General features: G+C 34.9%; 4 protein-coding genes and 1 long non-coding RNA gene across 9 annotated transcripts; 3 read left to right on the forward strand and 2 right to left on the reverse strand.

The window, feature by feature from the left end:
- The first annotated feature begins 12,857 nt into the window (after positions 1-12,857).
- SRD2 (snRNA activating complex family protein) lies at positions 12,858-20,069 on the forward strand. Its single transcript, XM_078313287.1, has 10 exons — positions 12,858-13,170; positions 13,260-13,326; positions 13,672-13,730; positions 14,208-14,397; positions 14,927-15,015; positions 15,283-15,373; positions 16,836-16,931; positions 17,408-17,533; positions 18,749-19,009; positions 19,724-20,069. Exons 1-10 carry the CDS (start codon positions 12,953-12,955, stop codon positions 20,003-20,005), a joined length of 1,479 nt encoding a protein of 492 aa, XP_078169413.1. The 5' UTR covers positions 12,858-12,952; the 3' UTR covers positions 20,006-20,069.
- Positions 20,070-20,827: 758 nt separating this feature from the next.
- Positions 20,828-23,699, reverse strand: LOC144564299 (transmembrane protein, putative (DUF2358)). 2 transcript variants are annotated; one of them, XM_078313895.1, is made up of 5 exons: positions 23,445-23,699; positions 23,060-23,283; positions 22,821-22,901; positions 21,395-21,751; positions 20,828-21,058 (listed from the first exon to the last, which is right to left on the reverse strand). In XM_078313895.1, exons 1-5 carry the CDS (start codon positions 23,596-23,598, stop codon positions 20,957-20,959), a joined length of 918 nt encoding a protein of 305 aa, XP_078170021.1. In that variant the 5' UTR covers positions 23,599-23,699; the 3' UTR covers positions 20,828-20,956. The 2 variants fall into 2 exon arrangements, with proteins under 2 accessions (XP_078170021.1, XP_078170022.1); XM_078313896.1 differs by having other exon boundaries at positions 23,060-23,277; positions 23,445-23,686.
- Positions 23,700-24,581: 882 nt separating this feature from the next.
- BLI (protein BLISTER) lies at positions 24,582-34,070 on the reverse strand. Of its 3 annotated transcripts, none has more exons than XR_013514465.1 (13): positions 33,666-34,046; positions 31,961-32,396; positions 30,810-31,249; positions 30,213-30,332; positions 29,157-29,222; positions 28,522-28,632; positions 28,224-28,300; positions 27,961-28,028; positions 27,638-27,748; positions 26,678-26,871; positions 26,155-26,236; positions 25,568-25,726; positions 24,582-25,079 (listed from the first exon to the last, which is right to left on the reverse strand). XR_013514465.1 is itself a non-coding variant. In XM_078313289.1 (13 exons), exons 1-13 carry the CDS (start codon positions 33,729-33,731, stop codon positions 24,999-25,001), a joined length of 1,986 nt encoding a protein of 661 aa, XP_078169415.1. In that variant the 5' UTR covers positions 33,732-34,070; the 3' UTR covers positions 24,582-24,998. The 3 variants fall into 3 exon arrangements, 2 of the variants coding, with proteins under 2 accessions (XP_078169415.1, XP_078169414.1); XM_078313289.1 differs by having other exon boundaries at positions 26,155-26,223; positions 30,810-31,237; positions 33,666-34,070; XM_078313288.1 differs by having other exon boundaries at positions 26,155-26,223.
- A 7,018-nt stretch (positions 34,071-41,088) lies between these two features.
- Positions 41,089-42,129, forward strand: LOC144564532 (uncharacterized). Its single transcript, XR_013514640.1, has 3 exons — positions 41,089-41,151; positions 41,244-41,278; positions 41,478-42,129. It is a non-coding gene; the product is annotated as an uncharacterized LOC144564532 (long non-coding RNA).
- An 8,096-nt stretch (positions 42,130-50,225) lies between these two features.
- ABCB26 (transporter associated with antigen processing protein 1) lies at positions 50,226-57,326 on the forward strand. 2 transcript variants are annotated; one of them, XM_078313615.1, is made up of 18 exons: positions 50,226-51,002; positions 51,520-51,644; positions 51,937-51,979; positions 52,096-52,140; positions 52,244-52,366; positions 52,641-52,744; positions 52,828-52,882; positions 53,362-53,432; positions 53,532-53,634; positions 53,743-53,953; positions 54,299-54,372; positions 54,522-54,578; positions 54,852-54,926; positions 55,264-55,338; positions 55,537-55,818; positions 56,552-56,610; positions 56,744-56,804; positions 57,179-57,326. In XM_078313615.1, exons 1-18 carry the CDS (start codon positions 50,595-50,597, stop codon positions 57,257-57,259), a joined length of 2,052 nt encoding a protein of 683 aa, XP_078169741.1. In that variant the 5' UTR covers positions 50,226-50,594; the 3' UTR covers positions 57,260-57,326. The 2 variants fall into 2 exon arrangements, with proteins under 2 accessions (XP_078169741.1, XP_078169742.1); XM_078313616.1 differs by having other exon boundaries at positions 50,482-51,002; positions 51,515-51,644.
- The last annotated feature ends 14,544 nt before the right edge of the window (positions 57,327-71,870 follow it).

The raw sequence follows: 71,870 nt of genomic DNA on the forward strand, positions 1-71,870 counted from the left end.
GGAAAAATCTGGTCAGAAACAATTTGGACAATTCCCTCCAAGTCAAAACTGAGTCCCTAGGTAAAGATCCTAACCATTTCTTTGCTTTGTCCCTAAGAGTGAAAGGAAATAGAGCAAGCTTGGTGTAATCAGCATTCTCACCGTTGGTTTTGATGGTCGTGATGCACTCGAGGAATGTTTGGAGATGAGAGTGCGGGTCTTCGTGGTCGAGTCCATGAAAGGTGTTCTGCTGCACCATGTTGACAACTCCCGGATTGAAGTTGGGTTGTTGTCCTGGAATGCGCGGCAGCCGGATTGCACCTCTCACATCTCCAGCCCTTGGTACATTGAACTCTCGCAAGGTCCTTGGCATGAAGACATCCATGTCGTCGTCAGACTGGTCAGTCAAGTCTTCTCGCTCTCGATTTCTTTCTGCATCCCTGTCCTCCCTGCTCGGATGTTCTGACATTGTCTCTATGATGCGAGTCGCTTCGGTTGTGATGCGAGTCGCTTCTGTTGTGATGCGAGTCGCGTCAACCTCTGTGCGGGTCGCTTCAGTCGATGTCTGAGCAGGGACTGTGTCTTCTGGAGGTGTTTCGTCGAAGAGTGGTCCTCTGCTCCTCAATTGGTAAGTCAGCTTGTATTTACCTGCAGTAGGGGGGATGAAAGCCAGTTTTTTTTTTTTTATTTAGTGATAAAGAAGTAAAGCAAAAGAAAAGATACAAACTAAAATCTAGATTAACTAAGAAAAGTGTAAATCTAGAAAGGAATTGATAGCCGTCCCCGGCAACGGCGCCAAAACTTGTTCGCTTCTCAGAGTGTGCTTACAAAGTTCCAAATACAACTAATTGTACTTGTTTTAAACCTTGAATCCACTCACGTCTAGGATTGCAAGTGTACAATCCTATCCGTGTAGTAAAATAAGGTATCGATCCTCAGGGACGGTTAAACTCAATTCTAGACTTTCACAAATCCAAGTTAGGTACTAGAAGTTTGAAGAATTGGGTTTGATTTGTTTCAATTTCTAAATTTCAAAAGACAATTCAATTAAAGGTAAATGAAAGCGATTAAAAGATTTGGTTTTGAATCAATTATAAAATGTGTTCTTAGGGTTTCAGACTTCATCTCCAAACTTTTCCTTCTCTGGACCTATCATACAACTCGCATCATCTCTGATGCGACCCGTATGATGCGACTCGCATCATCTCTGATGCGGGTCGCATGGCCCTCGAGCAGAGCTGACATGAGTTCGTATCTAAGTTGATTTCTTGTGCGAGGCTTCGACCTGTGGCTCTCGCCTACTGGTATCTAACCTAGATTGATTGTCTGGTTAACTAGAAGTATCTATAACCTCTCGATAATAGAAATTTCACCTCTCGGTTACTATTGATCTTAGATCTACTTCAAGTGCTCAATTACAATTGCAAGATACATCAAGGCCTAATTACTAGAAGAGATGCTATAGACATCTAACAGTAGACAATCAAGAATCAATCAAGAAATCACAATCAAGCAAACAATGAATACTCAAACAACAATCACACAAGTTCAACATTAGATCAAAACATCATTCAACTCAAAGAAAAGGTTTGGAGATTACATCTTAACCCTAAGAAACAGGGATCTACTCAAGCATAACAAAAGTAAACATGAAAGAGAGAGAGAATAGGCAGATCATAATGGAGCTCGAAGATCCAAGGTGGATTGGAGAGGATCTTGCAATCTTCTCTTCTTCTCCTCTTCTTCAAGCAAGCTCCAATCTCCTTCTTCTCTCTTGATCTTCGCTCTTTTTGTGTTCTGGAATGTAGAGGGGGAAAAAACCTCCCGAATTCTGGCATAGGACCTCTTTATATAGGCAACAGAGTTGACTTTGGGCTTGTCAGATTTAATTTGAACTGGGCGGCAACAGTTGATGCGACTCGCATCAGGTGGATGCGACTCGCATCAGATGGTCTTCAAGAGAGAGCAGTGAGGGTCGCATCGCAGGTCGCTTTGGGCTTGGATGCGACTCGCACCAGATGAATGCGACTCGCATCAGAGCTTCCTGAAGTCTGCCAATTGCCTGATTTTGCCCAAATTTCGCTTGATTCCTGCAAAGTAAGAACCAAAACTTAGCAGTACCACATTCTATGGATGTTCAATGTAAAAGGCACCTTTTATTGGTTCAAAACATAGATTTTCATATGGAAACAAGTCGAAATGATAGGTCTAATAATGTGATAACAAAACACTATTCATCGATCCCGTAAATATTCTCCACAACAACCCGCAAGATTATACGTCAACTACGTATAACTTTCTTTTCTCAACCGAAACACTATTTGGGAGAAACCGAGAAAGAGAGAAAATACCGATTCGTTTCTGCACGAAAAGATACATGTGAATGTGCATATGTATATATGTGAATATATCTTTCTCTCTCTACCCCTCCACCCCTATTTATAGTGTTTAGATTCGGTTGCAAAAGACCAAAATGCCCTCCAAGTTCGGCCTATTTACAAGATATGCCATTGACACCTCATCCTTTTATATGTGAAATGACCAAAATACCCCTTCCACACCCTTCCACATTCTTCTCCATGCTTCTACACATGCAAGGTGGCATAGGTGTGAAATGACCATTTTGCCCTTGTGGATAGGATTGATGACATGTCATCTGGATAGGATCAATGACGTGTCATGCGGATAAGCACGAATCTGAAAAGACCCGAATGCCCTCGGCCCGAACACAAATAATATTCGTATAATTATTCTGAACAATTATATATATATTTTTCTTTCGGTTATTTGTTTCGGTATCGATGACGTGTCATCTGGATAGGATCGATGACGTGTCATGCGGATAAGGACGAATCTGAAAAGACTCGAATGCCCTCGGCCCGAACACAAATAATATTCGTATAATTATTCTGAATAATTATATATATTTTTCTTGCGGTTATTTGTTGTTTCGATAATTTATACAATGTATCCTGCACATTTATAAATTAACCGGTTAACTTTTATACAACGTGTCATACACGTTTATAAATTAACCAATGTTTTTGCTTGTTATTTTTACATAACATTTATAATTTAATTATAACACGTATAATTAATTATAACCATCTTAATATTAATTATAATCAATTTATAATTAATCAGTAAGATTCTCCGAGTAGCTCCTATATGGTGTGACCCAATAGGATCTGTGTTATGTTGGTAAACAGAGTTAAAACTGTTTTAACTTCTGTTAGTCATGGGTGGCATCTGGCAACACATCATGACCATCCAATTACACAGATGATGCTGTACTGTACAATATCACGATCCAGTAAACAATTTACTTGTGTCTGTTCTTCTGTCTCATAGCTATCAGATTAGTTTCAAGGTAGATGTGTGTCATCCTTGCTAACTTAATCTTTTCTTGATCTTGAGCAGATTATCAAATATAATTACTCTTGTAATTATACCGCTAGCAGATAATCTTACTCTATCAAGGGGCCCAGTGATGCTATAGCTCGTATAGAGATACGAGGGACAAATAGTATTCTTGGTAAACTATCACTTCCTCAGCTAAGCTATACATATGGAAAAGCTACCGTTATGACTGCTTTTTACGGACAGCGGTGGATAACAATCACACATACATATTTCTCAGTGGGAACGATAAATACCTCATACTGTAGAACGTGACACTGAATGAAAACATAAATGACACGAACACAATTCTATTTAATGTTTCATTCGGGGTCTGTCAAATACCATGTTTCTAAAACATGTATCTATGTGATTAAAATGACATCTCGTGTCAGGTGGTTTGTAAAACTTAACCATCTTTTAATCCACATACTAACCTTATCGCGGTAATTAGTGTTCCTGCTAATTACCTTGGTCAGTGACCTTTTAAGAGTATATATCATCTATATTATGGAGTTTCACAATTTCAGTCATGAACTCGAAATGATCCATAAATTCAATAATACTCAAGGCAACAAAATGCTATATAAATAAACATTCAATTCATGAACAAAGCTTTATGATAAATTATCGTATTATTGACTTCTAGATTATTACAAACTAACAAAAGGCACCATTTGTTGGTTCAAAACATAGATTTTTGTATGGAAACAAGTCGAAATAATAGGTCTAATAAAGTGATATCACCGACCACTGTTCATTGTAATTCAAAATTCAAAATTTCTGTTTTTCCCTCCCACAAAAAAACCAGAAAAAAAAACAGCAAAAAAAAAACCAACAAAAAAATAGAAACAAAAAAACTAGAAAAAAACAGCAAAAAAAAAAAATACCCGTACCCGCCCTACTCGTCAAGGGTACACGAGTACGGGTAGGGTATGGTCTTTGAAAAATATACCCGACCATACCCGTACCCGTATACCCTTGTACCCGTCCTACCCGTACCCGTCCCGGGTATACCCGGGGTACCCGTACCCGCCCGCCCATTAAACCCCTAGTTGCTGCACATGCAACCATTTTTCTAGTAAGAGACTATGATCCAACTACTCGATTAAATTGTTGAATTGTGTCATAATCTATTTGTCTGTTTGACTAAATTTGTAAAATATATATTTATTGAATTTAACAATTTCCTTGAGTTGAGATATGTACAGGTTCATAAGATTTAGAATTACAACAAAACTGTTGAGATTGTTTCCTTTGTCCTTGAGATAACTATGTGCATCATTGTTACAATGAAGGCTGCAACTTCAAAATCAATATTTACTCTTCACAAGCTTTCCGAAAAGTGGTCATATGCCAAAATTGGACACTCGAGCGCCAAGATACGCATGTTTGAAGAGACGGTCCCCAGACCAGGGTAACAATCAGCCTCTGGAGTTTTGGTAGAAAATGGACTTCAGAAATGGATTTTTTCGTCACACAACGGATTAATTGACCGTTGTAACGGTCACTATACTGTTATAACGGTTTAATTTCAGCAGCCTCCACACCTTTTGTATATTGGCCTTCGTTTGGTCATACGAGCTTTGATTTAAGTGAATAAAAGCTTGAAATTTTCAGGAAACCGAGATCTACAACTTTCATGTTTTAATTTTATTCAAATTATGAAGTGATGGGTCGCTATGTGCCATGGAAGACAGACGTCAGATATGGAAACGTCTATAAACCTAGATTTGCTTTTCTCCCTATATATAGAAGCAAACATTAGGTTTTCTCTCTGGTTGCTCCAGCCGTCAAACTCATCTTCTCTTGCTAAAAATAGAACCACCTTGGTTGCTTGATCTTGAAACTTCAATACTCATTCAACAACCGAAAATCTACTCCACCATACTCAATCTATTGTTAGAATTATAGTGATTTATGAGAGATATTTTATTCATTCAAACACTAGAGTCTTGAGTGCTCGCTTCTCTTGTATTAGAGTTTTTAGTACTCTTGAGCCATTTTTGTGCTCGGGCCATGTGACTTCCCAAGCTTTATAAGGGCTCACCGGTTCCATTTATACTCATTTCTCATTGGGTAAAGACAGACGCACCATCAAGAAGGTCATGAAGTCTCAGAGACGTAGGCGTTAGTGCTGAACTCCGCAAACAACTCTTGTGTCAAGTGTCTCTAAACTCTTTTATTTACTTTCATATTTATTAGCTTAGATTCAAGTTATTCGAGTTTCCATCAAGAATAACTTATAAAGACGCTAATTAATTTAATTTATATTAAAATTAAAAAACCCCTATTCATCCCCCTCTAGATTTTTTTGGGACCAACAATAATGATCTTTTAGATCGTATCCTTAGGCACCGTGATGCAATCATATCACATCTTAACTAGGTATGTATATTTTTAGGTTTTCACAATTTTGACTTGTGCATCCATAAACACTGAGTTCGTATCCTACGAGGTAACATAATATTTCAGTTAGAACCAGATTGTCTAAATAATTCACAAATAAAACATTTTTTGATGTTTTTAATTGAAATTCGAATTAAACACAAAAAACATATAATACGTTTTATTTACGAATTAAACGCGAGTCACTAATTATTCGTGAGAAAAACACAATTTTTTTTTGCTTCTTTATTGTACCGAATTATTCCCAAATTATACCCTAATTTTTAAAATTGAGATGAATTCCATACCAGCTAGGTTGGATAAGAAGTGAAAGTCTTTTAAGCTTATTTCATGACAAAATTAAATTCAGAGTTGCATTTATAGCTTTTATTGAAATCAATTAGTTCTCGAGGTTGATGAATTTACCAGTGCGTCGGACCGGTATTGTTGGCACGTTAAGCGGATTAGCCAGTAGGTAAAATTATTTTGTGAGCACTGATTATTTTATTTCATTTGAGATTAAAGAAGATTTTTATTTATTTATTCCAATATAATATCCAATTTTGTGTTTGTTATGTAGTTAAAATAAGTAGGCTACTTTCATTTCAAGATAATAATGAATAAATACGCAAGCTACTAAAAGAGTATTTTTGTTTTTCGTATATCTCTATTATTATATTATGCACGTAGTTATCCTGATCTGTCAATGGCTAAGATTGAAAGATAAATTTTTGAATTGAATATCAGTCTTCCAATTACATAATTTGTCTTCTTTTTATTAATGAAGTAGCTAACAGTCCCCCAAAAATCTCCAGACATTTTCAACTAATTCTGTAAACATCAATACTAAATCCTGTAAACTAATTCAACAAATCCTGTAAACATAAAAAAACGTGAAAGCTGTTAAAAATGCATGAAAGCTGTTGAAAACGCGTGACAGCTGTTGAAATGCGTGACAGCTGTTGGGGACCACCTTCTGTGAATATACACATAATATCCTGTAAACATACACATATTATCCTATAAACATACACATATAATTATGTAAACATACATATTGTACTTGAAATTATAGCAGTTGAAATTATGGCAGTTAAAAACGCGTCAGAACTAAGCTAAAAAAGGAAGGCTTTTATACACGGGGATTTTTGGGGGACTGTAGCCCGGGGGACATTACATTTTCTCTTTTATTAAATACATTTATTTTATGTGTAGAAGTCTAAATTTAGTTAAAAACATAATCTCCACATAGAGTGCTACATGGTTTGTCACAATTAAAATTGAATGAATCTCTAGCGACCTGTTTCATTATTTCTCTTTACAGCTATCTCCAATTTATGCAATTAAATTATTTCCTTATTTTTCCGTTTTATTTCTCATTTTCCTTTATAGTTTTGACAATGAAAATGGAAACAATCATATTTTTCTGATTTGGAGAGAAAATTAAGATTATCTAGAATTTTTGTGTAGAGAAATGATTTGTAGAGAAATTTTCATTGTTAAAATAATTCTCATCAAGAATATATATGTAGAGAAAATCATTTAATCAAGAATATATATGTAGAGAAAATCATTTCTATATATCCTTCAACTTGTCTTGAGTTTCTTATTTATCCCTCTAGAGTTTAATATATTCTATTGATATCACCATATTTGATCTATTGTTCTGACCGATTCTCGTACCAAAATCTGCATTTTAAACCATCAAATAGCGTCTATTACATTGAATATCTATAAAATGTGGTACTGCTGCGCTTTCATTCTTATTTTGCAGAAAACTGGCAAAATCAGGGAAGTTACTGACATTCTGAGACTCTGCATGCGACCCGCATCATTACCAACGCGAGTCGCATCACACTCTGATGCTACCACAGATGCGAGGAGCATCAGACAGGTCGCATTGTCAACCAACGCGAGGCGCATCAGACAAACCCTAATGCGGGTCGCATCACTATTGACGCAACTCGCATCGGAGTTTTCCAGAGCAGAAGGCAAAAGCCTAATGAAGGCCCAAAGTGAAAGGGTCGTTTGGGAAGGCTATAAAAGGCTAGTCTCTGCCACTAACTGATTCATTCTGCATATTCTGGAGATTCCAACTACTTTGCTTCCTGAAGAGTGTGGATCAAGGAAGAGAGCTGAGAAGTGAAGATTTGAAGTTCTTCACAGATCTACTTTCTTCTTCGGTTTTATCATGATTTCTTCTTTCCTTACTTATTTTATTTCTTTCTTGATCATGATTGAGTAGATCTTTTAGTTTCTAGGGTTAAGATGTAGTCTAAAACTCTGTTTTGTAATGCATGATGTTTGAATTTGAGTTTTTGTTTGTGTTTATTTGTCTGAGTATTATTTTCATTGCTTGATTGAAATTGTTTGAATGAATCTTGTTGTCTACTGTTGAATGTCTATAGCATTTCTTCTAGTACTTAGGCCTTGATGTTTCTTACAATTAGATCAAGTATTTGAGGTAGATCTTAGATCCGAGAGGTGAGATCAATAGTAACTGAGAGGTCAAATTTTCATTTATTGAGAGATAGTGGATACATTTAGCAAACTAGACAAATAACTTAGGTTGAATACTAGTAAACAAGAGTTTGAGATTGGAGATCTAAGAAGGTGAAGTTGCATTTTCTTACTAGGTTCATTAAGCCAACAAACGAGAGTTAAGGTTTAGGAACATTAGGTATGGTCAATAGATCCTTACACAAATGAATAACTCAGAAACAGGCCACATGCTGCATCCACTCGAGGACTACGCGAGTCGCGTGTGAGAGCACGCGGGTCGCGCCACAAGGGTCGCATACGAAAGTATGCGAGTCACGTGAAGGTCCAAAGAGGCAGAGTTGAGGATGAAATCTGAAACCCTGAAAACTTTATTTTATAATCGAGTAAAACCAAACTTTTAATTGCTATCATTTACTGTTATTGAATTTAGGAAACTTAAACAAACCAAATCAATCTTTTCTCACTTCTAGTACCTAACTAAGATAAGTAAGAGTCCAGAGTTGAACCGTCCCTGTGGATCAATACCTGATTATACTATTCGATAAAGGTTGTGCACTTGCAACCTAATTCGAGAGCTAAATCAAGGTTTAAAAGGTACAGCTCGCTGTACTGAAACTTTATGTATACGCTTTGCGTGTGAACATCTATATACCCTTCCAACTCTTAAACACATTTTTTTTATTTCTCCATGACAGTAATAATTTTTTTTATCCCAGTTAAATAATATAAAAGGTTCACAATTCATATTTAGTTTACAAAAATAGACGAAATTACCCTTAAGAGTTAAAGAACCCCAGTTGTTTCTCTTCTCTCCGTTGTTGTATCCACCAGTGAAACTCTCTATCGTCCCTACATATAACTGTCTCTGACATTATTTCTTTTAAAAGCTATTAATCCGCTTTCTCCAACACTCTCTTCTCTAATGGCTTCTCTTCTCGATAATAATTTCACTTACTCATCACTCTCCAAACTTGCTATCTAACGTCCTTCAAAACAGGTTGAAGGGGACTTGCTAGATTTGACATTGATGATAATCAAATTGAAAATCCTTGTTATCTCCAAAATGCATACGAAGATTCTCAATGTTCCAATTCAATTGAGTCTTGGATTGGTTGATGAGTGATTAGTTGATTAAAGAACCTACACTTAATGACCAATTCAGTTTATTGAACTTTTCCATCGCCATTAGTTTCTTAATTAAATTACTTCTTGCTCTTTGAGATAGAAACGATGAAGTGATGGTAATACTATTGGACATTAACTAAACATGAGTGCACTATAGCTATTGATAGTTTTGCACATTTCATGGTCTGATACAGATAGCTCTATAACACATTTGTCACATGCTTCATGGTAAAGTTTATGGGTTTTCAATTAATTAGCTCAAGAGCTAAATTTTCTTTTTGTAAATTCGTCTCACAAAAAGTAGTTAATTTGAATGGGGAGAAGAGAGGATCCTATCTTCAGTTGAAACATTCTACGATTGTTTGAAGTTACATAGTAATAAGATGGCATTAAAAAGAGAAGAGAGGAGGATGGAAAATAATGATTCAAAAAGAAGGGATCATTTCGTCCTTCAAGACAGAAGAGCAAATTTGTCTTTTATTTTCAAAGTAGAAGTAAATAAGGTTTTTCATAATTTAACTAGAAGACTGATTATATAAAGGACAAATAAGAAACAATTTAAATTGTTGATGGATAAATAAGATTTATTGAAGAGTTAAGGGATAAATAAGAAATCACAAGAGTTTTGAAGGATATAGGAAAAATTAACTCTATAATATATTTCCGTTACAACGCACGGAACGATACTAGTAGATATGATAGGAAATATGATAGGAAAGGCATCTTATTTTCAAGAATATAAAATTAGTTGATGATAACGTTGCATTTCAAACTTTTTTAAGAAAAATCAGTATTATTTTAATAAATTAGACTTCTAACACACCAAAATTATTAAAATTGCTATTTTATACTATGTTTGAAAATGACTTCTTACTTTTAAATGCAAATGTGAAGTAGTTAAATCTCAATCACACCGATTCAACAACAAGAGCAGACACTAATGCAATCATCCTGTTAGCTACTACCATAGAATGTAAAAAAAAAAATGATTGAAGAAGTTTGATAGGAGAAAAAACTTCGCGAGTGAGTCTATGGTACTATGCATATTACAATTTGTTACCGTGCTACGGCTCTATATTCGAGTTTTCAAATCCTAACGGTCGATCCGAACCGTTCATCTTGTTCTCCATATTAATATGTGTTTGGAGACCAAATTTTACATTTTTTGAAATTTTTTACTATTTTTTTAGATTTATTGAAAATCACTGTTTTTGGATGGTCCAGAATTTTTAGATCAAGTGATTTTCTAAATATCTAAAAAAATAGTAAAAAAATTTCAAAAAATGTAAAATTTGGTCTCCAAACACATATTAATATGGAGAACAAGATGAACGGTTCGGATCGACAGTTAAAATTTGAAAACTCGAATATAGAGTCATAGCACGGTAATAACTGTGATATGCATAGTACCATAGACTCACTCAAACTTCGCTAAATAACTTCTCAAAAGACGAAATGTTATAAAAAAAACACTAGGCCACAATAAAAAAAAAGTATCTCCACTCTCGTTCTTCTTCTTTTATCCCGCAATTTTTATTAATATCCACAAAAAATATAAAATTTCATAAACTATTCAAATTTTTCTGTTTTTTCGAAATCTATTCAAACCGCAAATTTTTTTTGCAGTAATTCAGTCTAAAACCGCAAACAAAATGCGGTTTTGAAAATTTGCAGTTTTAAAAAAAACCAAATTTTTTTTGCAGTTTCAACTTTTATTTTATTTTTTATTTAAATAGAAATATTTATAATTTATTTATTTTTTGTATTGAAATATTAAAAATATTTAATATATTTCTTTGAAAATAGATGAAATACTATATAATTTGATCTATTAGAAAGACTGCTACAAATAATCCGGATCAACATTTTTTATGCCGGATTTTTTGCGATTGTAAAAAAAATTAATATATTTCTTTATGTGTTATTTGAAAAAAAATAAAAATGCTTGGATTGTCAATTATTGATCCCAGTTCAAAAGTCACTTATAAGTAAATAGTAAACACATAATATATTATCATCCTTCTAGTACATTTATTTTATAAAAAATTTATCTATTTTTGAAAAAACCAAAAAAATTAAGTTATTTAATGATTGTTATTCAAAAATAATTCTCAAAATAGATATATTTTTTAGAAATTAAATGTACTAGAAAGATCAAAATATTTTTTGTATTACCTAGAAATTAAATTGTTATTTAACGATTTTATTTTGATTTTTAAGATTTAAATTTTGAGTTATTAAAGTTTTTAAAAATGGAGGCATGATGGAGGTACAAAAAATGGAGGCATTTGAACCCTCCTCATATAAATATATAATTAATAATTAAATGTATACTTTATAAATTTAAAATGAGTTTCAACTGAGGAGTCAATAAATTAGATAAATGGGAGAATTTCATATACACCTCTCAAAAACTGTGAAATTACGTATTTACCATCCAAATTTTTGTAATTACATATTTATCACCTAAAAATTCAATGACTCACATATTTATCAAATATAACTTTAGTATATATCAAATATACCCAAAACTCAGATTAATTATGTTTAATTTTCTTAAAACTACAATTAATCAAGGATTAACTTAACACCCTCTCTTTCTTTCCTTAGAACCGTTTTCCTTTATACCCAATATAAATGATTAAAAATAGATATTCCAAATCGAGCCAGTAACAAAACATAGATTCTCAAACTCAGTTACTACTTTGATAAAGGGTTGCGATATCAACGTCGAATTCAGTACGGGTTGTTTTATTGGAAAAGTTGGATTGGTTACCTTTTTTTTTTAGACGATCAAGCTGGAGTTAGAATTCTTATATCCGAGTCTGCTGCCCCTTCTCTCCGAGTTTAAGCGGGAGATACGAGATAAGGAGAGAGTTTCAGTGAAAATGGGAAGTAACATCAAAAAAAGGGAGAGAAATCTATGCGCAAGAGAAGGAGAAGAGACTAAATAATCTATTAATTATATTTTATATAATCTTAAACTTAATTAATCTCATTTTTTTATTAATTGGGTAAATATGTGAGTTATTAGATTTTTAAATGGTAAATATGTAATTATAGAAATTTGAATGGTAAATACGTAATTTTACGGTTTTGAGTGGTATATATGAAATGCTTCCTGGATAAATTTTTGAGTTCTTAAAATTTAGAAGGGTAAATATGATATTAGTAATTTTAGAGGGCGAAGTAATATCGATATTTTTTAGGGTATACATGAAATTTCCTTTTTCTTAACCAGTGACGTCGCTATCTTTCTTTCGGAAGCGTATCTTTTGCGGAGTTTTTCCGTGCGGAGCTTTTTATCTGGTTCGTTCGTTTTGGATCGAACGGACCAGATTAAAAGTTCCGCAAATTTTGAGATTTTTTTCAATTCGGACAAGATCATCCGTCCGATCCGAAACGAACGGATCAGATTAAAACTCCGCACATAAAAACTCCGCAGAGAATACGCTTCCCTTTCTTTACGGTTGCGTTCGTCCTCCCTTCCCGCCTCGACCGCCTCACCGCAAAACCTCTAAAATCCGACGGCGATAGCTTCTCTCTGAAACTATCGACAATGGAAGAAGAAACAGTCGCACAAGAGAGAGAAGAAGGAGAAAATCGGTTCGAGGGCCCAGACAGTCGCTTGCCCTGTGCGCGTGGCGGCCCCATTTTCGTGCTTGATCTAGTGGGTCCCTTCTCCTCTGTCCCCGATTTCAAGGCCTCCGTTCTTCACGATATACAGTGCCTCCAGTCTGACCTTCTCTCTGCTCCCAGTTCTGATCTTGATCTATCGTATGATCCACTCCTTTTTTGACTTCCCTTCTTACTTACCACGTGTTCTGACAAAATTCACTGAAAGTGGAGGTTTGTATAAATTGCAGGGTTGATGAGCTTAAGATTCTGACCGAGGAGGAACTGGTCGAGAAGGCACTTCAACAGAACTTTGAGGTATCATATTTTGCTATTGGGGCATTTAGATTTTAATTGTACTAAAATGAAGGTTGATTTCATATACACATGCTGAATTTTTGACTAGTTCTTTAATGAGCAGAGCTAGAATTCAGTTTGGTCATTTATTATTTGTTTTTTTTTCTGCTTTTTGTTTGTCCGGGTTTATTACATTGAGTTGTATGCACCAGCATTAAGTGTGGTAGTCCAACCAATAGGAAATCAGGCCTTTCAAGTTTATTTGTTTATTTTGAAATGGAGGCTGTCTATATTGAATACACAGTTTTTTCTGAGCCAAAGTTTGTCGATAGGAGCTTTAGCTAATTAATTCTTTTGGTGTTGAAGGACAACATGAGAGCTGCTGGTGATAATACTTTGCAAATCACAGAACAATCAGATGTCCAGTAAGTGTCGATTGGTCTCTTGTAATATTTGTTTTGTAATTTAATCTCTTTATTTTTACTTGTCATTAATTTAGATATAAGCTGATTATATCTTTATTATAAAAACATTTTTTGGTCGTACTGTGTTCATTTGATTATTCCTTATTGTTATTTTGCTGTTTTCTGAAAAATAAATTTAGCTGTCTTTGGATTAATTAGGGGTTCCATTTTTCTGTGTGAATTGGGGTGTAGATAAAGCTCTATGGCTTTATGGTTCTTTACAAGCGGATAGCATGAAAATTTTCAAGCTCTATTCCTTTCTTATCCTAGCCTACTGTATGGCACCCCATTGGTCCACAATCACAGTTCCTAGATGAATCTCTGGCAAAAAAAAAATCTTTATAAAGTCTAAAAAGAAGCTTTTTATGAGTTCTGCTTTGTGGAGTTATATGTGTAATCTATTATTTCCTTGTGATGGTTTTTGTATCTGATGCGTAGATTGAGGGGTGAGCAACCTGTGGTGGAGAGAGAGAGCTCGATTGAAAGAAGCAGCTTAAGGTCAGATGAAGGTACAAGCGATCATTCAGTTGTGACACATGAGGATATGTGTGCAGAAGATGTTCAACAGAAAAAGAGAAAAAAGAAAGGCCGCCATTTTGATAGAGAGATCCGTGCTGCTCAATTAGAGGTTGAACTTGTCCCTTTATTGGCTACCAACCAGGGCTGTATTTCTATTGTTGATAAGCAATGCCAGTTTGCACAAATCAGTTGGAATCCTTGACCAGACCTAGTGCCGGCTAATTTCGATCAAAAAGGATTGATAGGACCAAGTCCAGGCGAGTTTTTGCTGACCAAATGGTGGGCCTGACTGGATCTTTCAGGACCAATTTGGATCTAGATATTTAGATTGTTTTCAGAATACAAAGTTCATTTTCTTTTCTTTCTTTTTTTTTGTTTATGTAAAAGAGTGGACCCCAGTCTGAAAAATTTTCATCAGGAAAACTTTTCAAAAAAAAAAAAAAAATATCAATCAGATTAGCAGTTCCAAATCGTTGGAAGAACCAGCACAGCAGAGGTGTTCATTGTCCCTTGAATTGCTGGTGGATTTAGTTGGACCTGAACCCAATGGGCTGACTGAAGCAGTTTACCCCAGCTAATTTCCCCCTTTACATGTAAGCATGGATACAGGAGTAACCATTTTAATATGTAATGAGCAGGGTCCATATCTAGAGAGGGTGAAGGAGCTTGCTGAACTCAAGCGAAAGCAAGATGAAGACAAATTAGCTGCCAGATTACATTCTTTTTGGTTAATTTCCTTCTCTTATCCCATTTTTTTTTTGTGATTTTTCTTTTACAGTTTTGGTCCATTTTCTCAACCAATTTACTATAGGAGCAAAGACTCCACATACACACCATATGAGATTTGCATAGGTTTGTTTCTAAAAGCTAGCTTCTATCATCATATAATTGAGTTTTTGATACACAGCGGTTTGTTTAGTGATTTTGCTTTTGGTAAGTAGTAAGTGTCGGACTTCTTTTTAATCTTTTTGTTTCGGGCTGTCATATTATCCAGTGGCAAAGCCAAGTCTTCGGATCATGCAATGTCAACCTCTGTGAATTCTGAAAGGATGAGATCACTAAGGTTTAGCACAGCACCTGCAAAGGTACTTTTCATGTCTGCGTGTTTCTGTTTTAATCAGTGCCCTAGAGAATTGGGTGATTTTTATACTATTACGCATTGACTGTTATCTACCAATCCATGTATCCATTGTTAATGTTTAGTACCATGTTAGTTTTCCCAAAATGCCTCCATTTGTTTGTCTCAGATTGTGCAACTTAGCCTCAACTAAACTCAGTTAGAAGTAATATTGCATCAGCTTGACCAAGTTTATCAGTGCTTCATGTAGGAAAGCAAAATTAATTAGTCAATGAAATGAAATGAAAATATGAGATAGCAGCCAAACTCCTGATTATATAGGTAGGGAACCTACCAACAGTCATGCCCTGGTCAGGGCATGACTAAAGCAGCACCGTTAGCATCCATGCAACGGTTCGTTAAACAAAGATATAAAACAGTTCTCTAGAAAGCTCAGCATTTGGTTATATAATGGCGCGCTATAATTGGTTTGATTAAAATATCACAACTTTTCAAACAGTTTGGATTAATCCACACAAATATATCAAATTACTCTTGTCAATCCCTAGATTTTAAGCGGTTTCATTTTCTTTACTTTACTTTCAACCCTTTCCCATTACTTTCCTTCAATAACAATTTCAATTTCAAAGACCCACTATCTTGTGAAATATGCCACTATAATTCAGTACTCACTATCTAATCAAACAAATCGGGAAACTCAGATTTAGAGAAATCCGGTTATCTTTCCGCGAACGGTCCACAAATTAATTTCATATTACAATGACCATCCAAATTCACCCGCTATGTAGAATCAGATTTCCAATGACGGATTTATCAAATTATCAGCCGGTATACAAATATTTTTATCCTATTTCTCTCTCTCTCTCTCTCTCTCTCTCTCTCTCTCTCTTTTTCTGGTTTTGATTCGTTCATTTTTGTTTTTTCCCTTTTTTTGGACCTGTGGAATAGAGATAGAGAGAGTGTGTGGAGGAGTATTAAGGGGAATGGGCCATAGTGGCATGTATGTCATGCAAGGAAGAAAAAGGCCATGGTAGGGGGGCTATGTGTTTTCTTTTCTTTTTAGATTTGCATTTTACAATTTCAACGTAATGATTGAAATTATGAATAGGTCCAAAATTTATAAATTAAATCTAGAATTTTCCAACATTACAAATAGGCTTCAAAATGAAATTGAGATATTTAAAGTACTGGGCGTTACACCAACAGTCCTATAAGCTTTGATTGGAACCATTCAAGTAACCCCAACCCATTGCGCAACAGTTACTGAGCTGGGAACAAAACATTTGATCCTTTTCAAACGTAGTATGTTTTGATTGGTTGTGTGTGCTTGAGATTTCAGTAGAACTGGTAATGGTGTTACTGTATACCAAACCAGCCATTCTTGTTTCCAAAATGATTTTCCGGTACAGTAATCTGTGCTCCGGTAGTTCTTTTTGTTCCGTTTATAAGTTTTCCTTTATTTTGCTTAGGTTGTGGCTAGTAGACCAGGAGAGAACATTCCCATAAGCTATCCTGAAGTCATACTTTGTGTGGAGATATATCATCCAAAAAAATACGGGGCAAAGGTATGCCATTATAATTTGGAAGGTTCATTGAAAAAAAAAATTCATTCCAAATTTATCCTTTGGTTGAAATAAAGAAGGATTTGGTCCTATTATCAAGTTCTGTTTAAAGAGAACAAGGATTCATTCCTTACCAGCTCTGCTTTCATGTTGCTTTGGTAAAAGAGATAATATTGAAAGAAGTTGTGGTAGAAATCTTAAAACAATATCTACAACTTTCATGTTTCGAGTTTTAACAAATTCGTAATTCTTTGTATCATTTGTTACTAACAAAAGTTGAACCTTATTTTGCACCAAGTTTTTTTTTTTTTTAAAAAAAAAAAAACCTTCGCAGCTTCTGCGAAGTCATGAGGGAGAATCGAACTCTCGACCTTTGGGTAACCAACAGTCCTAGGACTTCTTTCCTAGCCAACTGTGCTACCTCCCCTTTCTCATTTTCATCATTTGATAAATTTTAAGCATTTGAGTAATCTATACAGACACAGGAGTTCCTAGTATTAGGAAGCCAAAAGCTATCAGACTTGAGGGACAATATTTATTGTTTGACTGATAAGCTCATGGAGGCAGCAGGCAAGCATGACCCCTCGGCTTATTTCCTTGTTGAGGTATGAATCTGAATTCATTAAAACCCGGTTCAATTGCATACAGCCCATCAGTTGTTGCAATTTATTTAAGTCTTTGTTTTTAAAAAAATATGCATCTTACAATTTTGGAGTAAAATCTTATACAATCAGGTTAAACTATTTAATTGAGTTAATGAAACTCCCATCTTCTGCAAATTTATTTTCATCTTATCATTTCAGCTATATAATTAACGCACTTTATATGCTTTAGGTCATAAGGATGTAGGGCTTAGGCATAATATTTTTAGTATTATTATTACTATTATCACTATTATTATTGGTACCATTATTACTATTAGTACTATTATTATTGGTACCATTATTACTCGAAATGAGGAGGGATCCACTTACAACATTCTATAGTTACAACATCTTACAACATGATTTTTCAAAGTCCAAACAATCGATCCAAACCGTTTAACATGATCTCTATATTAAAATGTGCTTGGAGATCAAAATTTACATTTTCTTGATTTTTTTTACTATTTATTAAGACGGGTACAAAATTCAATGGTCTGAAAACAGCAATTTTGTAAAATACTTAATAAATAGTAAAAAAATTTAAAAAATGTAAGATTTGATCTCCAAGCACATTTTAATATAGAGATCATATTGAATGGTTTGGATCGACTGTTTGGAATTTGAAAAATCATGTTGTAAGATGTTGTAACTATAGAATGTTGTAAGTGGATCTCTCCTCTTATTACTATCTATCTTGGTTTTGTGACTACGGTTTTGGGTTTCATTTGTAGCCTACCCCAACTTGTTTGGGACTAAAGGCTTTGTTGTTGTTGTAGTTGTTGTATGCATGTTATTTCAAAATTTCTCCTCAAGTTTCCGTTGAGCTTGCTCAATTTTGTCAGTTGAGGGGGAACAGGTTTATTTTGTTAGATATTCTTGAGTGCTCAAGGAGCTTCTGTTCGTGCTTCACAAGTAGAAGGGAGGGTAGAGTGCCTGAACTAAAATGTTTGAAGAGGGTAGTAATCTTAGAGATGCTTATCCAATTGGTGCTCATAATTGGATTGGCAAGCTTAGTAATTATTTCTGTCCAAAATTGTACTTAAAATTTATGGTTCCTGTGGGTAAAACATTACATTGCAGATAGACATGCACTGTAAACTAAGCTGGCAGCTTATTGTGAAATATTCAGTAATGACTTTCGTCTATTGATTTTTGCTTTTTGTTCTCCCTAATCAGGACACATTCTATAATGACATGAGACACCATTCAGCTATTGATTATAGTAGATCCATAATTGACTGGCTTGAAAATAGCCAGGAAGAGGCAACAGAAAAATGGGATGCTATTGTATCTGGTGCATTGAGGAAAAAGCAAAAGGAACTATTAGGTGACCTGGAGACCTCCAGTTTACCCAAGTTTAAAACTAGGCACATGCAAAAGACCTGTTTTTCTGATCTGAGGTTTCGGCTTGGTAATGGTTATCTCTACTGTCATCAGGTTTGGCTTAAGCCTCTTTGTGTCTTAATTTTTTTGGGATTTCACACAATTGATTGAGCATTAACTGGCTGTTTGTGTGTGTGTGGTGTGGTGTGGTGTGGTGGTGGTGGGGGGCGGGGGGGGGGGGGGTTCCTCAATTCAATAATCCCTCTATACCACTATGTCAGACCTTTGATTCAGTGTGATGGATGTTCTCTTCTGAAGTTCCTTACCTCCTCATTATTTACATCCTTTACAATGAATACTCAAAAATCATTTTTGTTAGGTGATTACCTAAAACGACCTGAGTCGTGAGCTTGACTGACCCAGTACTTCTTGCTAGCTAGATCCAAAAGCCGATTGAATCTGAATTAAAAAAACAGAAATTAATGGGACCCAAAAACAACAGAACCAGAGTGAGTGGAGAAGGCAACTACACCTGAATCTGATCCAACACCAAACTGCTTCATCACCACCTTACTAGTGTTAAAATAATGCGAAGTTGTGAAAAATTTTCAAGTAAAAGAAATTATAGTGGCAAAAGAAAATGTTCCACCAGATTATTCCTCTTTCATTTACCTTTTTCAGTTTTTTTTTTTTTTTTAACCTTTCCCCTAGTACTAAGAAAAACATGTACTTCCCCACACGATAGAACTAGTGGACCTTTACTTTTACAAGATTCTATTAATCATTGTCAGTTACTAACAAGGGTGTATGAATTGGTTGTTTCTACAGGGTAATTGCAAACATATGATGGTAATAAGGGACATGAGGTTACTAGACCCAGACGATGCACAAATGAAGGGGGACTACCCAATGCTCGTTTACCAATTAAGAACTAAATATAGGAAGTGCTCAGTCTGTCAGATATACCATGCCACTAAGATGACTGTGGATGACAAGTGGGCCCCCGTCAACCCTTGTTATTTCTGCCTCAATTGTTACTTTCTTCTTCATTACAACGAGGATAACACGTTGTTGTATCCTCACAAGGCTTTTGACTATTATCATGAATAGATTGATGCTAACAATGTATGAAGTTTCTTTTTCCTTTTGTGATGATAATTGGATTACTTTTTGTCTATGTTGCATGGATACGGATATCGTATCGGATAAAATACGGATACGGCGATACGGTAATTTTAAAAAATCTTGGATACGATACACCTATTAAATATATTATTTTTATTATATTATTAATTCAATACTTATTAAATATAAAAAAAATCTTAAATGGGGGATCATACAATAACCTAGTATATATATTAAATACCGTAGGAACTCTTTTCTAACAAAAAAGATGATTTGTTGGAGTGGTCAAGATGTACGCCAATTCATCACAGGGAGCTGGTTCAATTCCCGCATGGAGCTAAGATTAAAATTTTATAATTTGGTCCATTCACGGGTCCACAGGGTGCTGTGCAGTTCATGGGTCCATAGGTCTCTCTCTCTGGTCCTTTTCTGTCTCGCCTGTTGCCAATGATTAAACTTTGAGAAACGGACTAAATTTTGAGAACACATAGCAACACGAGCTTTTGTGGATCGCAAATTTTTTTTTGTTTTTCTTGTTTAGGGATGATCGTTTGTTTCCAGAAACTTGCTTGCACAGTTACAATAGCCATTCAAATAATACAGACTTGGCAACTATTCAAGTGGAGCACTAACATTCTGAGATATCAAATACCATCTCTCATGCACTCAATAAAGTTGTTGTAATAGCAGGTGCTACATTTTAATGAAGTACTGCTATTTGACAGGTAAACAAACTTAAAAGGAGAGGAAATTTTGCAATATCTATTACTGATTGGCACACTATCGCATTGCCAAAGGTAATATCACTTTTGTTGGAAATACTTTGATAAAGCACATTTTACCATAGCAGTACCACCATTATATACATACAAGTAGTACTATTTTTCATATACAAGCAGTTGTAAATAAAAAATTTACACAGCACAGCCAAGAAATTTAGATAGTGTTTCTCAAGAACTGTACGACAAAATAGATAATAGCCAACAAAATTGCAATTTGGTAGACATCTTGCTGAAATCCATCATCTTGTTGAAAGAACTAAAAAAAACAAAACAAAACAATGATGTTAACTTGATAGTAAGTATGGTACTTGCATTTTCATGAACTTCATTATCTCAATAAAAGCAAGTTCCAGCACAGGGACTGTGCCAACATACAACATGACCAAGTCTGATATCCTAAAATAATTTAAAAACTTTTGTTCATTTCAAGTTAAATGCAAATTAAAAAGAAATGGAGGTTAAGAAAATTTTCAAATAAAAAATGGGACCAAACTTGCTTTACAGCAGCACTTAGATTGGTTTGATAGAAGGAACTGCAACCTAAACAATTATTTGTCCTAATTTTTTTTACCAGACAGCACACTCATCATACCTTGGTAGGATCTCCACTCGGGTCAGGATAAATCTCCATGTTGTCCTCCTGACTCTGTGAAAGACGGGACATGTTGCTTTTAACAAAATCAATGGTATCTTTACCGGCCTCATTAGCAGAGAAAAGCCTTCTAGATACCCAAAAATAGCCTTGTGCAAGAACAGATGAAGCACTTAAGTCCCAGGATTCAGTGTGCTCCATTACTTGGCCACTAATTTGGTTCAAAATGAACTTGGAATTGATCTGAAGAATCAGGTCACCGCCTACACTTGAAATCAGTGGGTTCTTTGGTTTTCCCTTGAGTGTCCACCTGATGCTCAATTCATCAATAGATAACATCTTCATCTCCTGCACTGTCTGACAAATGAAGAATCTCAACCTTGGATGACCATTTATTGAACGGAATACGTAAAAAGCTTCAGCTGAATAGAAAATTGAAACAGCCACCAGTACCACCTTAAATAAAGAGGTGTTTCCTTTCTATAGCATAAAAACTTAAATAAGAATAACATTTTCACCAAAAAATGAATGTTTGCATCCTTGCAAAACATAGAACATGTCCCGTACATGAACCGTGCTTCCTTCAAGAATTTTACGAAGGTAACCTTTTCTTTCATTTTTTCCTGACTTTGGACGCAAGGTTGATAAATCTTTAAGATCTTGCCATGCAGTGGTTGAACTTTTGTTTTTGTTTTTCAATTATTCCTGCTTTTTTATTACTTGTATAAGAATCCAAATGCAGATTGAATCGTACCAGTACCTACTGCGACCCACACATCTTTTTTTCTGTGTTGAGCCTTTGTTTCTTTAGTATCTCTTTCAACCTTTTTAGAAAAAGGAAAATGAACTTGGAATGGTACCAGCTGGAGAACCTGCTGGGATATACTGGTATAGTGATAACAGTACTGGAGTTCTATACTGGACATCTTCATATAAAGAAGTTAAAATAAAGCCAGCGGTTTCAACAACAACAAAAATGCCATCGTGCTTTATGAGTCAGGACTTGGTAATAATATAGCAGTTCGCTGGTAAGTTCTCATACTTAGATGCTACCGGTAGCTTTTAACAAAGAAAATGCAGTTGCCTTGGTGAATTTTCCAAATTGTGCACTGTAAGTCTGTAACTCCAATATAAACCTATTTACTTCAACAAAACAGGAATTACAGCCTCAATGATGTTAAATATTTGACATGGCTAGTCTATCCTTGACCCATTTAGTTCAGCATCTAAGCTTCAATCATCCCAAATTCAACCCAATGTACTCTTAATTATACATACAAAACCTAAATAATTCAACAAAAGCCTAAAATGGAACTACACAAGGGGAAGAAGAAAGAAAAAAAAAAACTATGTATAAGTTTGCTATTGGAGGATGAAGTGAGAGAAAGAGAGGGAAAGAGAGCAAGGTATAGGGATTAAATCTCACCACAGTTGGGTTTTGTAGGGAGCGAGTGGCCCATAAAGGCCTGCTGTATTTGTCTCGTCCAACAAATGTCCTGAGAGGATCCTGCATTTAAAAATAGTTTCAACCATAATTCAGTATTACTGCTCAGTTATCCTCAGTGAATGAACCAATTACTGAATACTCTCAGTTGAGCATTTGATGACTAATGCCAAACAAATAAACCATCATGCCCCATTCCCCAAAGCAACAATATGAAGTACCTTATACTTGACTGAAGGGGCAAATGAACCTAAGGCACGGTTGCCCTCGCGCAACTCCAAAATATCTCGAACGAGTTGCCTCGCCGTGGCCTCAACTAAGGGGCTACTGATACACACAAAGTCATTGCACAGCGCTCCAAAATCCATACTATCCACTAGCTTATCAGATTCTGATCTTTCCATGACAGTGCTTGATATTTCCGTTTCTTTAGACTCATCTATAACTGCATTTAAGGAAGCAAAACAAAGGAGTATATTTAAACCGTGCTCTCTTAATAAGACACCAATTGCTCATCAAAATGATCAATAATAGAAATAAAAAGGCACTGCAAAACAGTAAGAGATGAGGATAAGTGATCTAATTTGTCTGTGAGAAAGTAGGTACCGTGCAAAGGGAAAGGGAAAGGGAGGCGAGTAGGGGTGGGGATAATGGAGAAGCGGCGGAGAAGACAGCGGTTGGACAAATCGAAGCGACGACAGCGAGAGCAGCGGAGAGAAGTGGAATTGGGGATGAAGGAGAGGAGGGTGGTGGTGGCCATGGGAGGGTGCCATTATGCATGGCAACGGATGCCCCAAAGGAAAGGAGAGACGAGGGCTTACAGAATCCATACCTTTCGGATAAGGTCTCTGCCTCCTCTCGTTCTCTTGTCTTGGCCCCATGCCCCACGAGACATGCATCGGGATTTCATCATCATTGCTTATATTACGTAATACGATATATGTGTATACTGTATAGTTAAAATCTCGCTGCATAAAATTTTTTATGCATTTTTATAACATGATTTAGCTTATTATCTACAGAAAATGAAAGTGAAAATGACTTGAACTAATTTTTATAACGTGCTTTAAAACGATCGAAACAGTACGAGACAGACTAGACTTTAGAGTTCATCCAAACTTTTATAATCTAGTTGCTTATCCAGAAAGGTCAGAGGCGGATCCAGTGTACTCCAAAAAGAGAGGCAATTGTCCCTCACTGAATTTTCAAGTTTTATACAAATTTACATATTCAATTCAATTTTGTCCCTTTCTGAATTTTTAATTTATAACTAATGTTAAATTTATAATTAAAATTATTATAAATTTATTGAATTCTAATTGGTAATTAGAATTAGAAGTCAAGAGTATTGAAAATAAAAGTCAAAGCATTAGAAAGAGCATTATTTTTTTTTTATCTAATATCTGATTAGCTAATGAATTTGAATCCATTGAACTATTTAAATCCGATTCATTATTTTTTTACCCGTCCCTGACAAAAATCTTGAATCCGCCCTAAGAAAGACCCCAAGTGACTATCAAGTAGACTTAGACTGAAATATCCATCTTCTAAAGAATCTCTCTCTTCAAGCATTGTTGGTTTTATATTTTCAATAATAGAGAAAGTCTCACATGTGAGTGTTCTCTAAATTTTTTTTCCGAGAAAATAAAAGAGCTGCATACCACGCAAAACCTCTTAGCAGAAAAGAAATGTAAAATCTTATTCTGGCGCCTCACATAAATAGTGCTCGAGCACCATAACAAATGCTGAACACAAATATGGCATTTACGGATCTCAATTTCTAATATGTTATATAATATACAGAACATATTAAAAAAAGGGGGATAATTAGGTCTACCCCAAAGACGACAGCTCACTTGCGCCCCATACATCAAATTACTTTATAATAAAGCAAAGAACAAATGGGGCTCAACTAAATACTGTTATAAAGATGTATGGGTTTCTCATTTGATTGAGGGTCTCTCTCTCTCTCTCTCTCTCTCTCTCTCTCTCTCTCTCTTCTTTTTTCCTTTCTTCTTTGAGGGAAAAAGAATGGACTAAACTCAAGTACACAATATACATTACCTCTATGAATTCTCAATTACCATATAAAGAAATGAATTTAATCGCAAAACCATATTGTTCATCTATATATATTGTTTTAATTCTACTTGAGTTTACTTAAAGAAGCTTGCTGGTGCGGCGCTTTGCAGGACCCCCGGGAAATAGCTTCATTATCCAACCAAGCACTCTCTCCACGACCTTTGCATAATTTAAAAATAACATGAGCTTATTTATCTTTTTCGAAGATATACGAATAGTAAAGCCTAAAAACCCTTTGGTTAGATTTACAGATAAACACTTAAACTCCCATCAACTTTAAATTAGGTTTTTTTGTAGTTGGAGATAGTGGGGAGGTGCGCCAATTATCATATGTCAAATGCTATGTGTAAACCATTTGCCAGGTTAATTACCAAATACAGAAATATTTCTTAAAAGTATCATCCAACTCACATTTTGATCCCTGAAGTCATTTGATCTGTATCATTTTGGTCCCTACAGAGCTTTCATTATTCAAACAATGGCTGGTAATCCTAGCTCTATCTGTATCATTTTACAATGGCACAACAAAAACGGTAGAAATTGGAATGTTCCAGGGCCAAAGTGGGAAACTTAGAACTCTAGATACCAATGTGGGAAAAGGATGATACTTAAAGGACAATTATCAATTCAAATTGGACGAATCAAACCTCATCTCCTTCATCAGCATAGACTGTAGATTCACTGATCAAGTGCGATGCATCAGATGGTTTTGCTATTGCACTTTCGTTAGCCATCCTTTGTGCCGTCATTAGTTCCAGTCTCTGTGTCTGAGCTTCAAGTTTGTGTGTCAAATCCTTGTTCAACTCCTGCCCCCATTTAAAATTAAAACAAATATTAGCTTAGAAATTACTCATGTTTTAGTGAGCCACCTACCCATTAGGAAGAAAATGAAGTTTCAAACAACCCAAAAACTTGTGCAATGATTTTGCCACAAATACTTGTGCATGAAAGTTAATGTCAACTAAATCAGAAGCTTACAAAATAAACCTTCTGTTTCACAATTTGCTCTGAAAATGAATTGCTTCAACTTACATCAGTGCTACAATTAATCAGAGGACAGAAAGGAAAAGAAAATGATAGGAAAATTGAGGGTAATACAAACCAGTATTTCAGATCTCCATAGCACTACTAAAAAAAAATACAATTATTTGATGACAACAACAATGATAATAGATGTGCAGTGAGAAGAAAACTTATCTCGCATAGTTACAGTAGGATCAGATAAAAAGAGTACCTTCAACTTAGAACAATTGGACGATTCAATTCTCAGTGCACGCATAAGCTCCTCTCTCTCCACAGACAACTGCATATGAAAACTAGTCCCAGTAAAATACACTTTTCAAGATGATCTATTCCTAATGTAAACCAACTGCCTGGAACTAGTACAGTGTACTGCGACATATAGTTCAGTAATGTGTACATGCTTTGCTTCAGTGGACTCAATGCTTAGAGCCCTATTAAGCATGATTAGAGAATGAGCATTCGGTGAAAAAAAAAAAAAAAAAGCAAATGTGAACTTGTTGTGGATTAGACCAACTACATGTTAATGTATCGAATGTCTCTTAATGAAAAGAACTTGTACTTATAAAAAGTTTAGACTTCTCGTTTTCAAAAGAGGTAGGGTTGGACCTAACCACTAGCCCGATGGTTCAGCGGTAACAGGGTTGGGTCAGCTAGGGTCAGGTGGGGCCAATTGCAGGGCCAAATAACCTAAATACTGAAAGCAAGAAGGAAATATATGAATGCAAGGAGAAAACCTCAGATACTAAGGAGTTGATGTTATCGATCATTCTAAGTTGGTCAGGTGGCAAAACTTCATGCATTTCTCCAATGGCAAATGGTATGTTGGAAGTATCGAGGGGCAGAGTTTGAGACGGTCCTGCTTCTTGCTCAGTATGTACACCTGCTGTTGCTGTTGATTCAACCACATTTTGTGCCCTATTGCTTTCATCTGAAAACAGATTTGCCATTCTTCAGAAAATTGAATAAAAATATTATTTCTCTGATTTCTTTCATTTTGCATCTTTCTAATGCTATGCCCAATGTTTATCCATATTTGCAGACACATTTCAGTTGTTGCAAAAGCACTGATGTATACAAATAAATTAAAACTGTCAAATAGTGCCCAGTTCTGGTAACTCAAGCAAAAAGCCATCAAATTGCAATATTTTTTGCGGTCTTGCTTAACACCCTTTGAAATGGATCACAACCACATCGCACATGTATCTGACATTAGATGCCCATACAACAATTCATATCTGATAACCCTGCAATTTTAATTTATTTATTTATCTCTTCATTGTCCCCATTTACTCTAACAATCTTATCTCCCCGTCCAACTGACCATCCATCTACTATTTGCTTCTAATTATTTCTCTTAAAAGAAAAAAAATGCATATCCATGTATTTGTCATTTCTGTATTCTTATTTTCTTTAAGTAACAAGTTATATCATATCATCATTTCTACAATATATTTAAATCATTTGTAAAAATAACTACAAAATATACATATAATAATTAATTACATTAATTAACAATTAGAGGTATTGAATCCTAACATTTTGGAAAATATGCACATCATGCTGTATTTGCATTGTATCAGATATGAAACTTGTATTCTGTGCCCATGCAACAACAGATTCCAGCAAACACTGAAAACAAGGAGATTCTGCACAATCTAGAATGTTTATAAAATGAAACAAGAAAGCCATCTAACCTAAATCACTAGTAGAGGTAGATGCATCTGCTGTCTCTGGAGCCTTTGGTGTATCCTTATCCTTCTCATTTGTAGAAGCATTTCTTATCTTATTCATCAATAGCTTTCTCTCTGTATACATAGTAGTTTTGTTGGACTAAAACTTATTTGCAGCAAAAAAACTAATCAAAAGTCATTATTTTCATGAACTAGGACACTAAAACAAATGAGGGTGGTTTTATTAAATAACTAGCCTCCGAAATTAACAAATATTGTTTGCAAGCACTGAATTTCAACAAAATTAATAATCACAAATAGTACATGGATACGAGTCAAGCATTTACCTTCTTGAAGAGCATCAATAGTAGATTGGAAATCTTGACGCTCTCTCTCTAATGCTGAAACTTTACGTCTACACCATGTATTCAAAATGGATATAAAGAACCATTTTAATTTAATCAATAACAAATTAGTTCAATAATAAACACCCTATAGAGGGTTAATCTCACTAGCAAGTCAAAGAAATTGACAGTAGAAAGTATGGAGTATCATCTAGATCATAAAATTACTTGTAGAAATGAAATAATGAGAAAGTGAATACACGTACTTGAAAGAAGAAACTTCTGAGTTCAGAGATTCAACTTGTTTCCCCAACCGGAGCTCATTGGATCTTAATCTGAGAGCCTTAAAAAAAATACAAAAGGAAACTAAGTAAAATCAAGAATCTATTATCAAAAAAGTAAATAAGTAATATAGTTGTGCAGCAACTTCGAGTTTGTTTCAACTTTCACTTTGCCGGTATTGTTGTTTTGTTTCAGTTTCATCTGAACAAAAACCAAGAATTCCCAAAATGTTGATAATTTAAAAATCTATAGTCAAACTGTTAACCAAGCTCAAACCAGTACCTTCTCTTCTAAACTAATGACTTCTGAAGCCAGTATCTTGGCCCTTTCGTCAGCTGCATTGCACTCATGTCTTGCATTGTCATACTCCATTCGTAACGAATCAAGCGCCAGCTGTTTGTAGTTTGTAGAGTCAAAGCACAAAACCAAAAATAAAAATAAAACAAGAAAGGGCGTATTAAGAATAAACTATTATGTAGCACTAACACCTACAATAAAATTCCAATCCATCCAGAGGGACAGTTGCTAAACAATATTTAAATAAACTATAAATATTGTATATTATGATCAGCAAGAGAATTTGCTCAAAGCATAATGCAAGTACATTGGTTCTTGTTATAAAAGCTGCAGTCAGCCATTAAAACAATTTTTTTCCAACCAAAAAATCATGCTTTGTTCTTACATTACTGACAGATCATTCTTTCTGTTGTTTCATTTTTTACTTCCTGGTTCTAACTAAAACCAAGCATGTTGGACTCTGCATCTTTTACCTACAGTTAACTGATTAATCCTCTCTTGACCATATCTAAAAATGTCATATTAAGGACACTTAGAACTTCATTTCCAGTATGTAATTTTGCCACTTATAAGATTTATAATTTGTAAAATAGAAAGAAACACAAGGACTAATAACAAACCGATTGAGCTTCCATTTCATGCTGCAACATCTCCATGTCAGATTTTAACTGACTGATTACTTGACCCTGAAATAAATTACAATCCAGAAAATGCTAATTAAGACTAATTTCTGCAGAAGCTCAATGGCAAATTGAGCATTTAATAGAATTTTAAATATGCACTATATGATTTTTAATATTAGCTGAACAGCTAAATTTATGCCCTAGTGCCTGTACTGGTATGGTTGTTGCAACTCCTTGAATTTCTAGAACCAATGTAACCAAAGTTTAAGTCTCGAAAAATGTCCTTAAGACCCAACTAAGTCTCTGTTAATTGAGTAGTTCAGCCTCTCTTTAATGGAACTGTGCATTACTTGCTCTCAAAATGACAAAGCCTAGTAACAACAATTCCTCATATTTGAAGATATTTATCCTTAGTTGCACCAGTCCAAAACAAAAAATGGAATATAAAATAAGCCAGTGATAAACCAAAAAGAACAAAAGTACTAATCCACCAATAAATGGTGACCGAACAAAATTGATACCAAACACAATAGCACAATTCTTCACACAAAACAAGCATCTTATAATGCAAGAAAAAAATTACATGAACTATGAGCTTGATTGAATCCAATGATGGTGTGCTTTAACCGGTGTTCAAACCAACTGTCACTTTTGTACTGGCGAATATAAACTATGATATTATATAAGTGTACTAAAAGCATCATTGTACATTACTAAAACAACCAAAGAAGTACCAGCATTAAGCACAAAAACAAATCATACAAACTCTACAAAGCAAGAATCAATTCATAAAAAAACTTCTAACACGTAAGAACACATACACCATTCTCCTGATAAATTTGCAGATAACCAAATTCAAGTCCTCTTTTTTCCTTGTTTTATAAAGGGTTAAACAATGGAGAGTTACCGGCCTACACTGTTATCATTAAATAAGGTTACATTCTAACACAGAGCATTTGGCTTATTTTGTAGGATCAGGTGACATTTATTTTAAGAATATACAAACGTATAAATGAAAACAGCCAGATCAAAAAAGAATTTACGAGGACTGACTTGTTGGTTATAATTCTCGGTGATAGATTCATGGTCAGCAGCCAAGGTTTCAGCAATACTCCTTGAAGTATCGAGAGCTCGTTGCAATGAAAACTTTTCTTGTGTCAAGTCCTCAATAAGCTGCTCAAAAGAAAGCAAAGGAAAGTAAGCATTTATAGCACATTATTAAAGTGTTTTTGCAAATAATACCCAATATTTTGCATTTCTGAAACCCAAAATATCTGCAGATAACAATCGCCTTAGTATAAACATAAGATAGACATCTCTTCCTTAAATATAACAACTTTGGACCAACAGAGGGATTAGATATTCAGGCCAAGTTGAACTAAAATCAAGCCAACAAAATCTAATATTTGTGAATATAAAACACTCAAAGATGCATTTTGCTAAATATGAAAGCTAGTTGCAGGCCACTCAGTACTTCTGCTGAAATTAGGTTGATGATCCAGCATTATTTGCAAGCAACCCCATAAGTAGAAGGTGCTAGATACAAATATAAGAAATATCAGAGCACCACTTGAAAGTACAACAAAAATTGGGGTTGCATCTGCAAAAACTATATTACAATAGAAAGAACTATCCACCGAACAAAGTCACCTGCTCTAAGGCTGCAAAATCTTCATCCTTTGCACGAGTCGGTGTGGCTTTGAAAGAGTCCGTAGAATGATTTGATGTGTCCTTGGCTGCAAAATCTTGGCCATCCAAATCATCAAACTTCCCCGTGAAGTTTATCACAGAAGGAGGCTGTCGTATGAATGGACTTGGCAAATTCGAATTATTGTGAGAGAACTGAGAACTGGATGTGTCAGGCTCTCCAAATGTGGTCTCTTGAAATGTAGAGCCTCGACTGACCCCAATTGTATCAAGAAAGGACGGTCGAGATCGAACGGCGCTGGTGCCAAAGGTACTCGATGAATATGCACTTTGGTTAGAGTAAGAGCTAGGTCGATTCCAATCAGAAACGGGGTGTGAATATGCAACATTATCTTCTCTATTAATGCCGGTATTAACAGCATAGCCATTTCCTGAGAAGGAATCTGTTAGGTTGATGAGAAAGTTAATAATTGACTCGTGGAAATAATTTCTTATAAATACTACAAGAAAGTACATTGCACATGCAAGATCAGGAAGCAAAAAGTAAAAGGCAAAACATGGAGAGTATCCTACATAAGCCCATTTTGCTTAAAAAACATGCACTGTACCATCCCCCAACCCCCACCCCCCGGGGCCAACACAGATGGCTTTTTAAGTATCTTGCAGGTGTATACATGAATTCATTGCAATGTTTTGTGCTTTTGTGTCTTATATCCTAGGGCATTCACAAGTCAAGTATAGTTAGGATCAATGATTCTACCAGCAGTAGTTCACACTTATACCCGGTACAAGGCTGCAGCAAAGTTATTAGCTGGTAATGAACTTGACTGATTCATTACCATAAATAAGGGTGACAATCATTGGTCCAATCCGATCTAATACAATGGGTAAATAAGCAGATTGGGTCAGGATCTCTTGACCTGGTGCCAGATGGGGTCAAACCTGACATTTTGAGCTTTTTTTTTTTCAATTTCCTTGTTTAAGATTAAAGGTACACATCTAATCAGATCTGGGTCAGCATTTTCTCACCCTCTGGCAGGTCAGGTCAGACTGGAACTTTACTCTTAACCAGACCCAGCCCATTCCCACACAAAAAATGAGATCTTTGAGGCACTAGGGCAGCAAGAAAAGGGTATAAAACTTTTCACATGTACCTTCCAATTTATTACTTTGGCCAGCAACACCATCACTCTTGGAAACTTTGGGCTCAGGTTCTCTCATAAAATTTAAGCTAGGATCCTTTGAATATCCATTAAAAGTTGAGAGGGAGGAAACAGGCTTATCTTTTGGGAGGTGATCAGTATTTTCATTCAAGTCATAATGGTATCCATTTGCAAGGTTTATGAAATCCTCTGTTTTAGCATTCTTTTCAAAGGTATTATTATAATTGAACGAATTTAAGAAGTTGGTTTGGGTTAAACTGCTTTCTGCAGTGGTAGTTCCTACATTAGTTGATATAGGTTGGTTGGCTAAGTCAGCAGCGCTTGCAGAGACTTCTATTTGTTGTTCGGGTTGGGTTGGTTCATTTTGGATACTGGATTCTGTTTTCTTAGCAGTTTTTGCCCTTCGCTGTTTACGGAACTCCTCCAACTGCAAATTGATTCACCAAAAGGAATGTTAGTGTCAGCTCATTTATTGACAGTTAAAACCATGTAGAAGTAATCAATGATACAAAAACAATAGTTTTCAATCCTAGAACTACAAAACAACTTTTAATATTTCTTTTACAGATCTAGATTTTTAAAAGAGTTTAACCCCTTCAGCACAAAAAATCATATACATGTGCATTATTATGGCACCTGTTGTAAATAACTGAATCTAATGATGTCATTAAATCTAATTTGTACTGCTGTTATATTGGTATAGAAACCCCAATAGGAAGTTCAAACTTTTACTAAGCATTATGACTTAATTTTTTATATTACTGCACTCAAAATAAGAGAATAACTCTGTGCTTAATTATTCTATATTTGATAAGTACTTATATGGAATGAGAAGCTTGGATTACTGGGAGATAAATGGATACTGGATACTAAACCTTGGTCTATGCATAAGTATTAACTAAGAACAAGTTGAGATCAAGCCAACCAAGGATCAAAGAAAAAAGTTGAAGATGAGGCCTTGCTAATATGGTTCCAACACTAGATTGTATATACTGATAAAGGACCTTATGACCAGACCACTAGACTCTGCATCTGCTGCACTAAAAATAGTGGCGCAAATGTACCACTATTGAATTGAGCCGCATGATCAGAATCAGATGACTCAAATCAGATCTAAAGAAACTCCCTAATAAGTCAAATTGTAACCTGAGCCATTTGATTTTTGAAACAATATCTTATGGGAATGAGCATTCGCTGCATCACAATAATGGCAGCAGATGCAGACTCCAGAATCCAGATTACTATAACACGGTGGAGGCTGCTAGTCTTTAATTCAAAATTCCAAACCAATAAAGGCTGGATTCTAACTTCTATCCATATAACAAGTATGAAATAATGTACTTCTGTGGATTGTCTAGTATAGCAAGTTCAATGTACCAAAAGCCTGAAATAAAGCTTGTAGGGAATGCCAAGTCTAGATGCATGTTAGTTATTCTATTTACTAACAAAGTTAGTAGAGTTGCCTTGATATCCACAAATGTTAAAATTCACAGTCCCCATAATTGCAAATTTAATCTCCAAAAACTGCTAGTTACAAATAGCTAGTGGGTTTGAAGTGACCAGAAATGGAATTAGCACGCCTGAGCTGTTCCAGCAGCAACATTGGAACGGGGAGCAGCAAGATCGACGAGTTTAGATGAAAAAAGGAAAAATTCTCCAATCTCTTATAGTAGGAGAGAGTTTTGAAATTGCTTACCTTCTTCTTCCCGGCTTCGAGATGATCCTTGCGCGATGAAGCGGGTAAGACTTGCGCGGACGCCATATCTGACGGGCGGGCCCGGCGCAAAGAGCTCCGTCCCTGGCCGGGTTTAGATTGTCAGATTTGATTGGTGGAAGGGGCTGGATCGGAGAGGAAGAGGAGCAATAAACAAATATAGGTGCAAAAATCCCCAATTCCGAGAGGTGATTAGGGATTGGGGAGAGCACGGGGATCGATCCCAGATCTCTCTCTCCTCTCTCCTCTTTCGTCTAGGCTTCTCAGCTTCTGTTTCGTTATCGAATTTGTTTTTATTTTATTTCTCTCTTTTTCCTCCGTGCGTTCGTGGTATAGTAAATCGTAGGTGGGCTGCTCCCTTTCAGTTAAAAAGCGGTCGGTTTGAATAATAACTTTGGTTTCACTCGACCCAAATTTACAATTCGAGACTCCGTGTCCGGTCCGACTCGGTCCGGGCAGAATTGCTACTGCTGCCGTAACGACTAACGATACAACGGTTGTTTCACGTGTCTTCAAAGTTAACGATACAACGGTTGTTTCCTTGCCCTGAATGCCAGATCTGATTTTTTTTTTTTTTTTCTTTTGTTGGTGTGTGCTTGTGTTGCTTGTGAGTTGTGACGAATTTATACTCAGGTAAGGCGTGTTCGCAGGAGCAACAATGAAGTGGAATTTAATACTAAACAGGGGTTCAAGGAAAAAACGACCACATAGGAAATAGTGACTTCATATCTAATTCATTTTGATTATAAGTTGAGTGTCAAATTCGTAGTGAGAGTAAATCTAACTGTCGAGTCGAACTTTATATAAACTCAATTATCGACACTTTTTATAGTATTTTGACTATTTTCACATTATCTTAAGTAATTAAAGCGAAAAACTTTATCTCAAAAAATTAAACCGAAAAACTATCAATACTTACTCTTTTTAAAATTATATATATTTGTTTATAATAAATTTAGTAATTTTATCATAATCATAAATATTAAAAAGATCTACAAACTAATATGCATATTATATTATATTGTGTTGATGTTTTAGTTACTCCAAATTAAATAATATAATTATTTATAGAGCTATATGAAGCCGAAAATTTTAGTTTTACCGTATAAAAGAAATAAACAAAAAAAATACAAAATCTGAAAAATTTTATTTTTTACACGAACGTAACTTGAAGTTGCGGTAAGAAATGAGGTGGTCTACCAAACAACTTTTTTTTGCAACATCTTTGACTTTCAACTTCAAATAGGACTCCTGATTGGCTAGAAACAAATTCGGGCCCAAAAAATATATTGCAGCATATGTCAGTAAAAAAAAAAATTGAAATTTTTAGCCGCAATGTTAAGTTGGGACTGTGTTAAAAATGAAATTTTCACTTATTTGTGGTTTTTGTTTATTTTTATTTTTAGGAAGCAACTAACAGTCCTCTAACTCCAGTTCCCCAAAAATTTCCGGATATTTTCAACTAATTCCGTAAACATCAATACTAAATCATGTAAACTAATTCAACAAATCATGTCAACATAAAACTTTCAATTTTGTGTGGTCCCAATAACTTTCACTTTAACTACCACTTTAACCATTTTAACCACTTTAACTATTTTGACTGGGACCACTTTTAAACCTTTGACCAGGACCACGTCTACAAGATCTCTAACAGCTTTTCAAAACTAAAAACTAACCACGACTACATTAAAACTTTGTAAACACAAATATGTAAAAAATATTCGAGTTTTTTTTTCAATTTTTTTTCAATTTTTTTTTTCAATTTTTTTTTTCAAAACTTTATTTTCGGATTTTTTATTCGGATTTTTTTTTCAAAATTTTTTGTCAATTTTTTTTTTCAAAACTTTACTTTTGCAAAATTTTTTTTTCAAAACTTTATTTTTGAAATTTTTATTCGGAAATTTTTCTTCAAATTTTTTTTGTCTCTTTCTAGATACTACTTTTAATTATTTTGAATTCTGTAAATCTTACTACATAACTCTTCAAAAAATAATTTCAATTTTTTTTTTCAAATCTCCTTCTAGATACACATATTATCATGTAAACATACACATATTATCCTGTGAACATACACATAGTATCCTGTGAACATACACATAGTATCCTGTAAACATACACATATTATCCTGTAAATATACACATATTATCCTGTGAACATACATAGTACTTGAAATTATGGCAGTTGAAAGCGCGTCAGAACTAAGCTAAAAAGGGAAGACTTTTATACACGGGGATTTTCGGGGGACTGTAGCCCGGGGGACGTTACCTTTCAAAGATCTCCCAACTCCAGTCCCCCAAAAATCCCCCAGATATTTTCAAAGATTCTGTAAACTAATGGAGCAAATTCGGTAAACTTCAATACTAAATCCTGTAAACTAATTGAGCAATTATTTTGAATTATGTAAATCTTATCACATAACTCTGTAAATTTAAGTGTTGAATTATGTAAACCTAAATTGTAATTTGTGAATTTTATCTTGTTTGATGTTTTGCATCCAAAAACTAAAATTTTATGTTTTGAATTCTGTAAATCTTACTGTAAAACTTTATAAAACGGTACTCTAAATACTGTAAACATAACAACTAATCTCAAAAAACCCATACTATTATGTCTAACAATGAGACATGATTCTTACACAAAACAAAATTAATTACCAATAAATAACATAAATGGTTTCCACCAAATATAACATTTCATACAAATCAAAGCAAACATGAAAAACAAAAAGAATCTAACATAACACTACTTATAAAAGTATAGCATAACACTGCTTATCATTGGATAAAATTCGAATGATGTTTGTAGCATGCCTCCATTTACTCAAATTCACCTATGAAAATAAAATAAATCAGATATTTTCTAGCTCACCTAAGAAAGTATATCATAACACTACTTATATGATGCTGAATATTACATATAAAATAAAATAAATCAGATATTTACTCAAGGTCAAATTATCTAAGAAAATTATATAATAAATTCAAGTTTTATTTTTCAAATATCCTTCTAGATGCTACTTTCAATTATTTTAAATTCTGTAAACCTTATCACATAACTCTGTAGATAGTTTCGTTGAAACATGTAAACCACTAAACAAAAAATTCAAATTTTAATTTTATTTTTCAAATTTTATTTTTTTAAAATGTAAAAAAAAATTTCAAATTTTTTTTCCAATTTTTTTTTAAATCTCCTTCTAGATACTGCTTTTAATTATTTTGAATTTTGTAAACTTTATCACATAACTCTGTAAATAGTTTCATTTAATCCTGTAAATCGGTAAAAGAAAATTCACATTTTAATTTTTTTTTAAATTTTATTTTATTTTTTAAAATTTGCATCTAAATGATACTTTCAATTGTTTTGAATTCTGTAAACCTGATCACATAATTTTGTAGACATTTTCGTTGAATACTGCAAACCAGTAAAAAAATTCAATTATATATTTTTTTAATTCTATAAACCTTATCACATGACTCTGTAGACAACTTCATTGAATACTATAAACCCGTAAAAAAAATTCAATTTGTTTTTACAATTTTTTTATTTTACTGAACTACAAAATATTCCTGCTGTTCGAGCTAACTAAATAGCATGAATTCAGGCCTCAAATGCAAATAAAAAACTTTCATGCAAAGTGTATTTCACCAGTGGCCTATTTTCCAAAAATACCCTCCAATCAATACTAGTAAGGAGATGCCCACAACGAAGATCAGCGTACTAAGATCAATGTATCCAGTCTTGATTCTTGATAGGTGCAACCATGCAAGACGAGCCACACTGCACACCAAAATTAAATTAATAACTCTGACGATGATCATGATGAAGATGAGGATAATTACATATAAAAGAAAAAAATTCAGAATGATGAGAAAACGACATGTTAAACATGCAAAATGAAAACACTGAAAAGCAAATCGAGGCCGCACATAATTGAATTTAAAACCCTAAAATGGTCACATTTTTTATGAAAAAATAAATAAATTTAGTATAATATTCAATCATGAGGTGTTTAGTACTGCAATCCTTTGTACATACAAAACAATGAAAAATTACAAAACTAACCTTCTCTACTCACCAGGTGAGGTATCTTAGAAGAAGGTATGAAGGCCAAATTGCGTTGACCATCTCAATGATTTCGTTGAAAAAAAGGATTGCCATATTATTTCAAACGTTGACCATCAAAATGAATTCGTTGAACACACAAGGATTGCCGTATTGTTTCGCTGTATTGTTTTGTTGTATTATTGAATCGTTTTCTAATATTTTAACATTTATTATATTAAAATATTATAATTCAACCTTTCAAATAAGTTAACAGTTCTGTGAAAAAAACAAAATGTCATGATGAAATTTTATGTTAAAATATTGATTCAACATCTCAAACCATAAACTTTATATTATTTTAACATAAAAAAAGTAAAAAGGACAAATGATTCCGTTCTTATTTGGCAATTAAATTGTGGAGTCGCGGAACGAAACAAAAAATAATCTCAATGATTTCACATACCGTTAGAATTCTGTTAAATAATGGATAAGATAGTGAATAAAATAGTTGCGGGGATTTTACGGGGACTGGAAGGAGGGGGACATTACCTTTTCTCTTTTTTTTAATGGTAAAAATATAAATTTCAGATATCAAGTTGAAATTTAGCGAATTAACTAAAATAATTCAAGTTTGAGCTCTAAATCAAGTTGATTAAAAATCTCATAGAGCGAGGCAATTACATAGTATCACTCTAGGCACCTAAGGTGCAAGTGTCAAATCTGAACCATTCTTTTTAACTGGCACAAATCTCAAAGCAGACCCCCTATTGCTTTAATGGACACCGAATCTAATTTGAATCAGCTGAGATTAAACTGAGCCGTCTGTTTTATTAGATTGTACCTCAGGTTACCTAGAGGGACAAGAACTCTTACATAACCACTCTATTCTATCATCTCTCACTCTAAAAGGCTTGTTCGGTGGCAACCCTAAAATTACTGTTCACGTGAGAAACAAAAAGTTCACTTAGATTAAATTTTTTTTCTCCACATGAACAATAAAATTCAATTCAAAAGTTTTACAATCTCGTTCGCATTCCTATTTCACTCGGTCCATCGAACACGCCCTAAAGCATATTACTATTTTTCTCCGTATCTTTTCCCACCCAAACTTCACTTTTTTTATTTTGTTATTTAGTCTGACGATATTTGCCTCTAACGAAGTCGGATGCTTCGTTCGGACACTAATTCAACTTCTCTTCAAAAATTTTTTTTTTTTATTTCCTTTAGCTTTTTATCCGCAACTTTTTTTTAATTTTTAATTTTATTTTAAGAGTTAAAAATATAATTTTCAATAATTTTAGTTATATTAGAATTAGGGTATCTGTAATATTAGTATTGTTTAGGATGTAAGCTTAGGACTTTGACCTTTACGATTAGATAGAATATAGTTAATATTAGTATTAGTATTATTACTATCGCTTTCACTTTCACTTTTATTTTATGACTACTTTATTATTACTTATCTTTATTGTTTGATTGTGATTGGGTTTCATTTCTAGCCTACCCTAACTCGTTTGAGACTAAAGGCTTGGTTATTGTTGTTGTTGTAGAATTAGGGTATCCGTACTATGGATCAATATCTTTCTTTTCAATGTTCAAGTAGTTGATTTGAACTGCTCAATGTGTATCTCCATATTAAAAATGTACTAGTTGATAATTTTTCATTTTTTACTAGAAAATCATTGGATTTAAAAATTCTATACAATTCAGAAGTGGGGATCTTCTACCTATTTTAAATATATAAAATTTAGCATGTAAGTATAGTTTTAATTTTCATATAAAAAGTTCATATTGATTTGAACTTTAAAAATGAAAATATTTATCTATATTACAAACAAATCTGCAGTATGTATAGTAGAAAAAAAACATACCTCACTCATTATATTGCACTTTAGAATTTTTTTTCATTTTATTAAATAGAATATTCGACAATACTTCACAAACAAAAAAAATTATGAGTTAAATTGTGTAATTTTTTATCATAATTTTCACATCGCATTCGATTCAGAAGCTAATCTATGTATAGTCGAGGGGTACTTCAGCTACTCTGTAATTTCAAATTTTTTAATCATATATATTTTATTAATTAAAATTTTATTTTTAATTTTTACATAGTTCAGTTCCCTTGTGAAATAACACACGTATGCTTATAGTTTAGTGATTAGAGTTCTAATTTATGAGCAGAACTAGGGTGTTCTTAGATTCATCAAGCCCTTTGGTGAACTCAAGTCTAGAATCCATCGAGTCGTCTTCAAATGAAGAATCTAAACCGTCGAAACCTGCCTACCTTACGAGTGATGCGTCTACATGTGAAAATTTTAAACATTCGAATTAATTTAGTATAAAATTAAGCGGTCACAATTAGAAGGTTAATGAATTAATTTTAATGCATTCATTTTTTGAATCTTTTTGAACCACTTGACTCTATGCAAAATTAATTTTAAAATTAATTTTTTTTACATGTAGACGCATCACTCGTAAGATATGCGAATTTCAACGGTTAAGATTTGCCGTTTAAAGCTGATTTGATGAGTTTTAAACTTGAATTAACCAAAAGACTTAATAAACTTAAAAACACCCGAGTTTTACTCCTAATTTATTATTTTGAATATTTAAGTTGAAATCTTAGTGATGTATTATACGTTATAATTTTTTGTTCCAAGTTCAGTTTAATTTTTTACTTTTTGAAAATCCGCCCGAGGCCTTGATCCAAGCCAACACAACTCCTGAGTCCTGATATCTTTCTGCACATGTCGTGCTCGTGAGTCGTGAAATTTTGCAAATCAGAATAGATCTCAAAGCTTATCAGGACTCCTATAATAGCACCTTGGTATAAAAGGGACTGAATGGTGTATCTGTCCAGAGACGATCTCAGCCTTTTATTTATCAGATCCAACCATTCTAAATCATTGTGTTGAATATGAGTTATTATATATATATTCTATGCATTCATTTGTTTACAAGTTTAAAATTAGTTATAAACCAACGTGCTACATACAAAACCACACGGTTTCTCCCTCATTGGCGAATCCTCCTCCCTTCCGAATTATTTTTTCTCTTCAAGGCTGCCTCCGCATCTTCTTTTCTCTCTTCTCCCCTGCCTCCAAATCCTCTTTTCTCTCTTCTCCGATGGCGTCGCCCCGATCCTCTTCCGATCCTTATTCCAAATCCTTCTTCCGAATCCTTCTTCCGAATCCTTCTTCCGAATCCTTTTCCGAATCCTCTTTTCTCCCTTCTCCGCTGGCGCCGTTTTCCCTCCGCACTCGATGCCTAAACTTCCGCCTCAGCGCCCGATGCCTAAACTTCCGCCGTCAGAGGTAAACCCTAGCTAGCCGCCCCTCTCCTGTTTTTTAATTGTCAAACCTCTTGTTTGGTGCTGGTTGTGCTCCTTTGATATCTCCTCCAGCATGGATGAAAAAGGTAAATGTTCCCTCCCATTCAAATTTCAATTTTTTTCAAATATAACCCACCTCTATATATATCAACGAAATGTCTATTCTTTCAAATTGCAGTTGCTCTATTTCCCTTTCTTCACTCAAAACCACTGGTACTGTTCAAATCCCTTGCTGTTTACTTATAACAACAACAAAATTTTACTTTGATCTTAGGAGTACATTTATTTTTTGTTTCGTGTTCTTTCTGGATTTTGATCTATGATCTATTATTGTTCTTAAACAGTAATGGTAGAATTTTCTATATGAAGGTATAATATCGTGTCATAATATTGTTATTGGGGTTTAATGCAGGAAGCTCTTTGGCTGCCTCAAACACTATATCTCAGATTTTCATATTCCTTTTCACAGTAAGTCATAATTTAATTATAAGGCTATCTTATTTAATAGATACACTATGTTTGAATTCTCCCAGCAATCTCATTCTAAAGTTTTCTCCTATGAACTCCTTCACTGTTATGATGTTGGCCTTTTTTTTTTAAATATGTATTGATACTTCTTTGTTGTAATAGCATGTCTAAATTTGTAGTAATATCTTAATAAATATGTTCCCTAGGATAAAGAAGAGGTCAATTAATTAGCACTAAGCAAAGTAAATTTCCTGACTGTATTATTAAATTCCCATTCAGGCATAATATTTTGCACACTCATAATGAGATCAAAAGGGTAATTATGGAATTCTTTCAATTTTTCACACTCATATATCACTGATTTATTTTAGAAGGGTTTAGGGTTTGATGGCATTTTATAACTTAAGATATCTCAATCCCGTTGCAATTTTGCACACCCATATACAAGGTTTTTATGACACTTTATAGCTTGAGATATAAAGATTGGGTTGATGTATGTGTCTTAAGATCATAGAGAATTTAATTTAAACAGTAAGCTGCATGGTCAATGGTTAATAGCAAAACTTAGTATTCGAGAACAGTAAGCATGAAATTTGGATATTAGATTCTCTGAGTAGTACTGGCTGTGTTTTTGAAATTAGTGTTTGATTCTAATTTCTTAGGAATAAAAATAAGGGGGAATTTCACGTATACCCCTCAAAAACTTCAAAATTACGTATTTCCCCCTCTAAATTTGAAAATTACGTATTTCCCCCTCTAAAGTTCAAAAACTCACATATTTACCCATTTCATTGTCTTTTATATTAAAACTCATTCTAAATATATAAAATACCTATTTTACCCTTCATTAAAAGTATAAAATGCTCTATCGAACTCAAATTTGAATTTGAAGGGTTTCTCTACCGTCCGATCCGCACGTATTGCAATAAGATTACTGCGTGTTCGCTTCAAGATTCGTGCTAATCTACCCGCACGAATCTCAAAGCAATTTTGATCTGTGTGCATCGTATTAAGATCTGTGTAAATTGCATCAATTTCAATGTTTGTTCGCTTCAAGATTCGTGCTGATCTAGCGCGCACGGATCTCAAAGCAATTCAGACGGTAGAGGAACCTTTAGATTCAAATTGGAGTCAGATGGGTGTTTTATGCTTTTTAATAAAAGGGTAAAATAGGTATTTTACAAATTTAGAATGTATTTTAATAGAAAAGACAATAAAATGGGTAAATATGTGAGTTTTTGAAGTTTAGAGGGGGAAATATGTAATTTCAAATTTTAGAGGGGGAAATACGTAATTTTGAAGTTTTTGAGGGGTATACGTGAAATTCCCCCTAAAAATAATATAGCTTTGCAATGTTCATCTTTCTGATCTAGGAGGTGATAATTTGGTTCTATAAAATTACTTCTAATAAATGTGAACTCCTAATATTGTCTGTCATTTTAATTTTACAAGAGTTTTCTTTTCTGTGTTATGTCAGATCCAAACCAGTTGATGCGCTTAAAACAGCACTAGAGGGATCTGCTCTCAAAACGCATGATGAGCGATGCAAGGTCCTTTTATTTGAGCGATGCAAGGTCCTTTTCTTAATAATTTCATTTTCCTTTTGAACATATATCTTTAGTATTAGTTCATGAAAACCTTTGTTCCGATAAATTTGTAGATAGTACAGTTAATTTGGCTTATTAACACAACAAGGGCATATAGATGTTAGTTTGCCCTGAATGGGAACAAAATAGTTTAATGGTTTAGATATAAAAGGTACTAGAATGAGATTAATCTACTCTTTTCACACAAGACAACAATGACAGAATTAAGAGAAATTTGGAGAGTCGTAAATGTTTATGAACTGCGTAGGAACTACATAAAATTCAGATCAGTCTTCACTTTGTACCCTTGAAGTTGACTAGAGAGTAATTTTGACTTTCTATTTGTTTTGATGGTGATTGATGAGGCAGTCAGCACATTAGATAGTGGTTCATCAAGCCTTGATGGCAATCAAGGATGCTGGTGGCATGATCTCTTCCCTTGATCCTGAGAATAAATTAATTTTCTCATTTTAGGTGATTAGAAAGATGTTCATCGAGACCTGATGGCTCTTTTCTCATTTTCCACCAAATTTAACAGGTAGATAAAAGGGGTGTTTTTTTTTTTTTTCATTTTTTCCTTTTGGTTTCAAGTACTTGTTCCTGTTTGGAAGTTTGGATTTATAGACTTAAATTTAGTTCACAAATTTGATATTTGTAGTAATTGCTATTATGAGCCTTATAAGATAGAATTAGCCCCAGTAGTGTTGTGGTATTGATTTTGTTTTAAATTCGGAGAACTAGGAGTCTATGACTAAACTTTGTTGAAACAAAATCAATAATTGCTATTGGTTTTGTCCCTCTATCACAATCAATAATTATACAAGTATATAACTGCCTTCATTGGATGATGCATTTGAGCTACTTCACTTATTTTAGTGTTTGAAATCATATAATAATAGTTAGACCTGGTACCAGTAACTACCTGCCTGGTGCTACAAGTACAGACCCAATAATAGTATACTGTATATAACCACCAACCATTCTAATTTAGTAAGTACCATATTATCTATACAACTCTTTGATGACATAAATAATATTTTCAATCAAAGGAGATTCTATGAAAAAGAGCAAGTCAAAATCGGCAACAGCAACAGGGGCTGTTGCTAGTGCGCTTGCTTCAACTAAGGATGTCGAGAACTTGCACCAGATTGCTGGGTACGGGAGTGTCAACATCTTCACTTACAGTGAGTTATGTGCAGCTACAATGAACTTCAGGCCTGACCAGTTTCTAGGCGAGGGTGGTTTTGGAATTGTCTACAAAGGTCTCAACTCTCAAGTCCTGTTGCATTTAATTTTCTGAGTAATTGTAATATTTGATATTTTATTTGTGTAATTTTTGGAATTGTGTACAAAAGTTGTCATTGAAGAAGGAAAGTTGGTTTTCGACCAAATTTAACTTCCCCAAAGTGCCCCCACTGGATCTTTTTATTTCGAAAAATGTTGTAATTACCTCATCTTCTGTTTACCTCTGTATAACTAAGGAAGAAAAGAGGGATATTTTGCGGCCATTTTTATTAATACCCAAAAAAAAATAGAAAATTTTAAGAATGCCCTCGATTTAATTTTTTTTTTATTGATGCCCCAACCGCCCAAATTCTGGGCGGGCCATGATCAACACCAAACCGCCCCATTATTGGGCGGTCCATGCTCAAACCAAACCGCCCCATTTCCGGGCGGTCCATGATCAAAACCAAACCGCCCAGTCATTAACTATAAAATATTAAATTCTTATTTTATTAATTATTAAATTCTTATTTTATTAAATTATTATTTATTCTTTAAACTTTACCGTGACATTAGGTCCATATATATTATAATATTCAATCTTTTCAACATTAAAAACAAAAACGAAACCGCTGGGCGGTCCGTTTATATTATAATATTACCGATCAATATTTTTTTAATAATATTAAATTCCTAACCGTAATTAAAATATTAAAATATTCGAACCGTGATCCAACAGTATATTAAATAATCGGTGTCACCAATATATATAATATATAAATTGGAGTTTTTCTGAGCTCCATTGGAATCCGTGATCCAACAGTATATTAAATAATTGGTGATCCACCAATATATATAATATATAAATTGGAGTTCTTCTCAGCTCCATTCTTTATTCTTCTCTCCCGTCATTCTACGCCTATTTTTCTCTCTCATCATTCCATCATTCAGTGTAAGCCTGTCATTTTACTATTTGAGAGAAGCCGATTCATTTAGCGATTGAAGGCGATTTATTTGACGATTGAAGAAGAATTTTACTGTAACAGGTATTTTTTTTTTAATTATTTTCTGTTTCATTTACTGTAAGTGTAATTGTTGTATTACTAAATTAGTTATTACGGTAACTGTTGCTAATGTACATTACTTTAACTATTACAATAACTGTAGCAAAAGTAGCAGTTTTTTTTAATTATTTTGTAATTAGATTATTGTACCCGTTTTAATTTATGAATAATTACTTTAATATTCATAAAATTATTTTTTAAATGTAGTTTGTTAAGAAAAAGATGTTAGTTGCACTGCATGTGGGCGGCAAGCTACAAAGAGGTGAAGATGGCGTGCATTACACGAAAGAGGTCGCATTTGGCTTCGAGGTTAATGAAAATACCACATTTGAGGAACTGAAGCAGCTAATATACGAAAAGACTGCTGTAAACCCCAACAGGTATGAAATAGAATTGGCTACACGGATTGACAACTCACGTGGGGGGGGTAGAGTTGAGCTTCTTATTTTTTTTCCCTTTTCTTTTGCTGCGGCGAGACCATCTCTGTTTCTCTTTTTTTTTTGGTGCGGCGCATGGAGGAAGAAGAGACAGAGAGAGTGGAGAGTGAGGAGGAAGGGTTAGGGGGTTCAGGGTGTTCGCGGGTGCATGCATAATCATATTATTTTATTATTAATGGCCCGCTGGAATTTTGGGCGGTTTGGTTGTGACTCGGCCCGCCCAGAACTTCGGCGCTCGACTTGGGGCTCGGCCCGCCCAAATTTCTGGCGCTCCACTTGGGGCTCGGCCCGCCCAGAATTTGGGTGCTCCACTTGGGGCTCGGCCCGCCCAGAATTTGGGCGCTCCACTTGGGGCTCGGCCCGCCCCGCTTCCAAGCGGTTGGGGCATCAATAAAAAAAAATTTAAATCGAGGGCATTCTTAAAATTTTCTATTTTTTTTTGGGTATTAATAAAAATGGCCGGATATTTTGGCACTTCTAGGTGCACTAAGGGTGTGAATATGTTATTTTGTCATGCTTTGATACATAATTTGCAAACATAAACTATGTCCATTCATGCTTCCTGTTTGTTCTAGATGTATCTTTTCCTTTTAAAGCAGTCGGAGATCTTAGTGAGATTTGTTATTTTGCAATCGTTTCGGGTGTAATTGATGAGACAGTGAGACCGGGTTTTAAATCAACCCAAGTTGCAGTAAAAGAGTTGAATCCTGATGGATTTCAAGGAGATAAGACTGGCTTGCAAGTCTTTATTTTTTATATATTTTTCCCTAATTAATTTCCTGCCTTCTTTTAATAATTACATTTGGTTTGCTCTTATTATTGACTAATAGATAATTATGCAATTAATTTTTAATTTTCACGGCAATGCATTCTCTTATTATTGACTAATAGATAAGTTTGCGTTCTCCGTAGGATTGTATCAAGATTCTTAAAAAGAAGTTCACATTTTGCTATATCATGACCATGCTAATTCAATTTACAAGTAATCATCTATGTATGTAGCACAGTTACGTTTTCCTATATATTTGTTATTTTAGAAAGATTAGAAGGAATGCTCATGGAAGCAAAAGGAGCATGGGCTGAAGAAGAGAGAGCTTATGCTGTCATTTTGAAAACCAATCCAAATGATCAGTTTTTATATTTTTAATTACATTTAGGGCTGCTAATGAGTCGAGCCGGTTCGCGAATCAATGAGTTGAGCAGCTCAATATTTCATAACGAATCGGACTCGAAACTGAATAAAGCCCAAACTCGACTCGGCTCGCTTTTCAAAGAAAAAGACTCGACTCGACTCAGCTCGCGAACTCGCGAGCCAGTTCATATCTCAAATAAAATAATGTGTAGTTTGTATGCTGGTTCATATCCGAGCCACTTCAATTCCAACGAATCCATTTGTGACACCTGCCACTTGAACCAACGAATCCATTTTCACCAGTTTAATCTCTCTTTAATTTACATATCCTTTTCTGAAATGATTTGATATTATTTGCAAGCAACCTAAAATTTGAAATTTGAAAAAAATTAAAATTTAAAAAAAAAATCAAATTTGAAAAAAAATTAAAAAAAAATTTGAAATTTGGAAATTTGAAAAAAATTGAAATTAATTTGAAGAAATTTGAAATAATTTGAAAATTTTGAAATTTGAAAAAAAAATTCCAAATTTGAAAAAAAATTGAAATTTGAAAAAAATTGAAAAAATTTGGCAAGTTTTTGTTGCATCGATCTAGGTGAACATTCTCTCTCTATACACTTCTGCATGTGTCGAAATTACATGATAAATTGACCGGTGCTTGAATTAATGAAGATCTATACATACATGAAGAAATAAATGTGTAATGTCCAATCTAAGCAGTCATATATATATAAAGTGATAGGAATGGATTTTAGGTTACTTCGAAATAATATCACATCATTTTAGAAATGGATATGTAAATTAAAGGGAGATTAAATTAACTGCTCTCCAGGCATACAAACTATACATTATTTTATTTGAAATATGAGCTGGCTCGTGAGTCAGCTCGCGAGTTTGCGAGCCGAGCCGAGCCGAGTCGAGCCAAGTGTTTATATGAGCCGAGCCGAGCCGAGCCAAGTGTTTATATGAGCCAAGTCGAGCCGAGTTTTTTTCTTTCAAGAGTACCGAGTTAGAGCCGAATCATTTTGCTTCTCTCATTGAATCGAGTCAAGTTGGAGCCGAACCTTAATCATTAGCAACCCTAATTACATTCTTTGTTGGCATTAAGGCCCCTTAAGTATTTGGGTTTCTTTTGGAATACTCAATATATATTACCATATTATAGCATAATACCATCACTTTCATGTTTTTCATTATTTTTTAAAAGGGATGCTCGAAACTCATTGTTTTTCCTTTATATTTTGCAAAAAAGATGTGAATAAAAAATTAAGAACCAACAATCAGTGGTATTTTCTTATAGTATTATTTCTAAATATTTTTTTATTAGATATATTTGTCAATAAATATCTCTTTCATGTGGATCATCTTTCTCATAAGAATTGTTCGTGTTACTAATTCAAGAGAAGTTATTAATGTGTTTTATATTTAATTTCTTATTGTAATATTTTCATGAATCTAGCACATGTTAAATCTGAAAGTGAGGAGAATGTAATATTGTCACTTCCCACTGCAACGTGTGGGCACTTGACTAGTATATAAAATTCATCCTGTGCAATCCTCGACTATTTATTAAACACACCCAAACCTAGATGCGCTCGACAGTTGCGATTTGCAAATTGATAATAAGTTGGTAAAAGTATACATCATTTGACCCAGGACGGTCCATTAAACCAGCCTCTCATTTTGTTATATTTTCCCGCATTTTATTGAATATCTATTTTGTTCAGTTGAGATTTTATTTTCTTTTTTTATTGAAAATTTATAGAGAATTGCATTGATTCAACAATTTATAAAGCACTTATATATTATATAAGTTTTTTTTTGTTTAAATTAAAACGCATAAAAACATATATAGCAAACTACTTGTAAAATTATCTAATTTGCTAAATTAGAAAATAACATATACGTGAAATTAAAGAATGAAATTGGTCTATTCACCAGATTAGCAAGTAGGTGGACTTTCCGATTTCTTCTCTGAAAATGTAAACACAACAGTTGTTTTTCGAATTGCATTCCGTATGGACCTATTCCTTGAGGACGAAACATCTTCTTTCCAAAATTGACGCTGCTCAGAGGAATATGCAGAGAGGCACCAAATCAAACCAGATCGGAACAGTCATTACTCAGAGAGTACAAAGAAGAGGACACTGAATTATACCAGACCGAGATAATCACTACTCAGCCGAAAAGTCATTGAATCAAATCGGACCGAGACAATCACTATTCAAAGAGAAGAAAGAAGGAAAGAAGAAGAAGAAGAAGAAGAAAAAAATGAGACAACTCTTTGTAATCTCACCATCGGCTATAATCATAAAAGTGCATATCTTAATAATGACATAGAAAAATTTGAAACTAACCTGTTGATGGTGGAACGGAGGGAATGATTATCTAATATATATATTTCACGATGCAAAACTCCACAACACTTTCTACAATAAATTAATTATTTTTCATAATTGAAAAATACCTAAGAGGGTTTCTTTTTTTTTTTTCAGAGGAGATAATGTATTCAGTGGAGATTAAGAGAAGATTATGAAGTTATGATACATATCAAGCTGCTGATGGTAATTTATATGCTGTATGGACGTCATGAAAAATCACAGACAGAGAACTGTTTTGTCCTGCCCTTCAGAGAGAATTACGTCCAGAGAACTGTTTTGTCCTGCCCTTCAGAGAGAATTACGTCCAGACCTTTAACTGTTCTGCTGACAGGCCGGTGCTATCTATCACGGCCCACTATTTTTTTTTTCTTCCGCCCCCTGCCCGTTACAAACCATCACGGACAGCTTTTTTTATTGTTTTTTCGCTGGCCGTTGCTATCCATCACGGATAGCATTTTCAGAATTTTTTTTTTCCGCTGGCCGTTTCTATCCATAACGGACAGGGTTTTTTTTTCCGGTTTTTTCTCTGGTTCAATTAGAATGGTTAATGTAGTTAGAACGATTAATAAGGCACTAAGTATGGCCGTGATAAGCCACAACGGCCAGTGGCCGCGATATTTAAAAACATTTTCCTTATATCTGAAAAAAAACGAAAAGCGTCCCCTAATCTGGATATTTTTTTATTATATTTTCTATTAATAAAAATTTCGGGAGCTACGAGTCAGAGAAATAATCCCGATATATGGATAATTTTGAATTGTTTCATTAGCACTGACCCAGAGACGGATGAAACTGTGTCCATCCATTTCCTTGCCGGGCTCTCTCTCAGTTGGCTCCTAACAAGTAACAACGACGTCCCAGACACCCGTCCCGATGCGCCACAATACTAGTTCAGATTCCCTGTGAAGGACTCTGTATAGCGAATCCATTGGTCCCCCAGCTTTAGAGTTTAGATTTCAGGAATCAGGAAAAGGAAGTGATGGAGCAGGGAAATGCCGCATCAAAAGTTTACAAAGAAGAAGTTACAGAAATTTGATCTGAATTCGTATATCCTTGATCCTTCCTCCGGGCTCCGGCTTCTCTCTCTTTCAACCAGAGAAACTTGGTACAGTAGACGGAACTTTTTTTTATCCTCTCCTGCACGCCACAGCCATCAGCCACACTGCCACAGTGCCACACCAGGCCAGAACATGAGCAAGTCGACGTTCCAACCTCCAAAATATCAAGGGAAAATTTTATGAAAATTAAATTCACATCTCACTCTCTCTTCAGAATGACCATGCATTTGCTCTCTACTACTCGCCGCTTCTCAACTCCTCTCCCCCACAAATCTATTTCCCGCCACAGGAGATCCCGCCATAGAAGATCCCGCAATGGCCTCATCTCTCTCAGAGTCGTCGCCGCCTCTTCCATTCCTCTTCCATCTCTCTCCGTTGATAGCATTAAACTCAAAAGGTTGAAGGAGGTACTACCTGGCGGGAGATGGTGGAGACTTGAAAAAGAGGATGAGCAAGACGAACGATCGGATGCGGCGAAGAAGAAAGTTGGTTTGTCAGTTGTTACCGCTCTGAAGAGGATGTGGGTGCTTGTGGCTGAGGATAGATGGGTTGTTTTTATTGGATTTGTTTCTCTTGTTGGCGCTGCGGTAATTTTTCAATTACTAGTAAATGTGATTTGAATCCATGTATGACGTTGGGTTTGGGAGGTAAATAAGATCTACATAGTTCATATACACCAAATAATTTAATATGGGAAGGAGCCAACACTAGTGGAAAATATGGAATCAGGATCGGTTATATACGCATATTAGTATCGGAATACACTAGTGCAAGTAAGCCTCCTGGTGGATTTGAGTGCTCTCTATTACCAACCGGAACAATAATTATCTACCAGATATTCCTTTATTGCATCTTTGATGGTTTTCTTTGTTTCATAACTGCACCTTGAGGTTAACTGCAGAATTATTGAAGGACCTTTCGGTTGAATTGAGGTATATATGTCTGCAGCATTGAAGCTTGCCTCAGGTTTAGTTGCACATTCTGGGTCAACTGAGGGCTCAATAGGGGATTAATTTTCGACGCATAATACAATTTGGACATGAACTTACACTTTGTAATACCAGTTCTATTTCACTTTTTACAAAATGCTTTGTTCTAGTGCAGTGCTCAGAGATATGCATTCCACATTTTCTAGCAGCATCCATATTTGCAGCACAGAATGGAGGGGCGTTATTTTATAATAACGCAAAATTGCTGGTCCTTCTTTGTTTGACTTCAGGAATTTGTAGGTTAGTTTCTCTCGGTTGTTTAGTTTATGTTTGCATATTCACTGCATTGGCCACGGGTTTCATACTTTTGAGGAAGCATTTCTACTCAATGCAATTAAGATCTTAACCAGAGGTCCAGAGTCTCTCTTTGATTAGGGATTCTGATCAAGACTTCTCCTCCTGTTCCTTTTTAAATCAGAAAGTCATTTGAAAAATCTTTCCAGCATACAGATTGACAGTTATAATTTTAACATAACTTTTTGTAGAATCTACAACTAGTTTGATTTATAGATGTAATTTGTTCATTTTGCAGTGGTTTACGAGGCTGCTGTTTTGCTATTGCCAATATGATACTGGTAAAGAAGACATTTTTTCAATTTTATCAAGTTTTCATTTTCTTACAGGAGCGGGCTTCATAAATTCTAATTCTTTAGTTGAACGTAGTGCTAAGAAGATTCTTGAAACTCTATAGGTCAGAAGAATGAGAGAAACACTCTACAATGCCCTTCTTTTTCAGGTTAGTAATGAAATTGTATATAGATGAGAAAGATAGTCTCTGAAATTGATATGCCTCAGTTTGCTTATGAATACAAATGCCATATTTTTATCATCATTTTCAGGAAATCTCATTCTTTGATGAGGAAACAGTTGGAGATTTGACAAGTAGGCTTGGCTCAGATTGTCAGCAAGTGTCTCGAGTTATTGGCAACGATCTTAATCTTATATCACGAAATATACTTCAGGTTCTGTACAAGTGCATTTATTTCCTAACTCCTGCATTATTGAAATGCTGACTGAAATATCACCCTAAACCTCAGTGAAGCCTTAATTTGACAGAATATTCACATCCCCGGGCAGCCCCCCCCCCCCACTCCCCTTTTCTCAGAATAAGAAATCGAGATACATGATTGTAATGATATACAAGAGAGTTTATTCAGACTAGATTTGAGCAAATGGGCACTTATGTCTGTTGTTACAACATGAGGCTGAAGACCTTTTCTTCTTTAATTATCTCAGGGAGCTGGTGCATTAGTTTATCTGCTAGTCTTATCATGGCCCCTTGGTCTGTCAACTTTGATAATTTGTTGCACTCTTTCAACCATCATGATCATTCATGGAAGGTGAGATTCTGTTTCAAATTTAAAGTACGAATGGGTAAATCAACAATATCAAGTGAATCTCATGTTCTTATCTTTTTTTCCAGGTACCAAAAAAAAGCCGCCAAGTTGACGCAAGAGTACACAGCTAGTGCTAATGAGGTCAGATTATTTCCTCCTGTTTCAACGCCAACTTAGCTGTTATCTTCAAGTTACAATAAATGATTCTGTATTACAGAATCTATGTTTCCTACCTAAAGTTAAATTTTAATCAGCATGGTTGTTGGAAAATACGATGTCAATGCAGATCTTTGGGCAAGTAACCCAAATATCAGAGTTATTTTAGCACCATTTCTCTTTACATAATTTTCGGATAATGTTAACTGCCCCACATTATATGGTCTTTAGCATTTATACCAGACCATTAAAATCTGATTGGTTATCTAATGGAACTTAGAATTAATACTTCTTGAATCATCTCTCTTGAAGCTAGCAACAGATGGATTAAAATGATATGACTAAAAGGATTCATTTTTTTTTCATTTTTTCCCAAGTGAAACTCCAAGGACTATTTATAGAAGTAATTACTAATTCTTTCTCCACTTTTGTTTTGCATTATTAATTGATTGATCTGGCATCAGGTTGCACAAGAGACATTATCTTTAATGAGAACTGTGCGGGTATATGGAACTGAAATGCAAGAATTTAAAAGGTATCGTCTTTCTTGATTCTTACTCCCTTCGTCATCTTTATATGTTCATTACTTACATATGTCAGTCTAGGTACTGATATTATGCCATAATAAGGGCAGGTATGAGACATGGCTAGAGAAGTTGTATAATATAAGCTTCAGGCAAAGCATGGCTTATGGATTCTGGAGCCTTAGTTTTAACTACCTGTATCATTCCACTCAGGTTTCCTAGTTTCTAACGATCTATTAGTACTTTTGGGTGAATAAGACCACTCCTGGTATTTTGTACGAGATAGATGCATTGTTTGGCTTAGCAAATAAGTATTTATAGGTTCTTGCAGTGGTGATAGGAGGGATATTTATCATGTCGGGTCGCATAACAGCAGAGAAATTGACGAAATTCATATTGTACTCTGAGTGGTTAATCCTATCAACATGGTGGATTGGTGACAACTGGTCGAGTCTCATGCAATCAGTCGGTGCCAGTGAAAAGGTTTTTCGTCTCATGGATCTTGTTCCCTCGACCTATTCCTTATCCGAAGGTAAACTTCTCAGAAAAAAGTTGTCACTTTCTTCCTTTTTTTTTGTTATTGAAAACAATACCACAACTAAAATTACAAATGCCTCAAGAACATTGTTTGATCTGTTTCATATATAGGAATAAAATTGAAATGCATGCTACTATATTTGAGGGTTATTTTGACAAAAAACAACAATTTTGTTTTAATTTTGGGTCATAAAATATTTGCCCCAAATCAGTCGTACTTTTTTTATAACATCAGGAGTTAAGCCTGGTCTGGTCCGTATGAAATTTGCATCCAAGGGGCTCCATTTTCACTAGGTGATGAAAAATTGTCTGATCACTTGTTCAACAAATATTTTGGCAGGAAGAAAATTAGAAAACTTGGAAGGACGGCTTCAATTTGTGAATGTATCATTCTCTTATCCTTCACGACCCACGGTAGTCTCACTCTCTCACTTGCTAGCTTGGTTGTTAGAATAAATGAAAATGTATCCAGTATATGTGCATCTCAAACACAACACTGCCTTTTTTTTTTCTTTTCAACTTAAGAGACCCATTTATAATTTTGTTTTTTTGTGTTCCAACAGGTGCAAGTCCTGAGGCAAGTACATCTATCAATACAACCAAGTGAAGTAGTTGCAATTGTAAGTAAAGCATACATATTTTTACCTTTATTCTTGAGCTGGCAGGTAGGAAAAGAGAGGAAATTAGGATCAGGATTAGGGATAAAGAGCAGGAACAGCATTTTGTCGTGACTCATTTTTTTTTTTCTGAAATGTTCTTTACCTAGAGAGAGACCCATTTGACTAACCTGAAGAGCAGAAAAGAAACACATTGTTTGTGAAGCAATAATGGCTAGGTCCCACAAACTTCATGCGTTGCTGTTAGATATTTATAAGTTTGTTTCTTTTGAAAAGGTTGGTCTTAGTGGGAGTGGAAAGAGCACACTAGTGAATCTATTGCTTCGTCTTTACGATCCAACAAGTGGTCAGGTGAGTTTCTTTTGTTGCTGCTTTAGACTGAGTTATGACGAAGTAAAGACTGCATAATTAAACAAACTAAATTATATACTCCTCTCAAATTACTCTTGTGATATTTGTTCTGCCTGTACCACTGACATGCTTTTATTATTATTAGTCTCTGGCTATACTGACATTCTTGTGAGATGTGTAGCTAGACTCTGAATTTTTTTAATTGTAGTGAATAATTGATCATTACAATGTAATAACTTTCTGCATGATACTTCACAATCATAAAAAGGTCAAATGGACCTGCTGTTGTGATGACTACAAAGGATAATTTTTCTGTCTATTTTTTTTTTTTTTTCAGATTTTAGTTGATGATAACCCCATCGGAGAGTTAGATATAAAGTGGCTCAGAGAAAGTATTGGCTTTGTGGGCCAGGTCAGGACAGCTGAATTTTGCCAAATTTTTTTTTTAACTTTTTTGCTTTCTGTCAGTACCAAATAATTGTTGAATACCAATGTCGGAAGTTAATTCATGCTTGAATTAATACTGGGTCTCACCAGGGCCTTTCTAGCCAATACTGGCCAAATTTGCACTTTGATTCTTAGGTTTTACCATAATGGGTTGATTGTACAGGAACCAAAGCTTTTTCGAATGGACATTAGTTCAAATATGAAGTATGGGTGCCCCAGGGAAGTGTCCCATGAAGAAGTGGTACAGGCTGCTAAACAAGCATATGCTCATGATTTCATCTCAGCCTTGCCTGAAGGATACAAAACGGTGGTAGACAACTCCCTACTTAGTGGAGGTCAGAAACAACGCATTGCAATTGCTAGGGCTATTTTGAGGGAGCCGAGAATTTTGATCCTTGATGAGGCCACCAGCGCACTAGACGCAGAAAGTGAACATTACGTTAAGGTTCACATTCTTTGAATATATAAGTGTTCCTTCAAATATTCCTGGCTCAGTTATTACTCCCAAGGCAATTTAATCTTTATCAGCAATCACCAAAACTGGATGAGTATTGGTTAAAGCTGACATTGCATGAGCTATCTTTTGACTTGAAGGATCACCCGACAATTGACTAGTATTTGAAAAAAAAAAACACATCCCATTTCTTGTTCTGCTTTTAAATTAAAAAACTATCACATGGACCAAAATGTACATCAAACCTCACAAACCAAAATGAAAATTGAGTGTCAGTTGCTGAATTATATTTCCCTTCTTTAATAAGATCATCAATTAGAAAAAAAGCTATTGGACTTCATCTTAGGTCTTTTCTGGAAGCAGATTAATTCTGTACCTGATAACTACTAAAAATTTGAGGGCTACTAAGATCAACATTTGGAAAACTGTCTTGAACCAAGCAATTTGGTCTTGATAAAATTCTGATGAAGAATTTTGCTTTTTTTTTTGGATATAAAGAAGCTGTTTCCTGATTAGGTATATAGATTTATTTACTGAGCTAAACCTAACAAACTGATACTTCGCTCGATGCACTGACGGCTATTGTATAGATTAGGTTTGATTGTCAAATAAGTTGGGAGACCAAATTGTTAGGGTGCTATTCAATCATTTCATTTATTGGTATAAAAAAATATCTGAAATTGATCCGGGCATGATTTAATATATAGGCTTTTACTTTATACAGGGAGTTATGCGATCAGTGCAGAATGGTTCCAAAAGGACTGTAATTGTCATTGCTCATAGGTACATGAACTGTTCTGATAGCCACTGAATTTCTTTTTGTTATTATTTTGTAAAATGTTTTGAATTCATACTTTTATCTTCATCATCATTACTGTTCTTATTAGCAGTGATGTAATCATCATCATTTTTGCAGATTATCGACAATTCAAGCAGCTGATAGGATAGTGGTGATGGATGGTGGTAAAATTATTGAGGTACATTCTCTCTCTCTTTTTTAACACATGTAATAAATAGTTTTGGATGGGTATCTAAAAGCGTAGCATTCTGTTATTGTGAGATTTCTTGACAATTTAATGGATGTGCTGTTTTATGTCTTGTTTCATCAGTTTTCATGACTTTGAATACCAGTTTTTATATGTGGTACCAGGCTTGGCTGGTATTTAAAAGAGTAGTCCTTGGTGAATTATTATTGAATAAAAATTAAATTAGAGTATACTACTACAGAGTAGAGACCATAGTCCTCTACTGTTGGTTATGTAGGATACTCATTATTGTTGTTATATCCGAGGACCTGTGATTTGGTGATGGCTAATTCCAGCATTTTCTTGTGATTATTTAATTTTTGTAGATGGGGAGCCACACAGAGCTAATTCAGAAGGATGGGTTATATTCAAGGCTAGCGAAAAGACAAGCTGATGCTTTTGCTTAGTTATTATGTTATAGACTGGTTATTATGTTTATATGGAAGTAAAGGAATTAATTCTTTCATAATAAAACATTTCCACTTTAAAGGAAACACTTCGAGACGTCAAAGTCAAAGTCAAAGTCAAATCATTTTTATTTTCTGATATTTATTATAGGGGACATGTTTTCTGAAATATCTCAAAATGTGCACCAATGTGGCACCATCCTGCCGCCCTAGATGTGCGATGTGCGATGTGCGATGTGCGATGTGCTATTGGGTCAAGGAAGACCATGCTAGATGCTACTAGCTCATCTTATCATGTAGTTGGGCTGGGCCGAGCACCAAAGGGAGGAATTAGCCACTATCAGTTATTTCAAAAAAAACAAAGGGAAAAAAGGAAATGAAGGGGAGCTAGTTTATCATCTAACCCCACCCAACATGTGATGTGGATCACCTCCAACTTGGAGTTTCCTATTTAGCCATGATTTATGATGTCTTTTCATCGGCGTTCTTTACGGTTCACATGTACCATGCCTACATAGCATTAACAGATCTTTCCGATTATCTTGGCTCCGTGGAAGACGAGGTGAAAGGAGAGCACGTTGGTGTGTTGGAATTAATTTTAATTAATTACAGCATGTGGGTTTACATGTAATATAAATATATATTGAATAATAGACTGTTAAAATTAGATACATTGTGAAGTGATCAAATTAAGAGTTTTTTTATCGGGTTTAATATATGTCATGAGAAGTGAGGCCTTTAATGTGTAAAATGTGTATTAATCACTTTATGATTTAGTGATGGTCTAAATTATATAAAGTTTGATAATAATACAATTATGCTATTATTCAATAAGAAAAACAAGATTAATTAATTAATTAAATAAATAAAAATAAAAAAAAGGAGAAAAGGCGCCTTTTTCTGACGAGGCGCAGATGGTCTGAATACTCCTTTTGTTTTTATATATACATCATGAATGGGTCTGTATCGAATCTGATTAATTACGCCTCTTAGTCTCTCTCTACATAAAATACAGAAATAAAGCGATGGATTAGAGTGGTTAAGAAGAGGAGTTTTAGTTCAGAACTTGAATTGGGTATCTCTTCTTGTGCAAGAAGAGAACATTGCCGCTGACGCCTCTCTCGCTCTCTCCATTGGACTTGAGAGGATTACTTGAAAAGGAAAGACTTTCAGTGATCAACGGTGATTGTGTATCTCTGGAAGACTATAGTTACGAATTAAGGTAACTTTAAATTTCAGATTGGGATTCACTAGAGGATCATGGTAATTTAGGGTTTATATATGCAATACAGTTTTGCATAAAATAAATCTAACAAGTGGTATCAGAGCCTACTCTAGTTGAACCATTAAATTTTGATTTTGGTTCGGATATTTTCAGTATTCAATACTTATAATTTGATGCCTTAATGGCGTATCTGTTTCTGATTTTCGGAAATCAGTAACACACACACACACACACACACAATATATATATATATATAGAGGTTGGCTAAGATCAAAGTGGTAGTTCCTGAGGTTTGGTGCTACCAATTCGTTTTTCAATTTTTAATTTTCAAAACGTCGATCCTAGTCGTTCAAGTTGATCTCTATATTAAAATGTGCTTGGAGACCAAATTTTACATTTTTATGAATTTTTTTACTATTTATTAAGCCACTTTGAAAACCGCTGATCCAATGGTGGCTTAACAAAACATTAAAATTAGAAGCCACCGTTGGATTAGCGATTTTCAAAGTGGCTTGATAAATAGCAAAAAAATTCAGAAAAATGTAAAATTTGGTCTCCAAGCACATTAATATGGAGAACAAGATGAACGGTTCAGATCGACATTTTGAACTTTGAAAATTGAAAAACAAATTGGTAGCATCAAACCTCAGGAACTACCACTTTGATCTTAGCCAACCCCCCCTCTCTCTCTATATATATATGGAAATTTTGATGACATATATGTTTCTGGTTTTATATTTATTAACTCTCCTTTAATCCAGTCAGTTGATGCCGAAATTTTCTGAATCATATAATTCATGGTCAATGGTTTGATTTTAGGGATCGACTAACAGTCCCCCTAGTTCAGTCCCCTATCTGTCCCCCGCACTAAAAGACAAAAAAAATAGTTAAAACGTGCTAACTACCACCAAAGAGTAAGATTAATGCTATTTTATTAATAGTCAAAACGTATAGTATTCATACCTACGGATTTATAGTATTCATACTTATTATCAGAACCATTCGTCATATGTAAACACAAGTTGGAGGGGACCAGTAACGACCAGGGGGACCGCTGACGTCTTGTGACAGTCTGGATTGGGGACCGCAACCGCCTGAAAGCGACATTTGCCAAGATTGGAGACCACTACAGCGAATCTATATATTATTCATATCTAAATAAAGAAGTATTCATATCTAAACAAATGAAGTATTCATACTGGCGATTACGAAGTATTCATACATGTTTGAAATAATTTATACAATTCAAAATTCAAAGTCAGATTCAACTCTCTCACCCCACCTCTTCCAAGAAGTATTCATACTGACGATTACGAAGTATTCATACATGTTTGAAATAATTTATACAATTCAAAATTCAAAGTCAGATTCATCTCTCTCACCCCACCTCTTCCAAGAAGTATTCATACTGACGATTACGAAGTATTCATACATGTTCAAAATAATTTATACAATTCAAAATTCAAAGTCAGATTCATCTCTCTCACCCCACCTCTTCCAAGAAGTATTAATACTAACGATTACGAAGTATTCATACATGTTCGAAATAATTTATACAATTCAAAATTCATTGTCAGATTCATCTCTCTCACCCCACCTCTTCCAAGAAGTATTCATATCTAACATGAAGTATGTGTTGTACCCTAAAATATTGCCAATTAAATATTGGTAATAATTTTAATGCTTGGAAAGATGCCAAATGTTTTAAAACATTCCCAAGATAAAGGGAAATGATATACTAAAATTCATGGTAATATTCTACATTTAAAACCATGAATTTTGATATAAGATTCAGATTCTAACTCCAAATGGTCAAGGAGTTATGAATTCTCAAAGTTTGTGCTGATTTGGCAGCTTCTGAGTGGTGCCACCTCAGCCAGGGTACTCCTAGCAATAAACCTAGCTTCTCTGGGTGCAAATTGGGAGTTCCTAAGTTAAAACCTGACCCTGGGACCCATTGTCAGTCTCTCAAGGTTAAATTTCGCTGAAACTCGGATATGAGTGAACTCAGCGCATGGAGAATGAACTCCATACACCGAGATGACAGTGCAATGGTGCACGATGCACCCTATCCAGCCAGATCAAACGAGGGAAGCGCTGAGTTTAAACTTAGCGCCTTTGACCTCTTCAAATCGCGTGCACCCAGAGTGCCATACACCGTGCCGCTGCCCTCTACGCGGTCTATAATGCGCCAAGCGCAGATGGAATAAGGGACAGAGTAAAGAGAGAAAAGAAGGCACGTCAGGGTCACTGACGAGTGGGCCCCTTGCCCTGACAACTCCTTCTTCCTCCTCCGCGTCTTCTGAGCTCCAATCGGAGCTTGAAATTCATGAAAATTGAAAAGGAATTGAGCAGATGCTCACCTAAACTCGAAAGAGGTGCACTTCCTCTACTCCTTTCTATATTCTCTCAAGCCTAAGCAGTGGCTACTCTCTCTAAACAAAGCCGAGAAAGAGGGAAGATGAGAAAACGGGATGGCCGGTTAGGATCGCCTCAAGCTTTGAAACTTGGCAGGGTAATGCCTAAGGCCAACACGATGACCTTACAGGTGTCAATTTGATCTAACCAAGTCCAATTTTATGAGAATCATGAATCGGTACTATGAGAAGTCCGACTAATGGCTAAAGCACCAACCCAGCTGTCTAAACGGTAAATTGAGCTTTGGCACATGATAAACAAGTGAAGGCGATGCCATGTGTATATGCTTTGCACCCTGAAGCACAATAATCAAGGCAGGTGCAAGTTAAGCTCAAGACTAGCTCGGCACAGCACACCATATGCACTAACGGCTAATGAACAGCTCACAGGTCCCCAGGACACGTGTCAAATGAACCTGAGGTAATGCCAAAATAGGAGAATATACTCCTGGAGGCTGGGAGCATGCATTCCCTCATACCTCATCCACATGGCAGTAAATCAAGGGCTATTGATGCCCAGGGCTGTTGTTGATGCAATCTAAAGGCTCAAATGCATCCAACACATTTAAATGACATGTCAAAGTATAATTGGGTGATCCCCTACACAAAGCACACATGGAATGAAGCCAATCAAGCAGAGGCATTTGATCAAACACCTCTGGCCAAGATAAGACCACCTCAGCTGGGGCATTACGAAACCCTAGCTCTCTGCCTATAAAAAGGCACCTCAAACGAAGCTCAAAAAGACACACAGACAGAAAGAAAGAGACAGCTAGAGAAAGATACACACAATCAAGCTCTAGATACACACAAACACACACTTTACATACAAACAGTGGTGCACACACACACCATAGGCTTCCTCAAGCTTAATTCATAGGTAATTAAGTCTTGGATTCAATGTAAGGCCCCTAGGGGGCCACCTCATGTACTAATTTCATGAATAAAGCTTTATTTTTGCCATTTTGATCTTCTTTTTGTTATTCTTTGCTTTATTTTCTGTTTCTGATCTGATCATCTCTCTCTTTAAAACATCAAAAATATATATACAAGCATTTAAAATACAAAAGCTTATCATTCTTGTACAAATCTTTCATAAAAAACACATTTTTGTACATTTTCTTCTATTTTTCTCTCATCTTTTTCTTTTCTGCCTCCTTGGATCACTTTTGCAAATTAATTGAGGGCTAGGATGAGTGTAGTGAGCCAGCTGGCATCCTTGCTCATCTAATCCCTTGATTTCTTTGATTAAAAGTGATTAAAAAGGGAAAAAAGTGACTTAAATCAAAAGATAATCACACAAGGGCTGTTTAAAGTGAGCAAGTAAGCATCCTTTGCAGTTCTCAACCCTAAGTTCCCTTGAGAGAGCCTATTTGCAATTAAATCCAGAGAAACAGTGAGGTTATGCCCTTTTAAATGGCTAATTTCATCATTTTAAAGGACCTAATTGCAAAAAGTGAGAAACTGAGGACTAAGATGTAAATAGACAGCAGTTATACTGCCTCATGTCATTTACTTTCTTTATCCAATGAAGTTTTGATGATTTTGCTCTCTAAAATCAAGAGGACATGCTCAAAACATGATTTCAAAACAATCAGGGATCTCCCTGCATATTTCCAAGTCATAACCTGCTTTTTAAATGATGGTTCTATGAAAATTGAATCCTTTAATCTTCATTTTATGCTTACTGGTACAATAACAGTGGCTAAATGCCCTTGAAAACCTGTGTTGGACCAAACCAGACCTTTGATCTTGTATAAAATGATCTACACTACCTCCTGGTATCACACCAAGTATGGACCCAGCACAATATCACATGAAAAGCACCTCTGGTATAATGAAATTCATTGAAATGGCCTCTGCTGATAGATCAGTCATTTCAGAACATTAGAAGGACCAAACTGAAAAAATGAACCTCACAGCTAAATAAAGCACTTCAAAATACACAAAATTGATATAAAGTTTGCATCATTTGGATATTCCTACAGAAAGTTATGGATCTCCAAAGTTCATCTTTAAAATATGGAAATTCTGTAATTTAAATTGGTAAAATTACCATCAATACCCCTGATATTGAACAAGTCATTTGATTGAGTAAATAAACTCAGAAAAGTTCCAAATTTGGAACAGAAATTCTTAATACATATATCTTTGAGATCATGAAATAAAATGGGCTCATCATATACATAAATCATGAGAAAATGGATCTAAAAGAACTGAAATAATAACTTCTAATATGTTTTCCATGATAAATTGATCTGGAATTCATTTCAATCCAATCCAATGCCTCTGACATGCTCAAACAACTTGTAAATGACTCAAATGAACTCTCTGAATGTCTAATCAAGCTTTGAAACCTCTGTACCATCCTCTGGTACCAATGTGGTATTGAAACCGAAACCATAAAACCCAAATCATGTCTGAGGCCTCTTTGGATGAGAAATTGATGTCACCAAGACCTTCCATAGCCTCACACGATCTCAAATGACCAATCAATTGAAAGTAATTCTAAAGAAATCGATTGTAATCGATCTGGAGTCCAATTGGTACCGATAGGTACTGTAGATACCTATTCCACCGTCTCCGATGGTCGTCGACGGCCGACACCGGCACCAATCGACTCCTAACGTCAAGACGATCACAACCATGCCCTTGGCCGGCACCGCCGTGACCTAGATTGGCCGGACTGAGTTCATCGAGGAAGAACCCTAGCCGGGAAACCCCCTTGCACGATCCTCAAAGCAAGAAACACGAATCCTAAAGCAGTCTTTGCAATCTAATGGATCAAATTCAAATCAAATCCAAATCAAATCCAACGGGTCCTGACACTTGGGCCCCACATGTCATATGTTTAAATCAATTAAGAGATTAACCCGAATCTCAAAGTTCAAATGAATGGTATCTGGGGCTTTGCACATTAATTAATGACCCAGTATACATCTTGAGGCCCAAAAGCCTAAATCTTGATATTAAAACCCAAATCTTGAAGCCCAATTAACCAAATCACCTCTGCACTAATCCTGAAGCCCAGTGATTTCAATCCAGTGGCTTGTGTACATCTCAAAGGCCCAAAGCTCAAATCTCAAAGCTTTACACTGATCTTAAAGTCCACATATGACCAGAAGATCCTCTTTTGCACATAAACCCCTCTGTTTTATTAAAATATACAGGGAAGTCCTTGAAAATTTACATAAAGGTCCCTGCCAGCATAAAATCTCCTCAAACAAGCCCTTAAAGGCCCAACTTACATTTCAGACCCTGTCAAAAGCCCAAATTACAGCCTCAGGTCCCTAGAAATTTACAAACAGGTCCCTGGAAGTACAAAATCCTCACAAATAAGCCCTTCCAAGTCCTTTTTGCCCATAACTTTCTCATACTAAGTCCAAATCGACTCAAACCAGTTCCAAATGAACCCAAATTCAATCCTCTTTAATTTTAAATAATATTTGGACATATTCAAATCTCAGCCATAATCTGAAATGACCAAAATGCCCCTCTCTTGACATGTTTTATAAACCAAAGTATAAAAGTGACACCAAATATTGCTTTTTCATACTAAAACTATACAAATGACATCTCTTATGAATATCCTATACACTTGAAATGTATAAAATCCATGTCTTCATGCATATATCATGACAATTGACCAAAACACGCTTATAAATTAAGTGAGAACCAAATATACGACCAAACAAACCATACATGAGTCCCTTTTTAGCCTCATTATTCAGTTCAATTCGAATAGGCACAAATCCCGGAATGCATGAGGTATTCAGTCTGACCCGAAAGGTCTTTCTGATGTAATTAACGGCGGGTGCTTGCACCTGTCGGGAGTAAAACGTCCTCACAATCGAAAACAATAAAACCTCCGACAACTGATCATGAACGTAGGTTGTCACAAGGGGTGAACCAGGAGGAACGCAGAGAGAAATCCCGAGTGAATGCCTTCCCCTGAGTTCGATGACCTGCTCACATTCGAAGAAGCAGAGCACTGAATCCAGCCGGGAGCATTACCACTCACACCCACATGCAAAAATACCGCACCGTTAGCTAACCTGACGCCGTGCAACTTTCTGCCACCTACAGTATGCATATATAACAAATGAAGTATTCATATCCAACTAATAAAATATTCATATGTTCCACTTTGACAACCTTCGCTGGGCTAGCATGGACCCCTCCAATGGTGCACCACGCTCTCCCGCCAGGATCTCGATGGTGCACCGCACTCTCCTCGCCTGATCTCGTCGGATCTCGATGGTGCATCACGCTCTCCTCGTCGAATCTCGAAGGTGCACCACGCTATCCTCGCTAGATCTCGACGGTGCACCACACTCTCCTCGCCGGATCTCGACGGTGCACCACGCCGAGAAAGAGACTCGGAGAAGGAAGCCGTGGAGAAGGAAAATTTGAAGTTCATCGAGTTCAGCAAGTTCAGTGAGGGATTTTCAATTATAGTTAGCGGGGAACTACTAATGATTGCATTAATTAATTACCATAAACCATTAATTGAGGGGACAGATAGGGGACTGGAAGGGGGGCACAGTATCTTTACTCTTGATTTTATACGATGCCATGAATTTTGAGGCATATCGTAACTATGTTTTGGTTTGATTATATTAATTAATTATTAGTTTGACCAAAATTAATTTGTTTCAATGGCCATTAATTTGTATTTCCGCTGCACAATTATTTTGGTCAAATCAATTATAGTTACAAATTGATTTGTATTTTTCGGCCAGAACAAATAGGTATTATTTCGGCCAGATTAAAGGTCTAATAAATTTTGGCCGATGTTTTTTATTTATATCCAAATAAATAAATAAAATTTAAAAAAATATCCAAACCCCGACAGTATTTCCAAAACTACCGAAACCAAATTTTTTTTTCCGGTTTCAACATCAATAACTAGAATTTTGTTTTTCTAGAAACTCAATCCCAAAACTGGAATTTTTTTTTTCCAGTCTCCAATTTCAGAAATATTTTTTCCGGTTTTTGATCCCAAAGATCAAAAACCGGAATTGTTTTTTATAAACTCATTTACATATATATATATATATATATATATATATATATAGAGAGAGAGAGAGAGATGGGCTATGGTGCATTGCAATGCATAGGCTATGGTGTGCATTGGACCATAAATCACCGATTCAAAGTCCAAATGACCGATCCAAACCGTTCATCTTGTTCTCCATATTAATATGTGCTTGGAGACCAAATTTTATATTTTTTGGAATTTTTTTACTATTTATTAAGCCACTTTGAAAATCGCTGATCCAACGGTGGCTTCTGATTTTACTGTTCCAAACAGTCACCGTTGGATCAGCGATTTTCAAAGTGGCTTAATAAATAGTAAAAAAATTCCAAAAAATGTAAAATTTGGTCTCCAAGCATATATTAATATGGAGAACAAGATGAACGGTTTGGATCGGTCATTTGGACTTTGAATCGGTGATTTATGGTCCAATGCACACCATAGCCTATGCATTGCAATGCACCATAGCCCATCTCTCTCTCTATATATATATAGAGTTAGGCTGGGGTGCTATGGATAGCATAGAGGCCTCTATGCTACGGCTCAATATTCGAGTTTTCAAAATCCAAACGGTCGATCCGAACCGTTCATCTTATTCTCCATATTAATATCTGCTTGGAGACCAAATTTTACATTTTTCTGAATTTTTTTACTATTTATTAAGTATTTTACAAAATTATTGATCCAACGGTGGCTGCACAAAACAGTAAAACCGTTGGATTAGTGATTTTCAAAGCGGCTTAATAAATAGTAAAAAAATTCATAAAATTATAAAATTTGGTCTCCAAGCAGATATTAATATGGAGAATAAGATGAACGGTTCGGATCGACCGTTTGGATTTTGAAAAGTTGAATATTGAGCCGTAGCACGGGAGGCCACTATGCTATCCATAGCACCCCAGCCTAACTCTATATATATATATACACACATGCATTATATTATATATACATATATTATATTATGGGTCCGGCTAATTTGCTGCCGGCAGCATTTTAGCCGGAGGTGCTGTCCCCCCTTTTTTTTATTTTGTGATGTCCAAAAAACAAATCCAAACCGTTATATGTTTAATATATATTATAATCTACTTGGAGACCAAATTTTACATTTTTTGAATTTTTTTTACTATTTATTAAGCTAGTTTGAAAACCGCTGTTTTCAGTAAATTTCTACAGCATTGAAATTAACAGTTTTCAAACCAGCTTAATAAATAGTAAAAAAATTTCAAAAAATGTAAAATTTGGTCTCCAAGTAGATTATAATATAAGATTAAACATCTAATGGTTTGGATTTGTTGTTTGGACATTACAAAATAAAAAAGGGGTGGCAGCACCTCCGGCTAAAATGTTGCCGGCAGCAAATTAGCCGGACCCATTATATTATATACACATATATTATAAAAAAAACCCAAACGACGTTTATAAACAAAATACCGATCGTTGTATGCCTATCGTTGAACAAAAATTTAAACTAAATTTTTAAGGCACTAAATTTTTCCGTTAATTGGTGTTTAAGATCGAAAATTTTTTTGCTGGTTTGGGTACTTTTCAAATTCCAACCCATGTTTGGTTATTTTTTTTAAAAAAAAATTCTTTGGATATAAATAAAAAATTTATATGTATAATATATGTATATGTATATGTATATTAAATTTGACCTCTGCTGGTAAATCCGCAAGTCTGGACTGACACAGGGACCAAACTGCAAAAGTGATTACACCAGCATATAGAGCATTCAAAAATACAGAGAATTGACACAAATTTCAATTTATTTGGATTTTTCTATAGTTAGTTATGAATTTTCAAAGTTCAGTTTTCGAAAAAACTTTAAACAGCCATAACTTTGGCTAGGAAAGTCGGATTTGGGCGTATAACCACTTTTCGAAAGGGGGGGGGGACAAGACGGATCCAACTTTGCCCGGGAAAACTCAGGGCATCGTCACATTCGAAGCATCAAAGTTTCAAAAAAACATACAACGGTTGGTATTTTGTTTATAAACGTCGTTTGAATTTTTTTTTTTATAAACTCATTTTTTATAATATATGTATATATAATATAATACACACACACACACACACACACACACATATATAGAGTGGCTAATATACATTCGGTTGCATATGGACCAAAGTGCTTACGGTCCAAATTTGATTTTTCAAAATCCAAACGGTCGATCTGAACCGTTCATCTTGTTCTCCATATTAATATGTGCTTGGAGACCAAATTTTATATTTTTCTGAATTTTTTTACTATTTATTAAGTATTTTACAAAATTGTTGATCCAACGGTAGCTTAACAAAACAGTAAAATCAGCAGCCACCGTTGGATCAACAATTTTGTAAAATACTTAATAAATAGTAAAAAAATTCAGAAAAATATAAAATTTGGTCTCCAAGCACATATTAATATGGATAACAAGATGAACGGTTCAGATCGACCGTTTGGATTTTGAAAAATCAAATTTGGACCGTAAGCACTTCGGTCCATATGCAACCGAATGCATATTAGCCATTATATATATATATATATAGAGAGAGAGAGATGGGCTATGGTGCATTGCAATGCATGAACCCCCTTATGCATTGCACTATAAATCACGATTTAAAGTCCAAACGACCGATCCGAACCGTTAGATGTTTAATCCATATTGAAATGTGCTTGGAGACCAAATTTTACATTTTTTGGAATTTTTTTACTATTTATTAAGCATTTTTTAAAATTGCTGTTTTGCTGTGAACAGTAAAAAACAGTAAAATTTTCTGCACCATCAAATCAGTAACTTTCAAAATTGCTCAATAAATAGTAAAAAAATTCCCAAAAATGTAAAATTTGGTTCCCAAGCACATATTAATATGAAGAACAAGATGAACGGTTCGGATCGGTCGTTTGGACTTTAAATCCGTGATTTATAGTGCAATGCATAAGATGGTTCATGCATTGCAATGCACCATAGCCCATCTCTCTCTCTCTCTATATATATATATAGAGGAGGGTTCCAATGCCTTATTTTTTGTATACCTCATCATACCTCATATTTTATATCTTCATTTTCTTCATATTCAAAGTCTAAATTATCGATCCGAACCGTTCAACATGATATCTATACTAAAATATGGTTAGGGATGAAATTTTATAATTTTTGAAATTTTTTTACTATTTTCTAAGATGGGTAGAAAATCACTGTTTTTTTAACGGTTCAAAAACAGTGATTTTGTACCTATCTTAAAAAATAGCAAAAAAATTCCAAAAAATATAAAATTTCATCTCCATGCATATTTTAGTATCAATATTTTGTTGAACGGTTCAGATCGACAATTTGGACTTTGAAAACAAAAATATAAAATATGAGGTATAATGAGATATGAAAAAAATGAGGCATTGGAACCCTCCTCATATATATATATATATATATATATATATGAGTACGGCTAACGCGCTTCCTCTAGCATATGGGCCGAAATGCTTCCGGTGGAAAGTTGAAATTTCAAAATCCAAAAAGTCGATCTGAACCGTTCATCTTCTTCTCCATATTAATATCTGCTTGGAGACCAAATTTTACATTTTTCTGAAATTTTTTACTATTTATTAAGCCACTTTGAAAATCGCTGATCCAACGGTAGCTTCTGATTTTTACTGTTTGGTAAGCCACCGTTGGATCAGCAATTTTCAAAGTGGCTTAATAAATAGTAAATAATTTCAGAAAATGTAAAATTTGGTCTCCAAGCAGATATTAATATGGAGAAGAAGATGAACGGTTCAGATCGACTTTTTGGATTTTGAAATTTCAACTTTCCACCGGAAGCATTTCGGCCCATATGCTAGAGGAAGCGCGTTAGCCGTACTCTATATATATATATATATGTATGTATATGTATATATATAATATAATACATTTATATATATATGTATATGTATATATATGTAAATGCGTTTATAAAAAAAAAAGGGAAATTCCATTTTCGGAATTTTTTTTCTGGTTTTCGGACCAAAAACTGAAAAAAAAATATTTTCAAAATTGGAGACCGGATTTTTTTTTCCGGTTTTGGGATAGAGTTTTCAGAATTTTTTTTTCGGTTATTGATGTTGAAATCGAAATTTTTTTTTCCGGTTTGGGTAGTTTTGAATATTTTTTTAAATTTTATTTATTTTTTTGGATATAAATAAAAAAATTGGGAATTTTGGTATTTCCATTAGACAGTATATCGACCGAATCAAAACAGAGTAACAATTCGGTTAAGCCAAATTTTGATAAATTTTTTTGGATAGTATTAAATCATTATGAAGGCTTCAGATTAAGATATATTTTGGTAAATGATTAATAAATGTATCATCTTGCCAAAGCAAGCTCTCATATTGGCGTTAATCATTTGCCAATTTATACACAGTAAATATACATATGATGCTTGATTATTGGACTGGCCCAAAGGAAAGATAATAATTAAGTGTTGTATGTGTATTTTTGAGGTAATGAATAGGTAATAGTCATTAAGTTTTAGATGTAATTAGTTAATCGGCCCAAAGGAAAGTTGATTAATTGATATTAAATGGACTGTTATATTCGATTACTACACCTATTTATCTTAGAATAATAACTGACTCCAAAGAGCACTTATTGTTCAAAGATACTTAGTTGATGGAATATGCCTTATTTTGATTTTTTTATTACTATTCGGTTATTTGATTCGTTCTTTGTGAATATTTTTCAGCAAAAATTACTGATCTTACAGTCGGCATCAATAGCATTCTAATGCTGACGGGTTCTAATTACAAGGATTGGAAAGATAATCTTGAGATTATCCTTGGGTGCCTTGGCTTGGACATAGCGTTGCAGTAGGCCAAACCTACTATGCTTGTTGCGACTAGTTCTGAAAAGGAACAAAATGCACATGCACGGTGGATAAGGTCAAATCGCTTGTGTCTCCGGGTCATGCAAAAGATCATTCTTGAAAGTTTTAGGGGACCAGTTTCTGATTCCACCTCCTTGGCTACCTCCTTGGCCTCCTCTTCGTCGTGAGTTGTCACGGCCGGACCACTGCTGGTTCTGCGCCATGCTGTCTATCAAGTTCATAGCCTCTAAAGGCTTCCTTGACATCAGCGCGCCTCCCGCAACAGCGTCGACGTAAGCACGAGTGCTCTCGTTCAAGCCATCATAAAACGTTTGGATCAAGAGCCAGTCTGGTATACCGTGGTGTAGACAAGAGTACTGCAGTTCTCCAAACCTTTCCCATGCCTCATTTAGGGGTTCATCAAAAATTTGACTAAAGCTGGTCAGGTCATGTCTTACCTTGGTAGTTCGTTTATGAGGGAAAAATCTGGTCAGAAACAATTTGGACAATTCCCTCCAAGTCAAAACCGAGTCCCTAGGTAAAGATCCTAACCATTTCTTTGCTTTGTCCCTAAGAGTGAAAGGAAATAGAGCAAGCTTGGTGTAATCAGAATTCTCACCGTTGGTTTTGATGGTCGTGATGCACTCGAGGAAAGTTTGGAGATGGGAGTGCGGGTCCTCGTGGTCGAGTCCATGGAAGGTGTTCTGCTGCACCATGTTGACTGTTCGCTTCTCAGAGTGTGCTTACAAAGTTCCAAATACAACTAATTGTACTTGTTTTAAACCTTGAATCCACTCACGTCTAGGATTGCAAGTGTACAATCCTATCCGTGTAGTAAAATAAGGTATCGATCCTCAGGGACGGTTAAACTCAATTCTAGACTTTCACAAATCCAAGTTAGGTACTAGAAGTTTGAAGAATTGGGTTTGATTTGTTTCAATTTCTAAATTTCAAAAGACAATTCAATTAAAGGTAAATGAAAGCGATTAAAAGATTTGGTTTTGAATCAATTATAAAATGTGTTCTTAGGGTTTCAGACTTCATCTCCAAACTTGTTCTTCTCTGGACCTATCATACAACTCGCATCATCTCTGATGCGACCTGTGT

This window comes from Carex rostrata, chromosome 13 (genome assembly GCF_964058835.1).
Source record: "Carex rostrata chromosome 13, lpCarRost1.2, whole genome shotgun sequence".
Classification (NCBI taxonomy): domain Eukaryota; kingdom Viridiplantae; phylum Streptophyta; class Magnoliopsida; order Poales; family Cyperaceae; genus Carex; species Carex rostrata.

Bases quoted from the DNA above. Each gene is read 5' to 3' on its own strand.
- LOC144564299 (XM_078313895.1), bottom strand. From the start codon at position 23,598: ATGGCCACCACCACCCTCCTCTCCTTCATCCCCAATTCCACTTCTCTC. The intron at 23,284-23,444 runs GTACCTACTTTC...CCTTAAATGCAG, and splicing joins TTTCCCTTTCCCTTTGCACG to TTATAGATGAGTCTAAAGAA. The intron at 21,752-22,820 runs GTGAGATTTAAT...TTCATTTGTCAG, and splicing joins CCCTACAAAACCCAACTGTG to ACAGTGCAGGAGATGAAGAT.
- ABCB26 (XM_078313615.1), top strand. From the start codon at position 50,595: ATGAAAATTAAATTCACATCTCACTCTCTCTTCAGAATGACCATGCAT. The intron at 54,373-54,521 runs GTAGTCTCACTC...GTGTTCCAACAG, and splicing joins CTTATCCTTCACGACCCACG to GTGCAAGTCCTGAGGCAAGT. The intron at 54,579-54,851 runs GTAAGTAAAGCA...TCTTTTGAAAAG, and splicing joins CAAGTGAAGTAGTTGCAATT to GTTGGTCTTAGTGGGAGTGG.
- BLI (XM_078313288.1), bottom strand. From the start codon at position 33,731: ATGGCGTCCGCGCAAGTCTTACCCGCTTCATCGCGCAAGGATCATCTC. The intron at 29,223-30,212 runs GTCAGTCCTCGT...AATTTATTTCAG, and splicing joins CCGAGAATTATAACCAACAA to GGTCAAGTAATCAGTCAGTT. The intron at 26,224-26,677 runs GTTTTCTCCTTG...TTTCATATGCAG, and splicing joins TCAACTCCTTAGTATCTGAG to TTGTCTGTGGAGAGAGAGGA.
- SRD2 (XM_078313287.1), top strand. From the start codon at position 12,953: ATGGAAGAAGAAACAGTCGCACAAGAGAGAGAAGAAGGAGAAAATCGG. The intron at 13,327-13,671 runs GTATCATATTTT...TTGGTGTTGAAG, and splicing joins CACTTCAACAGAACTTTGAG to GACAACATGAGAGCTGCTGG. The intron at 19,010-19,723 runs GTTTGGCTTAAG...TTGTTTCTACAG, and splicing joins GTTATCTCTACTGTCATCAG to GGTAATTGCAAACATATGAT.